This window comes from Carcharodon carcharias, chromosome 14 (genome assembly GCF_017639515.1).
Source record: "Carcharodon carcharias isolate sCarCar2 chromosome 14, sCarCar2.pri, whole genome shotgun sequence".
NCBI classification, from domain to species: domain Eukaryota; kingdom Metazoa; phylum Chordata; class Chondrichthyes; order Lamniformes; family Lamnidae; genus Carcharodon; species Carcharodon carcharias.
The window spans coordinates 139,507,435-139,579,523 of NC_054480.1; positions in this window are offsets into that span (position 1 = coordinate 139,507,435).

The window sequence follows — 72,089 nt, forward strand, 5'->3', positions numbered from 1 at the left end:
AGCAAGAGTGTTATACCAACTAAGGCATGGCTGCACACCATAAACTGCACTGGAAGCACTCTAATCCCTCCTGTCCGATTTGAAATGATAAACTCCTGACCCAAAGGTAAGAACACTCCTACCAGTATGGTATGTGGACATGCTTCTCCATCCTAGGATCTCGGATGTGTAGCATTCTCCTTCCAGCTGATTAAGTCCCCAGTACGGGCAGGAATGGCACGCACAATTCCCATTGGAAGTGCACCATCCACCATATTGTAGAAGTGTTGCACTGGTGGCAGAAGCACCTGCTGTCAATATTCTAAGCTCTGAATAATGTAGTTAAATTAGGCCTGGTGTATTGATCATGCTTGGTTCAGAGAAAAAGTCCCCTGAATTCATTTTGTTGGCAGATTGACCTAGTGCCCCTTGTCCTGGTTAATGGTATATTGCTTACATCAGTGGCCAGTATTGTCACTTAACTGGTGTGAAACACTTTCATAAGAAATCCAGTGCATGACCTCCGTTGGGGCAAGGGGTTTGTATAAAATGGGCAACCAAATTGAATTTGGTTCAAATCAATAGATTTAAATTTGATTTATCAGACAAACAAGCTATTTGATTTGAAACACCACAGATGTCCTAATGCTGCTTTTTATTTAATCCCTTAGCAAAATTTCCAATACAAAGATTTTAAACAGAAAATAAATAAATCCCTTGGGACATGCAGGAGGAGATACAGACTGAACTCTATTGTTTTAAACCCCTGTTTAATTTACAGTTCAAATCCTTATTTCTCGTTCCCCGACACTATATTCTAATACCTCAAGTGAGGGTGGAACAATACAGTAAACACAGTAAATGCTGAACTACCAATTAATTGTTCACACTAGTCAAGAGTGTGATGTAGATTGAAAGCTGCTAATGTATGGTAATCTGAGGACTGACTCTCTGCAGAAAGAGAGAAAAAGCACCTCACTGTTTTGTTGCAGATGCAAAGATTCCAGCCATCCACCTTACATTGGTGTGGTAAGCGTATTTCATTATACAGTGACCTTTAGTCACTTAATGATGCATGCGGATGAGCGCTGTCATTCCAACCACATTATTAAAATAGAAAAATAGCCTTTGGATCAACAGCAATATCAGGATTGAACACTTTAATGTGCATTATGTGGCTGTGCCTTACAGAGCCAGCATGAATTTCAGGACCAGATCCAGATTGATATTCTCGGCTATGTGCCAAAACTAAAGTGGAACTTGTTTTCTATTTGTAAATCTAGTTCCTATGGAAGAGGTCCCATGATGTGATGGGATTGCGAGAATAAATCTCATTTATAATGTGGGACAGTGTCGAATGCTAATGACAAAGAAAGAAAGACTTGCATTCACTTAATGCCTTTCACAACATTAGGACGTCCAGTGAGTAACCACTTTCGAAGTTCAAACACTTCCGTAACGTGAGAAATATAGCTGTCGATTTGCACACAGCCAGATCTTGCAAACAACATGGTAATAACCAGATAATCGTTTTTTCAAGGAGTTGTTTGGGGTATGTGTATTCACGATGATACCGGGCAAAGCTCCTCTGCTCTTCTTCCACATGAGAGGGCAGAGAACGGCTCAGTTTAATACCCAGTTAGGAAGACAGCAGATAAAAACAAAAAAACTGCGGATGCTGGAAATCCAAAACAAAAACAAAAACAGAATTACCTGGAAAAACTCAGCAGGTCTGGCAGCATCGGTGGAGAAGAAAAGAGTTGACGTTTCGAGTCCTCATGACCCTTCGACAGATTAGGAAGACAGCAGCTCCGGCATTGCAGCACTCCCTTAGTGCTGCACTGGAGCATCAGCCTGGATTATGTGTTCAAGTATCTGCAATGGCCCCATCGAACCCACAAACCTTTTATTGAAAGGTGAGAGTGTCACCACTGAGCTTAGGCTGAAACTGAAACAGGTAAGCAGCACATGCTCGAGGTGTTAAAGTGATTTTACATATTGGCGATTGCTCGGGGATCCCAAAATGGAAGTATACTCCTAATCTTGAGGAAAACCAACACAGATGAAGGATTTTAAAACCACATTGTTGACTTGCATGGATGGGTTAGTGTCCAAACCAGAGCAAAATGGCGTTTGACAATTAATCAGTTATATTTGGCAGTGTTAAATTGATCCAACCCAGATGGTGAAGTACAAAACAAGACACAGTTCTTTTCCTTGTTAGTAGGTTTAATCATGGGATGCAGCATTATGGATCTCTGTCTACTAACTCAGTGTCCGAGTAGACTCTCTTTATATCAGCTCTCGGCCCTTAATCAAACAATAGCCACCATCTATGTATCTTCAACGACATAATCAACCAGCCAGTAACAGGCAGCAGTTCCACTGATGATAGGTGACAAATGATCTCACAAGGTGATTCCAGAATATTTGCTCCACCTTGTTTGCATCAAAGTGTTCCATCCATTACCTTCATGAGCACAAAGGCTCTTAGCTTATTCACGTTGTTTTCTCAGAGAGAGCCAGAAAAAAAACACCTCACAAACCAAACAGTTGAAGATACTGATATCTAAAGTTATTTTAATGGATTGAAAGACAGAAGTTATGAAAATAAATTATGATGCTAAAATTCATGAAAACATAAAACCTTTGGAGGAATAAACAATACTCATAACTTTTATGATACAATATATTTTTGTAATCGATCATCACTTCAGATGCACAGGAATGTTTCCAAAGAAAACAATACCTTTCCCTGCCTTTGAATATTAAAAGCTCACAAGATGCCCTGGAATTTCGGAATTGTTCAACAATCATCCCAGTCTGCTTTTTTGGTAAACTGGAGAATCAGGGTGGGGAGTGCGTCATGTGATCCAGTCTCAGTTTCACTCTGGCCTATGAGCAGAACACAGCACACACAGCTCTGCTGTTGATGCCTTTAAGCTTTCTATTCATGTATATATGTTGTTATGTGCCTACTCTAAACAAATGAACCCACAATGTGTTTACACAATCCCTTACGTGTGATCGGTGCCTTTATATCATTACAGAAACACAAAATGGTGCACTTTGGTGGTAAAACAGCAGGGCAGCAACATTAAGTACATGTACGACAGAGTGAACAAACTTGGATCTACTACTTAGCATGAGACGATGCACAATGTTTGGACATCGCTGGCTAGGCCAGCATTTATTGCCCATCCCTAATTGCCATTGTTCAGAGGACATTTAATATTCAACCACATTGCTGTGGATCTGGAGTCACACATAGGCCAGACCAGGTAAGGGTGGTAATTTTCCTTCACTAAAGAGCATTAGGGAACCAGATGGGTTTTATGACAATCAGCAATGGTTGCTATTAGACTTTTAATTGCAGATTTTTATTGAATTTGACTTTCACCATATGCTTTGGTGGGATTCAAACCTGGGTCCCCAGAGCATTACCTTGGGTCTCCAGAATATTAGTCAGTGACAATGCCAATATGCCACTGCCTCCCCTGCAACATAGTGCCAGCACAGAGAAGCTTAGAAGACACAGTGCTGGGATCGTGCTCAAATAAAGAGTTGATAACCAGACGGATCCCTCGTGGTGAAATTGCAGTGCATAGCCTGTCAATTCAGTGGGCTGGACAGTGCATCAAGAGGACCAGCACCCGATTCGCTCCATAAGGGAAGGTGAGTTACCAGGGCATGGGCCCGATCCTAAATGAGTTAGGGGGGAGTCAAACAAAACCAAGCCCAAAACTGTCAAAAAATTGGGCCAGAGAAGGTTCTAATTATAAAGGGTGGAGCTTCAGAAAAGAGTGTTAAGGTAGCTATAGCGACACTCATCCCAGGCACAATAGGAGAAGGAAGGTCAAAGGGATATTGTCAGAATGTCCACAAAATTCCCCATTTTGAATTGGGATGCAGCTGACCTACTATCCAAAGGTAAAATGTTTAAAGAGTGTACAGAGCTATAATTTCTTGATTCAGGTGTCTCTGAACCAGACAGGCAAGTCACAAAAATCACCTAGCAATTGGGAATGAAGGTCTACACAAGCCGAACGTGTCAGGATAACAACAGAAGAATTAAAGGATCTCCAAAAGATGTAGGGCCCTCAAATTTACTGACACATCTCTGGGGCGCCTGCTGGATGCCGCAGAAGGCCACCACAAAGTCCTCTGCCACTGCTCTGAATGCAGGAGGGTCCACCAGAGTCACGAATCCAGCCTTGGCAGTGGCAGTCAGCACCACCGAGCACAGAGGGAGGTCAGCCATCCAGTGTAGGAAGAGGATGAAAGCTCTCATCCGTTTCACCAGGGTACGTCAACCACCTCATCACTCTCAACTCACACACTCACAAACCCATCACACACCCACAGGGATCTCACACCTCAAGGGACAACACCACTAACTCTCACACACACCCTCACATCTCCATCAGGCTCATATCCTCTGGAGCTCGAGTCCTCATCCCACCCATGGCTTCGCTCACCACACACCTCATTCCACACAGTGGCATGTGTGCTGCTCACACTCTATCTGTTTCCACGCAGGAGAAGCTAGCTCACAACAGCAAAGGGAGGTCACAGACCGGGAGTGGAATGCCCCACATTAAGCCCCACACTCACTTTGAGGACAGGCCATTGCGCTGATTGGTGATGATGTGGACCCTGCCTGCGGTGACAGTAAGGTCAGCGGTGAACACCCATGTGAGGATCCTGCACCACATCATCCCTCTCTCAACGCAACTGTGAGTGTTTTCTCTCCTGCTTTTTACTCTGCTGCCATGCACTAGTTATCGCTACTTTGGTTCACAGGGATCTCTGCCAAGTGACCAACACCCTCAGCCAGCCAATCCCTCAGCTCCATCCACGTCCAGACAAGAGGACACCTCTCCACTGAAGAGCTGGAAATAAGCAGCCTGGAAGACCCATCACAGCTCTTACCCACACCCTCCACCAGCGCAGAGACACACACCCCGGTGGGACCTAGATCTAGAGCAGGATCGGGTTCACAGTCTGGCGGTCACTGCACAGATGTGTCTGCAGCAGGAGGAGGCAGGTTCACTCGAGCACCTCGGCACTCGCAGGACTGCTGGGGAAGAGGCATCTGTGAGGTCCGAGTCAGATGACGAGCCTTTGGATTTGGCCTTCCAATCCACCATGGAGAGCCAGCAGAAGGAGGGGGGAAAGTCACGCAGAGCTGTTGGAAGCCTTAAACTGAGTAGCACACGAGTCAGAAGAGTGCGTCCACCTGCTCTCTGCTGAAATGGTGCCACACATGTGCGTATGGAGGTCTCCATTGGAAGAATGGTGGATGCTATGGAGACCCTGGTCCACCAGACCATGGAGATGAGTGCAGACCTGCAGTCCATCACGGGAACCATGGGTCAGTTTCTGCTGTGGCAACACAGGAGGGAAACGGGGCCCCTTGACGTCCCTCCAGGTGCTCCTTCCCCTCAATGAGTCAGGCCGGTGTCCTCGGGCACCTGAAGGGAGGAGAAGCGGTAGCTGGACACCCCTGGGTCATCCACTCAGGAATCTCACAGGCTGTCCGCTCCCTCCGAGTCCCCTTTGCCTGTGAGCCCCTCAACTTCGTCCTCTGTCACAGCAGTGGGGGCAGCTGGCCCACAGGAGGACAGCCAAAGCAAGCCGGGGCCCTCAAGGGCTCAACTCTCCAGAGGATGTACGTTGAAGTCTTCGGAGGTAACAGGGCCAACCATTGTCTCCACCCCTGCTGCGGATGTCAGGGCAGCACCTAGAAGAAGTGGTAGGCCTAGAAAAGTTAAGAAATTCTGATCATACGTTGTTGCACAGTAGAACACAATTTTGTCACTTTATAATCTGAAAATATACTCACATTCACTGAGTTATGTGTAATGTGGTCCTTCAGCTTCATTGACAGGCTTCATGAGTCCCCCTGCTGCTTCCCCCCACACCAACACCCCATCGAATAGCAGTTCAGCTACAGGCAGCCAGCCCACGAGTGATTCTGGAGGGAGAAGTGTGTGTGTGGCAGGGCCTATCAGAGCCTCGTGCAAGGATTCTCCCAGACATGTGAAGCCTCCATCCATCACCTTCATCTCAGTGTCCAGAGCATTTTCAATGCTGCCTGCTGGGGGTCTCTTTCAGTGTCTGTCTGAGCTGACCTGCATCTCCGCCCACCCACTGGTCACATTCCCAAGCAGCACCTGTGCCCGTCCAACATGAGGCTCCGCTCGCTTTTGATTTTGACAACCATGGTCATGGTCAAGTATCTGGTCAGTTCCCCTGTCCTTTCCCCTCCCCAGTCACCTGTGTCCTTTCCTCCATCACTGTGGAGCCCCCTGGTATCACATTCCACCCCCCAACTGTCACCTACCAACCCGTCCACTTGTTATTCCAGGATGTCCAGGTGTATGTGCATGCTTCTTACCTTCCTGAGAATCCCACCCCTATCCACACTGACTTCCCAGACCTTCTCCTTACCACTCCTAGGATCAGTGTCTGCCTCTAAGTCCCCACCAGCCACCCTGACTGTCCCGTCTATCGTTACCAACATACCTTCACTCTCCCACCCTACCAGCTCCCTCTGTCCCTTCTCACGCTCACCATTCCTTCCTATTACTCCCACCGTCAGCTCGTTCCCCAGGAGGCAGTCATTGGCTTCACAGCCCTCCCTTGCACATTCACCTGGACAGTCCCCCAACATTCCTCCCTCCTCCACCCTTACACCCTCCTACTCCTGAACACCTTCTCCTCTCTGAACTCCCTCCTCCCCATGGACACCTCCCCCCTCTGAACACCCTCCTCCCCACAGACACCTTCTCCCTCTGAACTCCCTCCTATCCCTGGACACCTTCCCCCCTCCGAACACCCTCCTCCCCACAGACACCTTCCCCCTCTGAACTCCCTCCTCCCCACGGACACCTTGCCCCCTCCGAACACCCTCCTCCCCACAGACACCTTCTCCCTCTGAACTTCCTCCTCCCCACGGACACCTTCCCCCTCTGAACTCCCTCCTCCTCACGGACACCTTCCTCTCTCCGAACTCCCTCCCAACTTTGCTGCCCTCCACCACCACCCCCCCCCCCCGCCCCCCCCCAAACGCACTCCCCCGGTACTCTTTCCTCTCCCAACCTCACCCCCCAACCTGGTGCATCTCCCGACCCCACTCACACCTGGACCTTCCTCTCCCCCGACTTTACTGATCATTCATCGCAGCCCATGGCCAAGTCCATGATGTTCTGAAGCAGACCCGAAGCATCAACGGAGACCTCCCACCTTCCAGGAGCTGCTTTGTGGTGGAGCCACGCGCATGAGGATCCACCCAGCAGGCGATGCACATGTTCCTCCAGGGTCCAGTAGCTGTCGGGCTCCAGCATCTTCTTCTCCTTGGAGGTCTGTGCTCTGAGCGAGGCCTTAAAGTCGAGTCCCAACTTCTGCCCGCCTCCCTTTTCCAGGTGTGTTCTGGGGCCAACGTGCTTTCCCGCCGGCGTAACCATAAACCGGGTGTGGGGGAGACATTTCCGACCGTGCCTTTACTTTGCATCTCATTACCGGGATGCAAATCGGGTTCATGCCCGGCCTCGAGTGGGATCCACGTTCCACCATGGCGCACACAGTTGGATGATCCCGCTGTGATTTCACGCCGGCGTGAAATGGATCCCTGCCCCTCACGCAGAATTGTGCCACCCCACCACCCCCACCCATCATGATGCCCACCAACAATGGGCTGATTTCCACCCATATACTACATTGGAAGGCCTGTTCAGGATCAGGTTAAACTTCTGTATTCGCCCAATGCAGAGAAAGCATATGTACCCTGATTTTTCAAATGCAGAGCCAGCAGACAGAATTAAAAACTGGAAGTGCTGGAAAAAAAACTCAGCAGGTCTGACAGCATCTGTGGAGAGAGAAACAGCGTTAATGTTTTAGGTCTTCACAGCTAAATACTAGTGGGAATGTGATGAAATTTATACTGTTTAAAGGGGCCGGAGCAGGTGAAGCTGGGGAGAAGCTCAGTGATAGGTGGTGGCTAAGGAGAGATTGACAAAGATGTTATGGACAAAGAGACAAAGAGAGTGTTTAATGGTAGTGTTAGGGACTAAAGAAGGTGCTGATAGTGGCATAAAGGTAAGAAAGCAGAATGAGTTAAAGCAGGACAAGGGTCAGCGCTCTGTGAAAGAACAACATGGAACAAGTAACAGATGGCCCTTTTGGGGGTGGGGGTGGAGGGGAGGGTGTGATGGCTGGGTGAAGAAAAATAGAAAAAGGGATAAAAAAGGCGGATATAAAAAGGGGATAAAACAATGAATAAACGTATAAAAATAAAAATAAGTAATAATAAAAATAAACAAAAATAAAAATAGGTAGATAAAAAATAAAAATAAATTTTAAAAATGGGATTAAAAAAGGGGTGCAGATAGAGAAGAGAGTTCATGGTCTGAAGTTGTTGAACTCAATGTTAAGTGGGGAAGGCTGTAAAGTGCCTAATCGGAAGATGAAGTGCTGCTCCTCCAGTTTGCGTTGGGCTTCACTGGAACATTGCAGCAGGCCAAGGATGGACATTTGGACATTTGAGCAGGGTGGAGTGTTGAAATGGCAAGCAACTGGGTCACGCTTGCGGATAGACTGAAGGTGTTCCACAAAGCACTCATCCAGTTTGCGTTTAGTCTCTCAAATGTAGAGGAGACCACATTGGGAGCAGCAAATGCAGTAGACCAGATTGAAAGAGATGCAAGTGAAGCACTGCTTCACCTGAAAGGAGTTTGGACCCTTGGAAGGTGAAAAAGAAGGAAATAAAGGGGCTGGTGGTGCATCTTCTGCAATTGCATGGGAAGGTGCCTTGGGAAGAGGATGAGGTGTTAGGGTTGATGGAGGAGTGGACCAGGGAGTCCCGGAGGGAATGGTCCCTACAGAAAATTGACGGGGGTGGTGAGGGGAAGATGTGTTTGGTGGTGGCATCATGCTGGAGTTGGCGGAAATGGCGGAGGATGATCCTTTGAATGTGGAAGGTGGTGGGGTGAAAAGTGAGGACAAGGGGGACACTTATCATGGTTCTGGGAGGGAGAGGAAGGTGTGAGGGCAGAGGTGCGGGAGAGAATTGTTGAGTTTATTCAAAAGTTCCAGAAAGATTTGCTAGGCAAACCCAAAACATATAGTATTGAAGACCTTCTGAAGGATGGAAGAATGAAGTAATCCTCGCAGACCAATGAAGCTTACAGGTCCTTCGCACAACCTCAATTGCTGGCACAGTCACTAGGACACCCACACCTAGTGAAACATGTGGAAGATGTGGCCTTCTGCATGCGCCAAGGGGATGCCCAGTTTTACAGAAATTCTGCAAGGCGTGTGACAGAAAGGGCCATCGGCAGCGACGATGCACTAGAGCAAAGGCTGATGCAGCTACAAAGAGCCATGCACTGGTCCAAACAGACCGCACACAACGGGTACCTTCAGGCAATAAGAATGACCACCCAGTATCCCATCAGAAATGTACACATGAGGCGACTGACAGACCAGAAGATGACGATGATGGGCAGGATTTTCGGGTCGTCGGGCAGGTGGGCGGGACCGGGAGCGTCTGGGAAACAACCCGCTGCCCCTGATTGGCCCCCCCCGACCGTGATTTTATGGGGTGGGGGGCGGGAGGAAGGTAAGCGCAAAAATCTGCTCACGCGCAAGGGAGCAGACTCTGAAAACTCCCCGAAGCCAGGGAGCTGCCTCAGGGAGCTAAAGAATTTCATGACCAAATCTAAAGATTTTGCAAATCGGATAAAAATGTTCCCCACATAGGACTCACTCACATGAACAGAAACATAATAAAAATTAGGTCAAAACATTTTTATTTTTTAATTAATGTTGGAGACCCTAATTGCCCCTGGATGAGGTTTCCTCAAAAACCCAAAACAATGCAGTTAATTAATACTTTCATGGCTTTAATAGGCCTCTTAATTGTCGGCGGGCATGCTGATGACTCTTGTGGATGCCTGCTGATTGGAATATCGCGTGAGTACACGATGACATTGGGATGCTTGCCTGATGTCACCACGCAACGTTACATCTGACAGCGACACCTTTAAGGACAACTGTTCCATCACCAGCAGAGTTCATGGTCGGCAGATTAACTTACCTACTCTTACACATTGTACTCTCTCAGACACTAGAGAGCAACTTTTGAAACTGAATGAGAAGATGATCAACGTGCACGATAAGAATGCAGGTACACAGTTGCCAAGTTGACGGTTGGGACAAGTTCCCATCCAGGATCCCACAGAAGGTACGTGGCAACAGCGATGGTGACAAGGGTTTGTTCAGAACGAAGATCCTATGAAGTCATTACACACAAAGGCGCAATGGTGAGATGTAACCGAGGACAAATCAGATCCATTCCAGCTCCTCAACCACTGTACAGTTTGATTGCATCTAGGGCAAGATCCCAAACGCAACCAGGAACAACATCCAAGAATGACAATCCCACAGATCACTGTGAGCAATTAAAGACACCTCTAGTTAAGGTTACCATTACATGATCTGGACGTACTAGCAGATTACCTCTACACCTTAGAGATTCAGAGATTCACCAGTCCTATACACTTACGTAATGGTAACTAAACATGAACATGTATTGTAAATAATTACACTTCTTTGAAAGGGCGTAAAGTATCTTTAAAAAGAGAGGGGGATGTTGTAATATGCCTTTAAGAATTAGCAGCATGACATCACTAGAAGAGAAGTATGTCACGTGACCCAGTCTTAGTTTCACTTTGGCCTGTGAGCAGAACACAGCACATGCACAGCTCTACTTCTGATGTCTCCAAGCTTTGTATCCATGTATATGTTTATAAGTGCCTAGTCTAAGTAAATGAACCCACAACATCTTTACACAATGCCTTATGAGTGGTTGGTGCCTTTACATCATTATAAAAAAATGACACATACAAGCAAAATGGTACCATTCCCAGTTCCAAAAATACTTCTAGGCAGTTTGAATTACTGAAGTGATTGAGAAAATCCCCAAACTCCTGAATATATTGAACCAATTCATTTCTGCGCTGGTTCATAGGTTTCTCTGTGCTGCTACTGTTGTAATACCCTGTTGCTGGGCTCTATGTATCTGTCAAACCAGTCTCACCTTGGGGTTTAATTTCCTCTGGTAGTGCATGGCTTAACATATTTGTGGAAAATTTCTTCGGGTGTTATTTGAAGTCTGTGTTTAATTTAAGTGGGGTTGCAGCTACTGTAAATTAGCACAAAAAGACCTTAGCTCAAAGACATCAAGCAGAGGAAATTAAACCCTGTTGAGAACTGATACTACACACATGGCTGATTGATAAGGCTATTTACTAGTCGATGACTGTAATGAAAATTTTTTTTTCACATTATTCAAGTGTTGAACCTATAAAATAGTCCAATCAAAATCTCACTTTGGCTGAAGGAGCCTGCGAAAGAAAGGATATGTTTCGGATTGTGAGGCTGAGAATACTGAAAAAACTTGGGGTCCAAACAAAACGATCCATCGATTTTGAAAGGGATCATAAAAACAATGTGGACTGTCAGGTTGCTGAATGGCTGTTACTCTTATCAACACTATAGGCCAAATATGCTCTTGTGTGATAGCGCAATATGGCCCTTGCAATCTTGGCCCTAAGCTCTGGAATTTGCTCTCTGAACCTCCCAGCCTCTTTAACTCCCTTCCCTTCTTTAAGACATTGCTGACATGTTTCCTAAATGATAACTGTGATTACATTTTAAATAGCACTTCATTTGGATTGGTAGGCACTTTGGAATATCTTGAGGTTGTGAAAGGCACTATTTAAATGCAGGCCTTTTATTTTTCTCTTTCATCTTTTGGCCACCAGCACCTGATATCTCCTTTATGTGGTTTGGTATCATATTTTGTTTGATACGCTCGTGCAAATCACCTGGGGATTCTTATTATGTTAACAGTGCTAAATAAATGTATGTTGTTGCTACTTAGTGAGCTAGCAGCCTGTTTTAGGTTTCGAAGTCAATAACTGAAAAAAATCGATAGAGATGTAAAACAGCCATCCTATTTGCTGCTACTCATTTTATTTTATTACACAAAGTCAAAATCTACCCCAGGGTGCCTTCACACTTCAACAACAACACCAACAACTTATGTTTATATACCTTCTTTAACATAACAAAATGTCCCAAGGCGCTTCACAGGAGTATTATAAATCAAAATACGACAACAAGCCACATAAAGAGTTATGAGATCAGATGTCCAAAAGCGTGGTCAGAGAGGTAGGTTTTAAGGAGCGTCTTAAAAGACGGGTGAATGAGGAAAAGTGGAAAGGTGTAGGGAGAGTATTCTAGAGCTTAGAGGAGGCTTGGCCAATCTTTTTGCTCGGTGGGTGGTGGGGGGACCACATTTGCATTTTTTCTCACTCAAGGTGCTGATGAGCAAATTCCGGAAGAATAAGGTTTGGCACAAAAGTGATTTTTTTTTAATCAGGCGTTAAGGGAAGAAACAATTGCTGAGCAAAAGTAAAGAAATGTCATAGCAATAAATCGTTAAGTTAAAAAAGGGGAGAAAAATAAAAATGACCAGCGTGTGAGAGGGTCAGAGTGTGTGTGTGTGTCTGGCTCACTCCCAGTCTCAGGGTGCTCACTCACTCGCCCTCACCCACTGTGAGTGAGTGTACCTCTGTGTTGGAGTGTGGTGGTGAGAGTGATGAGAAACCTGAGGACAGGGAGTAAGGCAGAAACACAATCACACACTCACTCCCACACATACTCACATCTCTTCCCCCCACCCCGCACCCCGCCCCCCCTGCCACACACAACTCACTCTCACACACATACTCACATCTCTTCCTCCCACTCCCCCACACACACACATACACATACACATACACACACTCACTCCCACACATACTCACATCTCTTCCCCCCACCCCGCACCCCGCCCCCCCCGCCACACACACACACACTCACTCCCACCCACACACACACTCACTCTCACACACATACTCACATCTCTTCCTCCCACTCCCCCACACACACACATACACATACACACACTCACTCCCACACACACACACACACACACACACACAAAACTCACATCTCTTCCCCCCACCCTCCCTACACGCACACATCATTCACTCACTCACACACACACACGCACACACACATCATTCACTCACTCATACACACAGACACACACACACACACACATCATTCACTCACTCATGCACAGACACACACACGCACACACACATCATTCACTCACTCATACACAGACACACACGCACACACACATCATTCACTCACTCATACACACAGACACACACACACACACACACATTCACTCACTCATGCACAGACACACACACGCACACACACATCATTCACTCACTCATACACAGACACACACGCACACACACATCATTCACTCACTCATACACACAGACACACACACGCACACACACATCATTCACTCACTCATACACACAGACACACGCACACACACATCATTCACTCACTCATACACAGACACACACACACGCACACACACATCATTCACTCACTCATACACAGACACACACACACGCACACATCATTCACTCACTCATGCACAGACACACACACGCACACACACATCATTCACTCACTCATGCACAGACACACACACACGCACACACACATCATTCACTCACTCATACACAGACACACACACACGCACACACACATCATTCACTCACTCATACATAGACACACACACACGCACACACATCATTCACTCACTCATACACCCAGACACACACACACGCACACACATCATTCACTCACTCATACACCCAGACACACACACGCACACACACATCATTCACTCACTCATGCACAGACACACACACACGCACACACACATCATTCACTCACTCATACACACAGACACACGCACACACACATCATTCACTCACTCATACACACAGACACACACACACACACACGCACATCATTCACTCACTCATACACAGACATACACACACACACATACACACACATATACACAGACACATCATTCACTCACTCATACACAGACACGCACACACACACACGCACATCATTCACTCACTCATACACAGACACACACACACACACATACACACACATATACACAGACACATCATTCACTCACTCATACACAGACACGCACACACACACACACATACACACACATATACACACACACATCATTCACTCACTCGTACACAGACACGCACACACACACATACACACACATATACACACACACATCATTCACTCACTCATACGCAGACACGCACACACACACACATACACACACATATACACACACATCATTCACTCACTCAGACACACACATGCACACAGACACACACAGACATCATTCACTCACTCATACACAGACACACACACACACATCATTCACTCACTCATACACACAGACACACACAAACACACACACACACATCATTCACTCACTCATACACACAGACACACACACACACACACATCATTCACTCACTCATACACACACACACACACATACACACACACTCTTTCACTCCCACACACATGCTCATGCTCTCACTCACTCACACACACAAACACTCACTCTCTTCCTCCTACCCACACACATTCACTTTAACTCTCTCTCACACACACACACACACACATACTCACCCATTCTCTCACTCACTACCACACATGCATACAGTCACTCTCAATCACTCTCACACACTAACATTTATTCTCTTACTCCCACCCACACACACTCACTCACTCCCACACACATACAATCACTCATTCTCTCACTCAATACCCCCATCCCCAACCCCCACCCACACAACACACACATATACTCACTCACTCACTCCCACCCACACATGTACACTAATTCTCTCATACCCAGATGCACATATTCATCGTGGCACCTTCTCCCGGGCAGGCGCACCACAACTTCACCCTTCACGGGCCCACTGCAACTTTGCTCTCCTTAGGCCTGGCAGCCCTTAGCACACTCACTGCTGCCAGTGTTTGCTGCTCCTCCAATTGGAGACTGCTTCTCTCCCTCATTTGTTGCTGATCGGTTCACTAATGAGCCTTTCAGCAGCGAATGTGGGAAAGCGACAGCCTGTGATTGGAGGAGCAGCTCCTGACAAAATCTTGAAATTCACTTACCTGCAGTTTGAACTTACTGGCCTGTCTTAGCACCTTTTAAACAGTGGCTCCAGGGGACACCTAGAGGGGCTTTGCAGGCTACAATGTGGCCTGCGGGCCACCAGCTGGACAAGCCTGGGTTAGAGCCAGGGAACTGGAGGCTCATCCATCATTGGAATGTTTAAAATGAAGGATGCACAGGAGACAGGATTAGAGGGGCACAAATATCTTGGAGGATTGTGGTGCTGGGGGAGATTACAGAGATGGGGAGGGGTGAGGTCTTGGAGGAATTTGAAAACAAGGATGAGAATTTCAAAATCAAGACATTGCTTGACTGGGAGTCAATGTAAGTCAGCGAGCACCTGGGGTGATAGGTGAATGGGACTTGATGTGAGTTAAGACATGGACAGCAGAGTTTTGGGTGATATCAAATTTTCAGGATTGTAAATGTGAGAGACCAGTCAGGACTGCATTGGAATAGTCAAGTCTGGTAACAAAAGGATGAACGTGTGTTACAGCAGCAGATGAGGTGGAAATAGGTGGCCTCAGTGATGGTGCAAATATGTGGTCAGAGCTCATTTTTCAAATGTTACCATTGTCACCACAGGCAACACCTGGATGCCAGCTCACAAGTAAATATGTCTTGGCTAGAGTAGGAAATTGCTAAATTATCTTCCCAGTAAACTACAGTCCTGAGCAACAGTGAACTAGGCAGAAATGTGTTTATTTCTTTATAAAACATTGCAAATTGGCCTTGGAGCCCATCAACTATTACTCAACTCACATATTTGCCTCAGGCCTAATACATGTGTTAAACACCGACACTTTAATTCTGTGAATCTATTGCTATTTGAAAAAATGACAGAGCTAATATGACTGCTGACCTCACTGCATCTGTTGTGACTCTTATAGTTTCCCTTACTTGTCTCTTGCTGAGGCATTTAAGAATGACAAAGCCATTTGTGCTTGGCTGGTAGGTAAGCATCTTTGGAAGAAGGTTGGCATGTGGCTAAGTATCTCTAATTAAAAATACATGTGTGTGCTTGAATATGTGGCTCTAAAATCTGAGGACTTATTATTTATTCCTGTTGACTGTGTTTTCCCTCCAGGTGACAGTGGTTAAGGTTTGAAGGTTCATAAGTGTTTTATCTTGTGACTGCGAGTGAACTGCAATTTCAGTGAAGCATTGACAGCCATTCAGTTAGCGATCAAGCATACTGCTGGCATCCTGAAAATGAGCTTTTCATGCCTCACTTATTCAGGTGGCTTATTGAAGTGTAGTTTTACTGTCTGCCTTCTCATTGCATTCAGTGATGCTTTACTGCTCTTGAGGTTATCCCATGGATCATGTTTGAAGACACTGGTGATGGCAAGTTTGAAAATGAATTGTTGAAGGCACATAGTCCAAGCATCATGATCTATTGGAAGCCTTTCTCTTCCAAGCTATTCTTTAAAAAAAAAGTCATATTCACATTTTTAAATGGTGATCATCAACAAGGATTGGACATGAATGTCATGGCAAAGTGTTTACTAAGCTTGTTTATTGCTTTACTGATTTCCAATGTGTCACCCTACTTAATGTAATGAATATCTAGTTCATGGTTCATGTTAATATTTTAGATGTAATATTTAGTTCTGTGAAGATTGAAGTTTAATTGTAGAAGATGGGATAAATGCAACTAAAGCAGCTTGGAGTCTATTACACTTAAAAGGTTGGGACCATGTTGACTTAAGGGGTTAACAGCTAGTGAGGTAAGAGTCATAAAACAGAAGGGAGTTTACCTAGCTGGACAAATTGTAAAGGAAGGATAATTGGCTTGGAAGTCAGTTTGAGGATAAACCGGAGTAGGCTACATTGTCATGGAGATGGGTGGAGCTTAAGAAGGTTCTCTGGTTTCAATGTATCTGTGTGTTCGCTGGGAGGGTGACTGTTCTGCAGCAGAGGAAGAGGCTGAATATTGAAAGGGTGATGCTCTTAGCAGGCTCCAAGCAGTTAGGGCTCAGAGAAACCTTGGAGAGCTGAGAAGGTGGTGGAAGGTCTCAGGTTCCATGTTGGAGGCGGGTTGGGCTCAGGAGAAACCCTGGGAGACATTGACAGCTTGGTGCAGCTGGGGCACTGAAGTTCAGAGAAACCCAGGGACAGTGCCAAGTTAGTGAAGCTAGTGATCTGCACAGGAGTTGGAAGTGCACTGGTAATTAGAGGCGGGAATGCAGCTTTGTGAATCCTGTGGAATGCAGTCTCAGGAGAAGAGATTGAACCGCCGGGAGGTAAGCAGCCATTGAGGCAGTCCGAGTTGGAGTAGTTTTTGAGGGAATTCAAAGGCCAGATCTTTAAAGGACAAGAGTTTGAAATCCTTCATGAGGGAGTCAGAATTTTAATGAGATATCGTGACTCACAATGGTCAATGACATCTGGGTGGGCTGCTGTGAAATTCGTGAGATCTGACTTGGTTGCATCTGCCACTTAATGTGCAGGGTGATATGTTTGACCGCTGTTGGCCTGTTAATTCATATTTACCTCATGTTAATTCCAAATGTTAGAGTACAAGATAGACATTATAAATTGTTTGACTTTTCTGACTTGGTACAGTGAAGCTTATTTTGTTTGGTTAAAACTGTGGAATCATGTAGCTTTATTTTCTCAGTGGCTACCTGGGATTTAAAACTTTTTCTACTTTAAACAAAAAGTTACTGGTCCTTCACTGGATCGTAATAATAATGTATATCAATGAATCTTCTTGGTGTGAAGAAAGTGCTGTCAGTTTTGCCACATTCTCAGATATATCTCTATGTCTTATGCTGGATGCTTTTCTTCCTGCTCACAAACTTCCATTACCTCACTTCATTCTATCTGGATGATCTTCTTCCTACCTGCACCCTCCACCCCTGTTTCTGAATTAATACCTGTTTCATGCTCCCTTAGCTCTAACATCAGATGTTTCTTCAATTACTATCATTTGGAATTCTCTTCCCCAAAGACTTGACCATGATCCCTCCATGCCTAGCTTACAAACCCATGTAACTACCCTCTACCCATTATTTTTTCTGCTAGGAATTTTCCCTTACCAGTTCATTAATTCTTCCATTTTATTTTTCTTGTGTGAAGAACTCCAAATAGAATGTGATATTTCATTGTAAACATTATTAATCTGCTTCTTCCCACATAACATGCAAGATTAATATGTACAAGATACACTGCAGCAACTCAGTAAGGTTTTGTTGACAGCATCTTCCAAATCTACAATGTCTACTCCCTAGAAGGACAAGGGCAGTAGATGCATGGGAATGCCATCACCGGCAAGTTCCCCTCCAATTCACACGACATCCTAGCTTGGAAACCGTTCCTTTTCTCTTGCTGGGTCAAAATCCTGCAACCTCCTACCTACAGTGCTGTGGGTGCAACAAATATAATGTAGGCAGCAGCAGTTAAAACAGGCGGTTCACCACATCACCTTCTCAAGGACACTTAGGGATGGGCAATAAGTGCCTGCTTTGCCAGCAACACCCACATCCCATGAACGAATTAAAAAAGAAAATAAGAGGCACTGACATTTGGGCTACATAACACTAATCCAGTCTTGGGACAACAAATGTAAACACGGCTCTTACAGTTTATGACAGCATGTGAACTGAATTAGACTGTTGTTCCTCATTTCCCCCTGCAGCATTTTCATCCTTTTGGAAGTATTCACTTCAGAAGCTTTTTTCCAAGAGTACATGTAATTTTTTTGTTATTTTTTTCACTTTCATGTCTCTGGTTTTAGAGATAGTGCTTTGCAACTGATCAAAGAGAATGCAATAAAACACCCAACGCTGTAATATTTTCCCCCATCGCCCCAGAAAATTCATTTTATAGAATCATAGCACTTTTAAAGAACCATACAGTTAGTCCCATTCTCCTGTCCTTTCTCTGGAGCCCTGCAAATCCTTCCCCTTTAAATATTTTCCCCTTTGAAATTTATTGTTGAATCTACTTCCACATCATAATAACTCACAACTTAATAGAATTTCTCTTCATCTTGATTGATTCCTTTGCCAATTGCCTTTAACCAGTGTCCCCTGGTTACCAACCCTTCTGCCAGTAGAAGCTATTTCTCTTTATTTACTCCCTTCAAAGCCCTTGAGGATTTTCAACACTTCTGTTAAATCTCTCCTTAACCTTTTCTTTACTCAAAGGAGAACAACCCTAGTTTCTCTTCACGCATATTGGCTCTGCAATGGAAATGGATTCAACAAGAAGTGTAATTTATGACACAGATAATGAACAAACTTGGCTCAGATTGTACACTTTCACCTCTGTGTCAGAAGCATGTGACTTCAAGCACCTTTACTACTGAGGATGTGTTACATCATAGGAAATTAGAACTTTTGATTGGTTCTATGGTTCTATGGAACATAGGACTTAGGTGCAGGAATAGGCCATTCAGCCCTTCGAACCTGCTCCGCCTTTCAATAAGATCATGGCTGATCTGGTCGTGGTCTCAACTGCATTTAGCCATCTGCTCTCCAAAACCCTTAACTCCCCTGTCTATCAACAACCTGTCTATCAACAACCTGTCTATCAACAACCTGTCTATCAACAAAATCAACCTGTCTATCAACAACCTGTCTATCAACAACCTGTCTATCAACAAAATCAACCTGTCTATCAACAAAACCCTTAACTCCCCTGTCTATCAACAACCTGTCTATCAACAAAATCAACCTGTCTATCAACAACCTGTCTATTAACAACCTGTCTATCAACAACCTGTCTATCAACAACCTGTCTATCAACAACCTGTCTATCAACAAAACCCTTAACTCCCCTGTCTATCAACAACCTGTCTATCAACAACCTGTCTATCAACAACCTGTCTATCAACAACCTGTCTATCAACAACCTGTCTATCAACAACCTGTCTATCAACAAAACCCTTAACTCCCCTGTCTATCAACAACCTGTCTATCAACAACCTGTCTATCAACAACCTGTCTATCAACAAAACCCTTAACTCCCCTGTCTATCAACAACCTGTCTATCAACAACCTGTCTATCAACAAAATCAACCTGTCTATCAACAAAATCAACCTGTCTATCAACAACTTGTCTATCAACAACCTGTCTATCAACAAAACCCTTAACTCCCCTGTCTATCAACAACCTGTCTATCAACAAAATCAACCTGTCTATCAACAACCTGTCTATCAACAAAATCAACCTGTCTATCAACAACCTGTCTATCAACAAAATCAACCTGTCTATCAACAACCTGTCTATCAACAAAATCAACCTGTCTATCAACAACCTGTCTATCAACAACCTGTCTATCAACAACCTGTCTATCAACAAAACCCTTAACTCCCCTGTCTATCAACAACCTGTCCAACTCTGTCTTGGATAAATTCAATGACCCAGCCCCAAATGCTTTCTGGGGAAGACAATTCTAATGACCCTTTGGGAGAAAAAAAATTCTTCTCACCTCCATCTTAAATGATAGTCCTCTTATTCCTTAAACTGTGTCCTTGGCTCTAGCCTCTTCCACAAGCAGAAACATCCTTCTGGTGCCTACCCTATCAAATCCTCTCAGGATCTTGAATGCTTCAGCAAGATCACCTCTCATTCTTCTAAGCTCCATTGGGTATAAGCATCATACCAGTCTTCAGATGCAATATTAAAACTAAGGATCTATTTGCCTGTTCTGGCAGATTAAGTGGATGTTAAAGATGCTTCAAAAGTGAAGCAGGTTCTCTTTAGGCATTTAATTTGTCCTTTGGTCTGCAAGGTGGAATATGTAATCTTATTTTCCCCCATAATAGTATAAAATTCAGTACCACAGATCGCCAACACATTTTTCTTTTTCCAGTCCAGTTATCTTCCCTGCTGTCTGAAGGTGCTGGGCATCCTCTTTATGTCATCTAGGTGACCATTCTTCATAAGTAAACAGAAACTGTGAGGTCTCCACCCAGTGAAACTGGGCCAGAGTACCACAACAATCACAGGGAAAGACGTACTGCCCCATTCCAATCCTCCCCACCAGCAGCTCCCCCCTCCCCCACTCCTTGGCCTCATATACCCCCCTTCCAGATTGGATGCAACTACTAGCTGGCATTCTTACAGTCAAGAAAACAGCAGGTGCCCTGATGATGCCCACTTGGTTCATGCATGTCCCTCGGTCAGACTGAGATGAGGCTCAAGGCATTGTACCTGCTGCATCTTTTTCACCACAGGCCAGGATTTTCCCCTCAGTGATTTGGGGGTGGGGCCCTCCCGCTGAGGGGAAAATGACACAATTAAGGCCATAGACAGGCTAATTAACCTTGTAAAGATCCTTCCTGTCCAAGTTTAAGGCTGGCGGGCAGGCCAGGAGCCTCAGCGGGCTTCACATTATTCATGGAACTTCATCCACTGGTGGGATGAAGTTTCATGTCTGTTTTTTTTAAAAATTAATAAACTTTATGTGTTTCTTATTAACATGTCCCATCTCGTGTGACATTGTCACATGAGGGGGGCATGTTAATAATTTTAATATTTCTCTAATTTTTGACTTTTCATACCTGTCAGTAAACCCCCTGAGACAGCATTATGCCTCAGGGAGCACTTTGACAGATGGGGAATCTCTACCACCACCCCCCCCCTCCACCCCCTGGAACAGGAAACTGGCCTGCCCACTCAAAATGGCAGCCGGCCCCATTTTGGCAGCGGAGCTTGGCTGCCGGCCCATCGCCCATCAAGGGCTAAATTCTGCCCACAATGTTGGTCCCATTCCCAAAAATCAAAATCTACCCCAGTAAGTGTTAATAAGGGGCTGTTGGATCTGATCCTGTCCTTCACCCAACGACCACACAAGTGGGTGGGTGGTGGAAGGCATGGGAGCAGCAGGTAGTGGCTTGGAGTTGGAACCCAGATTGACTTACTCCTTTCCAGCTCAGATCCATTGTAACACTGCTGCTGTGACCTTGGCAAAGGAACGTAGGAACAGAGGAAATAGGAGCAGGAGTAGACCATTCAGCCCTTTGAGCCTGATTCACCATTCAAAAAGGTCATGGCTGATCATCTACCTCTATGTCATTTTTCCCCACTAACCCCACATCCCTTGATGTCATTAGTATCCAGAAATCGATCAATTTCTGTCTTGAATGTGCTCAATGATTGAGCTTCTACTGCCCTCTGGGTAGCGAATTCTAAAGATTCACCCACCTCTGAGTGAAGAAATTCCTCCTCATCTCAGCCTTAAATGGTCTGCCTCTTATTCTGAGACTGTGTCCCCTCGTTCTAGACTCACCAGCCGGGGGAAAAATCCCATCCACACCTACCTTGTCACGCCCTGTAAGAAGTTTGTAAGTTTCAATCAGATCATCTCTCATTCTTCCAAAATCTAGAGAATGAAGGCCCATTTTCGTCAATCTCTCCTCATAAGACAACCCCACTATCCCAGAAATTAGTCTGGTGAGCCTCCATTGCACCCCCTCTGTGACATGTACATCCTTCCTTAGGTAAGGAGGCCAAAACTGTACACAATACTCCAGGTATGGTCTCACCAGGGCTCTATACAATTGCAGCAAGACATCCTTGTTCCTAAACTCAAATCCCCTTGTGATGAAGGCCAACAGACCGTTTGCTTTCCTAATTGCTTGCTGCACCTGCATGCTAGTTTTTAGTGACTCATGCACAAGAACATCCAGGTCCCTTTGGACACCAACACATCCTAAACTCTCACCATATAAGGAACATGCTACATTACTGTTTTATTTTCTACCAAAGTAAATAACATCACACTTATTCACATTATATTCCACCTGCCATGTTCTTGCCCATTCACTTGGCCTGTCCAAGTTTGCTTGAAGCCTCCTTGTATCCTCTTCACAACTCACATTCCCACATAGTTTAGTGTCATCAGCAAATTTGGAAACGTTACATTTAGTCCCTATAACCAAATTAGCTGTGACCCAAGCACTGATCCTTGTGGTACCCCACTAATAACAGCCTGCCATTCTGAGAATGACCCGTTTATTCCTACTTTCTGTTTTCTATCTGTTAACCAATTTTCAAACCATAGCAATATATTATCCCCAATCCCATGTGTTCTCATTTTCTTTACTAAGCTGCGTGGGACCTTATCAAAAGCCTTCTGAAAGTCCAAAAACACCACCTTCACTGATTCTCCTTTACCAATGCTACAAGTAATGTCCTCAAAAAATTCCAACAGGTTTGTCAAACCTGATTTCCTGTTCATAAATCCAATTTGACTCTGCCCAATCATGCCATTATTTTCTAAGTGTCCAGTTATCATATCCTTTATAATAGATTCTAATATTTTCCCTACTACTGATGTCAAAGTAATAGGTTTGTAGCTGTCCATTTTCTTTCACCTTGTCTTCTTAAATAGTAGGGTTACATTGGCTACTTTCCAGTCTGCAGAAACCTTTCTAGAATACATAGAATTTTGAAAGATAACCATCCATTATCCATTATTTCTATAACCACCTCCTTCAATACTCTGGGATGTAGCTCGTCTGGTGGAGGGGAATTATCAACCATCATTCCAATTAATTTTTCAAGTACTACCTCTTTATTAATACTAATTTCTTTCAGTTCTTCATTTTCACAAGTCCTTTGCTTCCTGAGTGTTTCTGGGAGATTTTCCTTTTCCTTCTCCGTGAAGACAGACACAAAGCAATTGTTCAGTTTCTCCACCATTTCCCTATTCTCCATTATAATTTCACCTGCCTCCGATTGTTATGGACCCACATTTGTCCTTGCTAATCTTTACCTTTTTACATTCCTAAAGAAACTTTTACAGTCTGCTTTTATGTTACTTGCTAGCTTGCTTTTATATTCTCTTTTCCCTTCCTTTATCAGTTTCTTGGTCATCCTTTGTTGGATTCTAAATTGATCTCAATCCTCCGGCTTGCAATTTTGTCTGGCAACATTATCAGCCGCTTCCTTTGATATAATGCAATCTTTAACTTCTTTTGTTAGCCATAGTTGATTCACCTTTGCTGTTGGGTTTTTTGTGTCTCAGAGGAATTAATATTTATTGTAGACCATGCAATTCTTCTTTAAATACTAGCTATTGTCTGCCTACTGTCAAATCCTTTAAAGTATTTTTTTCAATCTGCCATTGCCAACTTGCCCTTCATAATTTCTTTTGTTCAGATCCAGGATCCTAATTTCAGAATTAAATATATAATTTTCAAACTTAATGTAGAACTCTATCATATTAATGCCACTATTTCTTAATGGCTCTTATACAGCAAGGTTATTAATGAGCCCTTCCTCATTACATAATACTAAATCTAAAATAGCCTAATCCCTAGTTGGTTCCTCAATGTACCGCTCCAGAAACCCATCTCATACACACTCAAGAAATTCACCCTCCATTGGTACTGGGAAAACAAATAGCAAGAGCTTCTATGGGTATATATAAAAAAGAGAGAAAAGCTGAAGTGAGCATGAGATACTAAAAGGATGCAACTGGAGAATTGATAAGGGACAACAGGGAAATGACACATAATTTAAACCAATATTTTGCATTGGTCTTCACGGTGGAGGACAGTATAAACATTCCAAAGATATCAGATAAGCAAGAAGCTAACGGAAGGAAGGATCTTGTAATGGTCTGTATCACGAGGGACAAAGTATTTGACAAACTAATGGGGCTAAAGGCAGACAAGTCACCAGGACCTGATGGCCTGCACCCAAGGGTTTTAAAGGAAGTGGCTGCAGAGGTAGTGGAGGCATTGGTCGAGATATTCCAGAACTCACTGGATCCTAGGGGGTCTTAGAGGATTGGCAAACCACTAACATGACACCCCCGTTCAAGAAGGGAGGGAGACAAAAATCAGGAAACTATAGGCCAGTCAGCCTAACATCTGTAGTTGGGAAAATGCTAGAGTCCATTATTAAGGAAGAAATAACAGGACATTTAGAAAAGCTTAACACATTCAAACAGAGTCAATGTGGTTTTGTGAAAGGGAAATCATGTTTGACAAATTTGCCGGAGTTCTTTGAGGATGTAACAAGCAGAGTTGACAAAGGGAAACCGGTAGATGTAGTGTATTTGGACTTCCAGAAGGCATTCAACCACATAAAAGGTTATTGCACAAGATAAGAGCTCAAGGCATTGGGGGTGATATATTAGCATGGATTGAGGATTGGTGCACACACAAAAGACAGAGAGTTGTGATTAATGGGTCTTTTTCAGGTTGGAAAGATGTAACTAGTGGAGTACCATAAGGATCAGTCTTAGGGCCTCAATTATTTACTATCTATTTTAATGACTTGGAGGAAGGGGCAGAGTGTAATGTATCCAAATTTGCTGACAGTATAAAATTGGTGGGAAGGAAGTTGTGATGAGGACACAAGGAATCTACAAGGGGATATAAACAGGTTGAGTAAGTGGGCAAAAGCTTGGCAGATGAAGTTTTATGTAGGAAAGCTTGAGGCCATGTACTTTCGTAGGAAATATCAAAAGGCAGACTATTATTTAAATGGAGAAAGACTTCAAAAAAGTGCAGATCTGGGTGTTCTTGTGCATGAAACACAAAAAGTTAGCATGCAGGTGCAGCGAGTAATTAAGAAAACAATTGGAATTTTGGCCTGTATTGCTAGGGGGTTGGAGTTTAAAAATAGGGAAGTCTTGTTACAACTGTACAGGGTGTTGGTGAGGCTGCACCTGGAGTACTGTGTACAGTTTTGGTCCCCGTATTTAAGAAAGGATATGCTGGCATTGGAGGCAGTTCAAAAGAGATTCACTAGGCTGATTCTTGGAATGAAGTGGTTGACTTTTTAAGAATAGCTATACAGGTTAGGCCTTTATTCATTAGAGTTTAGAAGAATGAGGGGCAATCTTATTGAAACATACGAGACTTTGAGGGGTAAAAATATATAAAGATATAAAAACAAAAACCTGCGGATGCTGGAAATCCAAAATAAAAACAGAATTACCTGGAAAAACGCAGCAGGTCTGGCAACACGGCGGAGAAGAAAAGGGTTGATGTTTTGAGTCCTCATGACCCTTCAGCGGAACTGGGTGAATCCAAGGAGAGGCGTGAAATATAGGCTGGTTTAAGGTGGGAGGATGGGGGGGTGGGCGTTGGGTGGGTGGAGAGAAATGGAAGGGGTTGGTGTGGTTGTAGGGACAAGCAAGCAGTGATAGGAGCAGATAATCAAAAGATGTCACAGACAAAAGAACAAAAGAACACAGAGGTTTTGAAGTTGGTGATATTATCTAAACGAATGTGCGAATTAAGAATGGATGGTAGGACACTCAAGGTACAGCTCTAGTGGAGGTGGGGGGGGGCCATAAAAGATTTAAAAATAATGGAAATAGGATAGAAAAGAAAAATCTATATAAATTATTGGAAAAAAACAAAAGGAAGGGGGAAGAAACAGAAAGGGGGTGGGGATGGAGGAGGGAGTTCACGATCTAAAGTTGTTGAATTCAATATTCAGTCCGGAAGGCTGTAAAGTGCCTAGTCGGAAGATGAGGTGTTGTTCCTCCAGTTTGCGTTGGTCTTCACTGGAACAATACGGCAAGCCAAGGACAGACATGTGGGCAAGAGAGCAGGGTGGAGTGTTAAAATGGCAAGCGACAGGGAGGTTTGGGTCATTCTTGCGGACAGACCGCAGGTGTTCTGCAAAGCGGTCGCCCAGTTTACGTTTGGTCTCTCCAATGTAGAGGAGACCGCATTGGGAGCAACGAATGCAATAGACTAAGTTGGGGGAAATGCAAGTGAAATGCTGCTTCACTTGAAAGGAGTGTTTGGGCCCTTGGACGGTGAGGAGAGAGGAAGTGAAGGGGCAGGTGTTGCATCTTTTGCGTGGGGATGGGGAGGTGCCATAGGTGGGGGTTGAGGAGTAGGGGGTGATGGAGTAGTGGACCAGGGTGTCCCGGAGGGAACAATCCCTATGGAATGCCGCCGGGGGGGTGAAGGGAAGATGTGTTTGGTGGTGGCATCATGCTGGAGTTAGCGGAAATGGTGGAGGATGATCCTTTGAATGTGGAGGCTGGTGGGGTGATAAGTGAGGACAAGGGGGACCCTATCATGTTTCTGGGAGGGAGGAGAAGGTGTGAGGGCAGATGCGTGGGAGATGGGCCGGACACAGTTGAGGGCTCTGTCAACGACCATGGGTGGAAAACCCCGGTTAAGGGAGAAGGAGGACATGTCAGAGGTACTGTTTTTGAAGGTAACATCATCAGAACAGATGCGACGGAGGCGAAGGAACTGAGAGAATGGGATGGAGTCCTTACAGGAAGCGGGCTGTGAGGAGCTGTAGTCGAGGTAGCTGTGGGAGTTGGTAGGCTTGTAATGGATTTCACTTGCATTTCCCCCAACTTAGTCTACTGCATTCTTTGCTCCCAATGTGGTCTCCTCTACATTGGAGACACCAAACGTAAACTGGGCGACCGCTTTGCAGAACACCTGCGGTCTGTCCACAAGAATGACCCAAACCTCCCTGTCGCTTGCCATTTTAACACTCCACACTGCTCTCTTGCCCACGTCTGTCCTTGGCCTGCTGCATTGTTCCAGTGAAGCCCAACACAAACTGGAGGAACAGCATCTCATCTTCCGACTAGGCACTTTACAGCCTTCCGGACTGAATATTGAATTCAACAACTATAGATCATGAACTCACTCCTCCATCCCCACCCCCTTTCTGTTTCTTCCCCCTTCCTTTTGTTTATTCCAATAATTTATATAGATTTTTCTTTTCCCACCTATTTCCATTATTTTTAAATTTTTATGCCCCCCCACCCCCACTAGAGCTATACCTTGAGTGCCCTACCATCCATTCTTAATTAGCACATTCGTTTAGATAATATCACCAACTTCAACACCTCTGTGTTCTTTTGTTCTTTTGTCTGTGACATCTTTTGATTATCTGCTCCTTATCACTGCCTGCTTGTCCCTACAACCACACCCCCCTCCACCTCTCTCCCCCCACCCAAACCCCACCACCGCCCCACCTTAAACCGGCTTATAGTTCACCCCTCTCCTTGGATTCACCCAGTTCTGCTGAAGGCTGATGAGGACTTGAAACGTCACCTCTTTTCTTCTCCGCCATTGCTGCTAGGCTTTGAGGGGTTTGATAGGGTAGATATTGAGAAGATGTTTCCGTTAGTTGGGGAATCTCGAACTAGGGGGAATAGTTACAGAATAAGGAGGAACTCATTGAAAACTGACATGCAAAGGGATTTCTTCTCTCAGAGGGTAGTGAATGTCTGGTATTCTCTACCCTAGAGAGTTGTGGAGCATAGATCACTGCAAGTATTTAAAAAGGAGGGAGGTAGATTTTTGAAATATTGGGGAGTTGAGGGCTATGAGGAGTTGGCACGAAAGAGGAGTTGAGGCCTGGGGCAGATCAGCCATGATCTTTTTGAATGGCAGGGCAGGTTTGAGGGGCCGAAGGGCTTACTCCTGCTCCTATTTCTTATGTTCTTACATTTCACAGCATTAGTACTAATTTGGTTTACCCAGTCTATTTGTAAATTAAAATTGCCCATTATTACTATATTACCCATATTACATACAGCTGTAATTTTCTGATTTATACCATTCCCAACATTATCACTATAGTTTGATGGTCTATAAACAACTCCAGCCAATATTTTCTGCACCACGCTGTTTCTTAGATCCACCCCCAAAATGATTCTACAACTTGATCCTTCAATCTAAGGTCCTCTCTCCCTAATGCACTGATCTCAACCCTTATTAACAGTGCTACCCCACCTCCTCTTACCCTCCACTTATCCTTCCTAGCTGGCAAGTATCCCTGAATATTCAGTTCCCAGTCCTGGTAACCCTGTGACCATGTCTACATAATGACAATTAAGTCATATTCATTTACATCTATTTGCACCTTCAAATCATCTACCTTGTTGCAAATGCTGTGTGCATTCAGATAGAGAACACTTAACTTTGTCTTTTTAACATTATTCCGCATTCTGCATTCTGAGCCTACTTGATGCTTGCCTTCATTTTGTCTGTCTTCTAATTTCACTTACCAATTTTCTACTTCCTGTTACCAGTCTTGCTTCCTTCCAAGCTGAGCTCTCTCTCAGGCTCCCACCCCACTGCCAATGTAGTTTAAACCCTCTCCAAAAGCACAAGCAAATTTCCCTGTGAGGATGTTAGTCCCAGTCCCGCTAAGGTGCAACCCATCCATCTCGGACAGACTCCACCTGCCCCAGAACCAGTTAAGGTCAGCTAACTCAGTGGAGGGAGGTGAACCTGAGACTTTCTGGTCTGTGTGGCTCAGAGGTGAGGGTAAAAATTTGCCACTTGTCCTCACAAGCCTCCAATTTTCTGTTCATAAAGCTGAATAGGTGGAAAAGTTTGGTCTGCTGATCACAAAGAGCAGAATTCCTTCAACTCTACTTTTAACAACTGGGCTATTAGATTCTAGAAGTTGCTGCGGCTGAAGTTAGCAGATGGTTGTTTAATGTGTTTATTCCCTTAGTAGACATTCCATTGTCATCAGCTAATGTCTTCTTTCCAGACAAAGGAATATCATATAAAGATTTTAAGCATCTTCTTTGTAAGAGACATTTTCAGGCCTCGTTACCTTTGAGGAAAGCTGAGGTACTAAAAGTTTTTTTTTGGAGAAAAAAAAATAGGATCTGTGACAAATTTAAGTGGAAAACAAACATCCAAAACACCATTAAATAAGGTCATATTGAGGAAGGCCAGGACAGGCTTGAACTACTGGGCATGGAGCAGCTGTGTCCAGTTGTTTCCTGTGGTTTTCAAATTCTAATGCGGATTCAATTTTGTATTACTGCTGAGAGCACTCAAAATTATTTATTCTATCAAATTAGGTACCTTAACCCATTCTGGTCACTATTTGCAATGCTGGTATTTGCAACATGTTGAGGCACTTGAAAACAAAAGGATGCCTGATGGATTGAGCATCCCCAGAAGGTTCCTCAGGGAAGATAAATAAACTAAGGAGAATGTGCTTCATGTCAGATTGGCCAAAAAGAATGATCAGCAGAGGTCCACTCTATCCTGGCTTTGCCTGGCACTGGACGTCAGTGTATTACTTGGTGATTTTCGGGCTTCTGTCAACTGCCAGATGATTAGCCACCCTGTTATGAAGCTGTCAAGCTTCGCTGCACTGGTCTGGAGTGCTGGCTTTCCAGCATTCTGTAGCAGTTCTGGTATTTTGTAATGAGATGGCTTCTTCCCCACTCCAGAGTGTATTCCAGCCATCAAAATTGAAATGTAAGCGACGCTGATTATTAGGAACTCTTATTCTGAGGCAACCTTTAAGTTCCTTCCGTTAAGGCCGTTTCATTGAGGATCATTGATACAAGGCCATTAATATTATAAGATTAAAAATTTAGTGAAAGAGAACTGTGGGAAAATTTACCGAGTGTATTAAAAGAATCTGCAGTTGTTCCAAGAAAGCTGGATGATGGTTTTCCACTTACCTTTCTTCAGCAGTTTCCACCTCTCACTGAAAAAATAATGGTATTGTTCCACTTAGTGCTGGAACACATATTTATGGTCGAGTCTCCTGAGTGGAAACTTGGCATTCCTCCATAGGAATTTGTGATCTTATAGTGCAGCATAGTTCTAGGACAGTCCAAGGCTCAGGCCTTTAAGCAAGCCAACAGCCTGCTCCACCAACCAGTGCAGAAAATTAAATGAGATGCCCTTTTAAAATAAGTGGCATATAATTAAGTATACAGAAGGTCACATGAGTGTTTTAATTCAGTATCCAGTCTTGAGGGCTCAGGTTTTGTAATCATATAATCAGTTCATCTATTTTAACTAATCTAAAAGCACAGGGGTGACCAAATAAGTTCTGGTGTGGGTCGGTAGGTAAGTGAAGCCCAATGTGAGAGACGTGCAGCATGAATGTTACTTTAAATATTCGAACAAAGCCCACTCTGACTTATCACCATGACCAGTTATTTAGATCTCTCAAATGTTCTGTATCAATCCTGACCCCAACCCCACTGCCACTTAAACTCAAGTGTCACTCCCAAGTACAACTGCTCAAACATTCTCCATATCACCCTCTGAAACCATACCTTACACAAATTTCAACTTGTACTAAAACCTGGTACCAACATCCCATCTGGCAGAGATAAAAGCAAAGAACTGCGGATGCTGGAAATCCAAAACAAAAGCTAAAACAAAAATACCTGGAAAAACTCAGCAGGTCTGGCAGCATCACGGAGAGGAGCACAGTTGATGTTTCGAGTCCTCATGACCCTTCAACAGAACTTCAACAGTAGTTGAAGTTCTGTTGAAGGGTCATGAGGACTCGAAACGTCAACTGTGTTCTTCTCCGCCGATGCTGCCAGACCTGCTGAGTTTTTCCAGGTATTTTTGTTTTTGTTTTTGTTTTGTATCCCATCTTGCATGCTATTTTGTTTGACTGTCATGCCTCTCCTTGCCAACTTCATTGGCTTGCAATCCTCCAGCATATTGACTGTGTGATCCTTGTCCTCATTTACAAAACCCCCTATGGCCTCCCTCCACTTTGTGATATCTCTGTAATCACCCCTAGCCCAGTTCTCACCCTCTACTGCGAACTCAAGCATTCTCTCTGTGCCCTCTCCTTCTGCTCTGCCGTCAGTGACACAGCCTTTAGCTATCATTCTGAGATTCTTTTGATAGCCCACATAGCGCCTTGCCAGCTATCTTGCTGTATCAGATCCTACCTTTAAAATCTAACATTTTCACTAAGCCCTCAGCTACCACTCCTAAAATGGATTTACAGTGGCTGTGTCACTGACGGCAGAGCAGAAGGAGAGGGCACAGAGTGAATGCTTGAGTTCGCAGTAGAGGGTGAGAACTGGGCTAGGGGTGATTACAGAGATATCACAAAGTGGTGGGAGGCCATAGGGGGTTTTGTAAATGAGGACAAGGATCACAAAGTCAATATGCTGGAGGATTACAAGCCAATGAAGTTGGCAAGGAGAGGCATGACAGTCAAACAAAATAGCACGCAAGATGGGACACAAAACAAAAACAAAAATAAGACAGGGAGAGATGGGAAGTAATGTTTTTACTTGGGGAGTTGCTATGATCATGAATGTTTTGCATGAAAAGGTGGTGAAAGTAGATTCTATAGTCACTTTCAAAAGGAAACTGGATCTTTACTTATAAAGTAAAAATTTGTAGGGCTCTGGAGGAAGGGTAAGGAAGTGGAATTAATTCTTTCAGAGAACTGCCATAGGTCTGGTGGGATGAATGGCCTCTTTTGGTATTGTATGTTACTATTACACTTGCTTGCCATTTGTTTCCTGTTCTGTGAAGTGATTTGTGACTTTTTAAGACTTTAAAGCTGCTATGTGTGTAAATTAACTGCTGTATACACACGCATATTTCTTGAAGGCCTGCATTATCTACTTTGGGCGGAATTGTCCCAGATTTGCAATAAGTGCAGTCATGCAGTTTTGCTCGCCTGCCACAATGATGGGGTTTCTGGCCGTATCATTCCATTCCCACCTCGCTAATTATGCAGTCACAGGAAACACGCTGTCTCGTTGGCCAGCGGCCTCCAATTTGCCCGCCACACTGTTACCTCGCCCCCTTCCTCATGCAGACCACCATATTTAAACTGTAGCTGCAGGCACACTTCTCAATGCTTGCAGTCCAGGATTGTTCTGCTGAAGATTTGGCCCTGAAGGCCAAGGAGATTGCAGTCCCCTGACTCAGTGACACATCCCTGGGATGTCTTCTGGATGTCCTGGCGCACCACCAGGGTGTCCTCCATCCTGCTCTGGCTGTAGGAAGCCCATCGGTCTCACCACTCCAGCCTGGGAGGCAGTGACAGAGATGGCCAATGCCAATGCTGCACACAAGAGGTCGGCCATCCATTGCAGAAAACAGATGAATGATCTCATTTGTGTCACCAGGGTCAGGCAACCATCTTATCACTCCAAACTCACACGCTCACAAGGCATCTCGCTCACTGCCAGCTCAAGGGACATCACCACTCACTTTCTCACACACATCCTCACATCTCCATCTGGCCTCATCTCCTCTGGAGACTAACTCCTCAGCCCTCACCATCTTGAGGTCACTTGCACAGATCAACATGTGCCCCCATACACACCCTGGGATATCCCCCTTCCGCGGTAAAGCCCTTGCTTTGCAGCATCTTCCCTTACCTGAGGCCACTTCTTCCCCTTCCCCAGGCAAGCCTTGCCCTGTAGCCACTGAAAAGCCTTAGGGCTGGTCTGGTAGGTAGAGACATGTCCATGGACTTCTCGCCATACTGTTCTCCCCTGCCTGCCATGACGACCGACGCCAATGGGGCCGGAAAATTCCATCCATTATCTTAATCAGAAGCAATAATATTCATTAATTTCAGAGGTCCCCAGTGGGTATTAACAACACTGTAGGCAAATCAGTATCAAAGCAAACCTGGATTGATATGTTGATAGGGGAGTGAAGATGAAGAGGAGAGACAGTTTCACTGGGCTAGTGAAGGGGAACAAAATTCCGACTGAGTTTCTACTCCTGATCATAATATATTGCTAGAAAATGCATGAGTGTGGACAACAGTTCAGCCAGATGTTGACCCGATCACTAAAATAGCCTGCAAACTCTTGTTATCTTGGCTCAGACATGAGAAGAGGATGAACACAGAGGAAAGCCACTGATGTTTTGAAACTCATGGTCCACCATGAGTCAATGACTTCAGCCTTGAAGACTGGGGAGAAAATGTGAACAAGTCTGAAAGCGAATGCGATTGATTAGCAGATTAGTGATGCCAAATAGATCATACATCAGGGAACCAATCAATAGAATATATATTCAGTTGCTTGAATAGTTTCTGGTCTCAATGGCTCCCCAGGACATTTCCTCTCTTCCTTTTATAACCCTAGAATTCCTGATCACTGCAATAATTTCAAGTGACGAGTGCGGTAAGTGACTTGACAGGTCATAATTTCCTGCAACAAATCCTGCAAATATCTACGCTGGCCCAGATTTGGATGCCTGAGAACGGCCTTTGTTTGCTAACAAGCCTCAGAGGCAGTGAAAATATCAAGTTTTTAAGGGAAGATGAGTAATGAAAAAATCAATATTGATGAGTAACATTAAGATTTATATTCTATGTAGGTAGCACAATCAGACAAAGCTACACTTAAATATGAACCTGTCCAAAAATGACAGACAGTAGTGTTTGTAACAAGCTTTTAAACAGCTTCAATTCAAGTTATATAATCAAAAGTGATTGAATTAATATTATTGAAAAAAAATAATTAACTACATTGATGCTGATTTCAGAGCTCCCTCTTTCCCCCTACCAACTTTTACAGCTATAGTCTCCTTTTGTATTCACAAGTCTATTTCTTCCCCCCAGTCTTGAATAAAATGTATCTTTTAAACTGGTGCTGGTTCAGTGTCAAGAAACAAGTAGTTCTCATATTCAGCACAGGGCCCATTTTGTACCTAAAAATAAATACACCTCAGTGCAAACCTGTAAGTCTGAGGTTACAGTTCCAAGTATTAATATCTGAAACATAATAATGTCCTGCGTGTCCAGGTCACTTAATCAGAAATGTGAGAGCCATCGCTGAACACTGACAGTTCACAGTGCGAAATTATATAACACTCAATGATTGGTAACAACACAAGGCACTGGGAGACACACACCCTGAGGATAGAAAGAATACCTCACGGATGACAGTAACTTTCAAGCATTTTCACACCTGAGTAGAACCATCATCACTCATTCAAAAGTCCTAGGGGTCTCTGTGGTATGATCAATAAAATGTGTTACAAAAAGCAACTGAACCTGGATGGACTCCTTTTGTCCCATAGCTTAGTCAGAACTTCACTTAACTTTTCACTGAGATCAAAACGGGCTGAAATAACTGTCACGTTTCTATCATGAATTTGTTTGGGAAATGGGTGGAAGGATGTATTACTTTTCAGACAATTGTTTTCAACTTAAGGAGGGAATCATATCAAATAAAACCAAAGCATTGCTCAATTTAAATGATGTGAGCTGTTTTGTATTCATTCTTTTGTGTAAAAAGTAAATGTTACAAAGCAGAAGTTTCGACAAGTGAGATTATTGCACCAATACTTAATACGCTTATATCAAGTTCCTTTCTTTGCTATTTAGAGGAGGTAGTAGTTTGTTTCAAACAGGTTAACACCTCAGTTAAAATAACAAAGAACTGAGGTGTTACATCACAACCACTGGCAGAAGTGTAATTACTCGTGACAAGTTGACATTGGCAGATTCCATTATAAATGCAGAAATAGGAACTTATAATGGAAAAATGTGACAATGTAACAACAGGGAATATGGTTTTTTAGACAAAATCACACAAGTGTAAGATTATTACTATATTATGGATACACTGATCATCAACTAAAGTCCACCCTTCTGTATCGCCCTGAAAACTTGTTTGTAATGTAATTGAGGAATCTCTCACCTTGCTAGTGGATTGGGGAATAATCTGGACAAAATTTTGTCCTACAGAACATATGCCGACTTAGTGAGAGAGTCACAGGAGACGAACAAAAGGTCGTTTGAAAAGATAGATTTTAAAAAAGGTTTAAAAAGATAGAAGAGCAGAGGCTGGGAATTCAATAGAATACAGCTGATGGAGCTGGGGAACTGTTTGCAAACTGATGTAAGATTGGAAAGACTAAGGGGTAAATGGGAATGGATATAGGCTGGAGGAAGTTACAGAAGTAAAACCGTGGATGGACTTGAAGATGAAGGTAAGTATTTATATTTATTGTCTTACAGGAGTAAAGGCAAATATCCTAAAAATTAAATTCCTGACTGAACCCCCCATTGCAACCCACTCACTTGTAGCTTTATCTGAGGCGGGTAGATGACTGAGTAGCCAATCTACTCCAAGGGGCCAGCTAGCAATTTTAATATAATAACAAGGCTCTTAGTCATTCAGAATTTTTGAAATTAACTATGGTCAGTGTTGTATATTCTATACCCCAGCACAATGCAGAGATAACACTAGTTTCTATGTGTGTAACAGGTTTAGTCAGTGTTTTAAAATGTCTACTCCATGCTTCAGCTCTAGCTTCCAGCTCTTTCTACAGCTTAGTTTACTTTTCTCTGAGTCCACTCCCAGACTTATTCAATCAATGTGAGAATCAATAGTAAATCGACTCACATAATCAAACACAGAACAATTGAACACCACAGTCTGCCAGGTTTCCCAAGCTCACATTGGGCAGTTTCATATACGTAAGGACTTGGTGGACCTAGGAGGTGAGTGTTAAAACGCTTACCTCCTGGACCCAGTGTGCCCGTCTGAGCAACCCTTACAGTGAGGATTCTGGACAGCATACCATACTTTCGGTGCTTAAAGGAGAAAAAGGTACTAGAAGAGTCATTGAAGGCTTGATGACAGCAGTTACTCCACTGGCAAGGGAATTTGGACAGGATAAGGGATAGACGTAAAACCAGCTGGGAATCTTTGGAGTAGGGGGATAGAATTTGCCATCAATAACCCAGGTTTCCTTTATGAACCGAATGTCAATAAATACATCCATGATAAGGTCACAGATAGTGAGCACCTTGTTTTACAAGGGGATGAATATTTTCAAGGGAAATACTAAGGAGGCATGGATGATCCGCTGGTGGTCTGAGATGTGGAAGATGCATTTGGGATGGGGAGGAGGTTATACAGGCTAACCCCTGAAGATTGAGCAAGATGAGGTGGAGGGCAGGGTGGAGGAGAGGTGGGCGGGGGGGAAGTGTTAAGTGAGAAGACAGCGTGGAGCAGGTGGGGAGGGCTAGAGAGGGTATATTGATTAATTGGGTGAGTAGTGCATAGGGAGAGAGATGGGGCAGTAATGGGAGTGAGAGGTTGGTAGTAAACTTCATATATGGCTCAGTGTCAAATTGCTTGATGACTTGACTGTGAAACAACTTGGGATGTTTTACTATGCTAAAGGTGCTATAGAGATGCAAGTTACTATTGCTGATGATGGATGGTTAAGGATAGGGGGCATGATGGGAGTAAGCAATGGGAAAGCATGAATGACTGGGGGAGTTATTTTCTCAACAACTTTATCCCAAATACAACCTGGAGGTGCTGGTGGCTTCTTTCCATGCAATATTACCCATCACCTCCTAATGGAAAGGGGGAGGGGGGGGGGGGAAACAGAGATTGAAGCAAGATGAAGAATAATGGGGAAGGGAAGGAACTGAAAGAATCAGAAGAGGTGTCACAGAGGCCGGGATTTTCCGGTTCCACCAGCTGCGGCATCGTCACAGGTGAGACGGGAAATTTGGAGAGCGGCCAAAAAGTCGATTGACTTTTGGCTGCTCTCCAAATATTCCCATCCCACCTGCGATGAAGCCACAGCTGGTGGAACCGGAAAATCCCACCCAGAGGAGTAAGAATGCAAAGACATCATAAGCAGCCATCAGAGTGATCCTATTCTCTGAATTGCTCTGTACAGTGACGCAGGACTTCAAAGAAGCTCTTTTGTTCTCTATGACAACAGAGGCGTTACCACGTTGAAGCCAATGGGATTTTATAGATAGGTTGTCATGTTCATAGGTTAATATTGTACAAAGTAGTTCCATCCTACAATGTAATCTTAGCAAGGAGGATTTTTGCCCTGCAGGTAATTAAAACAAGGAGATAATTGGACTCTGGATGGTAAAGGGTTATACTGCGCCTTTCATGAGCACAGTACATCCCAAAATGCATTATAGTCAGTTAAGTATCTTTGAATTGTAGACATGGTTCTAATGTAAGAAACTCAAAAGCTAATTTGCACATAGCAAGACCCCACAAACAACAAAGTGATAATGACCAGATAAATTTGTTCTTTGGTTGAGGGATAAAAGATTGGCCAGGACACTGAGGTGAACTTCCTTGCTGTTCTTTGAAAGGATGCCAGCTTTGAGGGCAGATGGGTCTCTGGTTTAACATGTCATCCGAAAGATGCGAAAGGCCTAATCTTTCCATTTTCTTAATCTCCATAGAGCTAAATGTATTTGCTCTTAAAGAATGTGTTGTTTTGCATGGTGTGATTCTATTGATTTCTTTTTTAATAGTGAGTGCTGATGAGAACATCAGAAGAATCTGGCTCCGAGGGATTATTGAGCCTGACAATGAGTGACTCATACAATACCTTGGGCCAAAACAATTTCTGATAATATTAATTCAGCTAGCTTTTAATGTGGCAGCTCAATAACTTCTCTAACTAAACTCCCCCTTGATGATTTTATTAGTGCTTGCTGCTTCAATAATAGAAAAGCAGAAATCACGCAGAAAAGAAAGATCAGAATTATCTGAATCCAAATGATTCACAACAGTTCTGACAGCATCTGCGGAGAGGAATCCAATTAATATTTCAAGTCCTTATGACTCTTCATCAGAACTAAGAAATATAGAAATGAGGTGGAATATAAGCTGGATGAAGCGGGGTGGGATAGGTAGAGCTGCTTAGAGGGCCAGTGATAGGTGGAGGCAAAGAAGAGATTGCCAAAGATGTCATAGACAAAAGGACAAAGGGGTGTTGATGGTGGTGATATTAGCTGAGGAATGTGCTAATGATGGCATTACAGGTAGAAAGCAGGATGAGCAAGTGACAGTTAGCCCTCGTGGGGGTGGGGTGGGGGGAAGGGATCGAAATAGGCTAAAAGGTTTGGCACCACCAAACACATCTTCCCTTCACCCCCTCTGGCGGCATTCCACGGAGATCGTTCCCTCTGAGACAACCTTGTCCACTCCTCCAGCACCCCCTACACCTCAACACCCTCCCACGGCACCACTTCATTCTTCATCTCATCCGACTACTCAACAAGAAACTTTGTCTCTTACTTTCAGGTGCAAAGAAATGCAAGCTCCAACAACTTATTGACATCAACGCCCATCCAGGACCCTTCACCCCTGCCCATCCCTCTGTCCCCATCCTGCCTTCCAATCCCAGCCCCAGCCGTGTATTCACCATATCCCCTGACCTTCGGCTCTCTGATGCTGAACATTCAGTGTTCAGCAAAGGACTTAGTTTCATACCCTTACACCCTCATCTCAACGAATTTTGGGCTCAGCATGATGCTGAACTCTTCTTCCGCCACCTTCGTCTCCGGGCTCACTTCTTTGGGCAGGAATCCTCTTCCCATTCAACGGATCCTTTTACCCACCTCCAATATTCTCCCTCCACCTGGACCCCTCCCTCTGGATTCTTACCTGCTCTTGATCTTTTCATTGAGAACTGTCAGTGTGACATCAGTCGTCTCAATTTCTCTGCTCCTCTCACACATTCTAACCTGTCTCTCTCTGAATTTGCTGCATTCCGTTCTCTCAGGTCCAACCCTGACATTGTCATCAAACCTGCTGACAACCTGCGGTTGTTGTCTGGCGCACTGACCTCTACCTCGCAGAGGTTGAGCGTCAACTCGCAGACACTTCCTCCTACCTCCCCCTGGACCATGAACCAACCACTGAACATCAAGCCATTGTTTCCAGGACTGTCACTGACCTCATCTCCTCTGGGGATCTTCCTTCCACAGCTTCCAACCACAGAGTCTCCCAAACTTGGATGGCCCACTTCTACCTCCTACCCAAAATCCACAAACAGGACTGTCCCGGCAGACCGATCATGTCAGCCTGTTCCTGCCCCACGGAATTCATATCTTGCTATCTTGACTCCATTCTCTATCCCCTTGTCCAGTCTCTTGCCACCTACATCCGCGATTCCTCTGACATCCTACATCATTCCCTGGCCCCAACCGCCTCCTCTTCACCATGAATGTCCAATCCCTCTACACCTCCATCCCCCACCGTGATGACCTGAGAGCTCTCCGCTTCTTCCTCGAACAGAGGCCTGAACAATCCCCATCCACCACTACTCTCCTCCATCTGGCTGAACTTGTTCTCACATTGAACAATTTTTCCTTAAACTCCTCTCACTTCCTCCAAATAAAAGGTGTGTCTATGGGTACCCGCATGGGCCCCAGCTATGCCTGTCTCTTTATGGGGTATGTGGAACATTCCTTGTTCCAGTCCTACTCAGGCCCCCTTCCACAACTCTTTCTCCAGTACATCATTGACTGCTTCGGTGCTGCTTCATGCTCTCATCTGGACCTGGAAAAATTTATTAATTTTGCTTCCAATTTCCACCTCTCCATCACTTTCACATGGTCCATCACTGACACTTCCCTTCCCTTCCTTGACCTCTCTGTCTTAATTTCTGGTGATAGACTGTCCACCAATATCCATTACAAGCCTACTGACTCCCACAGCTACCTCGACTACAGCTCCTCACACCCCGCTTCCTGTAAGGACTCCATCCCATTCTCTCAGTTCCTTCGCCTCCGTCGCATCTGTTCCGATGAAGCCACTTTCAAGAACAGTTCCTCTAACATGTCTTCCTTCTTCCTTAATCGAGGTTTTCCACCCATGGTGGCTGACAGGGCCCTCAACTGGTTCCAGCCCATCTCCCTCGCATCCACCCTCACACCTTCCTCTCCCTCCCAGAACCATGATAGGGTCCCCCTTGTCCTCACTTATCACCCCAACAGCCTCCGCATTCAAAGGATCATCCTCCACCATTTCTGCCAACTCCAGCATGATGCCACCACCAAACACATCTTCCCTTCACCCCCCCGGTGGCATTCCACAGGGATCATTCTCTCCGGGACACCCTGGTCCACTCCTCCATCACCCCCTTCCCCTCAACCCCCTCCCACGGTACCTTCCCATGCAACCGCAGAAGGTGCAGCAACACCTGCCCCTTTACTTCCTCTCTCCTCACCGTCCAAGGGCCCAAACACTTCTTTCAAGTGAAGCAACACTTCACTTGCATTTCCCTCAATTTAGCCTATTGCATTTGTTGCTCCCAATGCAGTCTCCTCTACATTGGAGAGACCAAACACAGACTGGGTGACCGCTTTGCGGAACACCTTCGGTCTGTTCGCAAGCATGACCCAGACCTTCCTGTCGCTTGCCATTTCAACACTCCACCCTCCTTTCTTGCCCAAATGTCCATCCCTGGTCTGCTGCAATGCTCCGGTGAAGCTCAACACAAACTGGAGGAACAGCACCTCATCTTCCGACTAGGTACTTTACAGCCTTCCGGACTCAATATTGAGTTCAGCAACCTTAGATCATGAACTCTCTCCTCCATCCCCACCCCTTTTCCCCCTTTATCCAATATTTATAATTTTTAATGTATATATTATATATATATTTTTATGTATATTTTTCTTTTTCCACCTATTTCCATTATTTTTAAATGTATTTCCATCCATTGTTTTATCTCCACCTTTTAGCCCATTTTTATCCCTTCCCCACACCCCACCCCCACTAGGGCTATCTGTCACTTGCTCGTCCTGCTTTCTACCCTTTTAATGTCACCATTAGCACATTCCTCAGCTAATATCATCACTGTCAAAACCACTTTGTCCTTTTGTCTATGACATCTTTGGCAATCTCTTCTTTGCCTCCACCTATCACTGGCCCTCTATCCAGCTCTACCTATCCCACCCCCCCTTCAACCAGCTTATACTCCACCTCATTTCTATATTTTTTAGTTCTGATGAAGAGTCATACGGACCTGAAACGTTAACTGTATTTCTTACTGCAGATGCTGTCAGGCCTGCTGAGTTTTTCCAGGTATTTTTGTTTTTTGTGTCAGACTTCCAGCATCTGCAGTATTTTGCTTTCATCTTTTTGATTCACAACAGTTTGATTTCTATATAGGAGTATGATGATGAACATCACTCACCAAAGGGTTATTTTCAGATGTAAGGAATATGCTACCTGGAAGTTTAGCTCTATTTTCTGGGCCGGACTTTAGTTGCATCAGGCTGTGGCTGGTGCTGAATGTGCTGGAGAAGCCAGGCAGTTCAGAGTTACCACAATATATGGCAGCCTCTGGGCAGAAGACATTCGTTTGCTGGGTGGGTGGGAGTGGATGGCTCAGGGAGATGGAGTGACACTGGAGTGGCTCTTCTTCTGGCCTCCACAAAAATGAAGAGGAACACAGTCTTTGGCCGGATTACCACTGAATGCTGGTCAGTACAGGCCCAGAGCATGGTTCGCCCAGGACAGTCCAAAAATGACAGTCAGGGCTTTTTGTCCATCATTTTAAGTTGACCTACAGCCTGACTCAGAGGGCTGCTCCCAGCTGCCTAGTGACAGGCCCAAGAATACAATGTCCCAACGATGGCCACATACCATTGCTCACAATTATTCGCATACTATTGCCCCAATTCCGCTAGGCCTGAAGATTCATTCTAATGTCTTCGCTTAAGTATGAAGAAGCCTACTTGGCCAAGATACAGGAGGGTCATCAGCAATCTAGAACTGGTGGGATGAACCAGTGTATTCAGAAGCAGAGACATGTTGGGGTAAGAGGATTACAAAATGTAGATAAATTTGACATCTACTGAACATTTGCTGATGTTAAATTTACTTGGCAAAGTGAATTTGATATAAAGTTCCAAGATCCACAATACACCCAATACTAAATTTATTTAATAGAAACTAGCCTAAATGCTTAATGTGCTCATATAAAATTCTTCTAGCTGCTATTTATTGAGGTGTTCTCCTATTTAAAATAAATGGGTCAATGTCTCTATTAAAATGTCAGTGGAAGAAATATTATGCAAATGTGTTTCTATCAATAACCATAATCTCCAACCTCCTTCCCCTCAAACAGTGACATGCCAAATCAACTTCGCAAGAGTCAACCTGTAAAAATGCCCTGTGCAACATTTCATTCAGACTTTCAATAGCATGCAGGAGCGTTACTCTTGCTTTCAACTGCTTCAAACGCATTGCGTAATATTGTACACCCTGTGTGGCCGGTTCTTTTCATGCACAAATATAAAAATGTACACCAGCCTTTTATTTTGTTGGAGTTCTGTGGAGCTCCGCAAATATTGCACAACATGGCTGCAAGCCTGTCCGTTATTTGCGGGTGAAAATCCAACAAGCTTTTGGGAAAACAGGTCCAGCACCTATCTTTTTCAGTCACACTTCTGCACGACGCACGATCATATTCAGTCTTACCACAGCTGCGGGCCAGGGAAAAGGTCAGCTAGACTTCGTTCATCAGCAGGTTTGTGATCTGTGCAGACTGAACACAAAAGGTTCATACCGTAACAACGGGTAGAACCTTTCTCGGAAATTATTTACTACCCGCACTGCTCAGGCTGTGGACATTGTAAATCTATTTTATTGTTATTATTGTGCGGTGAGTCACGCGTGATTAAACATTCCTACCGTAATTATATTTAATCAAACTCTTTGTTGTCAGCAATCTTTCAGAAAAATAATTCTCATTCACATTTCGTATGAGTCACACTGCTGCTGTTGTGCTCACTTCTCTCCTGTCTGATCCAGGAAAATGAAAAAAATAGTGAAGCTTCTATCACTCATGCATCGCACTCATGCTGCTAATAATGATTTTAATGACGCTCTGAGATGATTGAGGTGGTGAGTAGGCCCCCAGAGCCGGATCCTCTCCTGGGTGATCACAGTAGGTGAAGACAGGCCCTTGTTTTCTGTCATGGATGCTGCTTGGTGACAGCGAGTCACACGCAGCTCCATCTGACATTCAGAGCGCCCTCAAAGAGCATGTTGTCACAGCTGTAAACCTGTCATGGGGAAGGGGGTGGGTGTTGTGCCCTTTTGAAATAATAGATCTTGAGACCTGCTCGAGCTGTCCTCTGCATCAACCAGCATCATCGCTGTTATGGCCCAGGGGAACTAATTCCATTTGTACTTTGTAAGGTTTTGAAGCTGCCACTTTTGTGCAAAGAAGATGCATTGCCAAGAAAATGAAGAGGCTTATCTGGGCAATTCATTTCCAAGAAAATGCAGCAAAATAACCCCGAATGCTCCCGCCGACTAGAATTGGATACATTAGAGTGTGGGTGGCTCCAATTTAGATCCCTTTTTAATAGAAAAACACACATGCAGAAATTGAACTTGCAAGGCAGGCTCACTTTTAATTCTGTTGCTTCTGCATTTCATCTGCAGCTTGTAATGAAAGCAGAAAGGTGGAGTTCAGATTGTTGTTTTGAAACACTTTCCACTATAATTACTACCATTAAGATACAAATTGACTAAGATTGAAGCGTGAGGCAAAGACAACGTCCACCAAGGATATTGTGTGAATAAAGGGCAGCTGTTAACTGTGTCCAGGGAAATAATAGCAGAGGGGAATACGGAGGGAAAAAAAATACAAAATCTGCTGTGTGGAAAGAGAAAAATATATTCGGCTGGACTCTGAGGCAAATATTAACCTGACTAGTAAGTATGGAGGCAGAGATGGATTCAGAATCAGACAACTGAAATACAGGAAATGCAAACCCAAATGACACAGGCCAAAATTTTCCACCCCCCAGTGGTGTCACGCGTCACGATGAAAAGGACAAAAATAGGTTTTACGTTGTCATGACACCATTTGCGATCGTCCGCTCTGCCCATCACTAGTGGGCCGCATTTCCCACCATCCAACATCAGCAGCCTAACTTCAATGAATCTGCATCTCATCATCTTGCCTCATCGCTGGAATCATTACCCCCACTTCAAACTTACCACCCACGTCGGTGGGAAAACACACGCCGGCCCAGAACATGTCTGGCCGCATGTGACTTGCAGAAGTCGGGACTTACCCGTTAGGCCTTGCTCACATTGTGGACATACAAGGCGTAGAAGATGCTGGAGGCCTACAGCTACAGGTCCCTAGAGGAACACGTGCATGACTTGCTGGGCGGATTCTCATAGACATGGCTCTGCCGCAAAGCAGCTCATGGTAGGTGGGAGATCTCCGATGATGTCTCAGGTCTGCTTCGGAACATCACGGTCTTGGTGCTGCTATGGATGATCGGTGAGGAGGGGGTAGAAGAAGGTTTAGATTTGACTGGGAGAAGAAGGTGTACTGGGGGTTGGGGGGAGCTCGGGTGGAGGTGTTGGGGGATGAAGGTCTAGGTGTGAATGGGAGAGGCAGGTGTGCCATGGGTGGATGAGGCTGAGAGGAGGAACGCAGGTATCGGGGGGGTTAGGTTGCAGGAGCAGGAGTACAGGGGAAGGAGAGTGTAACAGGGAGAATGTGACAACTGAGGAAGTAGGTGTAAGGGGGTAGGAAGTGTAAAGGAAGTTCGGAGGTGAGAAGGAGTTTGGAGGAGGGATGGACTTTGGAGAGAGGGACCACGGAGGGGAGAAGGGGTCCAGGGGAGGAAAGAGTTCAGAGGGGGGGAAAAGTCCAGGGGGAGAAAGCAGTCCGGAGGCAGGGAGGAGCTTGGAGGGGGAAAAGGAGTTCGGAGGGGAAAAAGTGTTCAGAGAGGGGAAGAAGTCTAGGGGGGAGGAGGGATTAAGGTGGAGGAGGGTGTAAGGGTGAAGGAGGGAGAGAGGGGATTCCAGGTGAATGTGCAAGGGAGGGGTCTGTGGAGTCAATGACTGCCTCCTGGGGAGTGAACTGAGGGTGGGCATGTTAGGAGGGAATGGTGAGTATGAGAGGGGCAGGGCGAGCTGGAAGGGTGGGAGGCTGAGGGTACAACAGTAGCAGTAGAAGAGACAGCGAGGGTGGTTGGTGAGGACTTGGAGACTGGCATGGACCCTGGGCACGAGAAGGAGGAGGTCCAGGAGGTCATTGTGGATTGGGGCCGGGATTCTCAGGAAGGGAAGGAACATGCACGTTCACCTGGGTATCCTGAAAGGAAAAGGGTTTGGGTCGGGAGGTGACGGTGGGGAGGTGGAAGCTGATGCCATAGTGATGGGGGAAAGGACATGGGTGATTGAGGAGGGGAAAGGATGGGGGAGTTGAGAAGAAACTTAATGGCTACCATAACTGTTGAAATCGAAAGTGAGGGGAGCCTCATGTTGAACAGGAACAGACGTTACATGGGAATGCAATCAGTGGGTGGGCGGAGATGTAGGTCAGCTCAGATGGACAACTGGAAGAGAACCCCAGCAGGCAGCATTGAAAATGCTCAGGACATTGAGATGAGTCTGGTGGAGGAAGGCTCCATGTGTGTGTGTGGAGAGAGCTTGCAAGAGGCTCAAAAAGGCCCTGCCAAACACACACTTCTTCCTCCAGATTCACTTATGGTCCGGCTGCCTGTAGCTGAACTGCTGGTGGGGGGAATGCAGGGGGAGGACTCGCAAAGCCTGGAAATGAAGCTGAAAGACACCATTACACATGATTCAGTGAAAATGAATATATTTTCAGATTACAAAGTGACAAAATGTGTTCACCCATGCAACCACTTGTGATCAGAAATTCCTAACTTTTCAAGGTCTAAGTGCTGCCCTGACATCCACAGAAGGGGTGGACACAGCCTGTACAATGGTTGGCCCTATTGCCTCTGATGACTTTGGCATGCATCCTCGGGAGAGCCTTAAGGGTCCCGACTTGCTTTGGCTGTCCTCCCTTGGGCCAGCAGCTCCCTCTGTGGTGACAGAGGATGAGGTTGAGGGTTTCACAGGCAATGGGGACTTGGAGGGAGAGGACAACCTCTGAGATTCCAGAGTGGATGACCGAGGGCTGCCCTACTGCCGTTTCCCCTCCCTTAAGGTGCCCTGGCGCCCTGGCCTAACTTCTTGAGGGGAAGGAGCACCTGGAGGGATGCCAAGGGGTGCAGGGCCAGCAGGTAGCCCTTGGCATTAGGGCACAGAAGATGCCACTATCCTGCTGCCAGGGTTTACAGGCAGTGATGCAGCTACCTCAATATGTCCGAGGTGCAATGCCGAAGGAGGATCCGCCTCTCAAGGGAGAGTGTGACCTCCATTTGTCAGATGATTGGGCTTGAGATCAGCTCCGACTGTGTGGGTGGACACACCATGCCAATGGCTCTGAAGGTCACAGTGACCCTCAACTTCTATACCTCTGGATCTTTCCAGGGGTCAGTGGGGGATCTGTGTGGAGTGTCCCAATTAGCTGACCTCAGTTACATCAAGCTGGTCACAGAAGCTCTGTTGAGGCGGATAATGACATTTATTCATTTCCTTAAGGATGAGGGCAGCCAGGCTGAGTGAGCCAGAGGCTTTGCAACGATTGCTGAGTTCCCTGTGTCCAGGGTGCTATAGACTGTACACATGTGGCCAGCAAGGCACCAGCAGGTCAGCCGGGTGCCTTCATCAACAGGAAGGGCTTCCACTCGATTAACGTCCAGAAAGTGTGTGACCACAAGACACAGATTCTGCAAGTCTGTGCAAGGTACCCAGGCAGCTCCCATGATGCTTATATCCTGAGACCCTCCCAGGTGCCGAGGCTCTTCAGTGCTCCAGCCCAGCTGGATGGATGGCTGCTGGGTGACAAGGGCTATCCATTGAAATGGTGGCTCATGACACTGCTCCGCACTCAAGAGCAGAGGCAGAGAAGCAAAACAATATGAATTATGCCTCCACAAGTGTGGTACTGGAAAGGACTATAGGTCTTCTGAAGATGTGCTTCTGATGCCTGGACTGTTCAGGAGGAGCAGTACAATTCGCCCCCCAGAGTGGGTGTCACTGATTGTGGTTGCATGCTGTGCTCTCCACAATCTAGCATTGGCAAGGGGGGACCCACTGGAGGAAAAGGATCTTGAGGAAGCTCCACAGGCCGAAGAGGATGAATCCAGTCATGAGTCAGAAGAGGAGCATGATGAGGGGAATGCTGAGAGTATGGAGGCAGCCTCTGTATCCTTCAGGGAGGCAGGGACACTGGGGAAGCCTTGATCCAATGCTCCTTCAGCTAGGCTGCCAAAGATACCCTTCTACCTCATGCCAGAACAGCTGCCTAGGGTGCCCTGAGAGGAGCCCGTAGAGACTACAAGCAGGTTGTGCACCAACATGAGGTCGCTCTGGACCTCCCTGCTCACCACTGATGGATGGGCACTGAGCTGGGTTACTGGGTGCCTCACCCATCTCCCACACAGACGCTGACCATCAGAGGTCATTGCCTGTGTGAGGGCTTGCAGGACCGAGTGCAACCCCAGGAACCTCTGAGTCATCACTCTCTCAATGGAGGAGGCAGTGCGCTTGGCCATGAGGGTCAACGCAGTTCTTACGCTCTGCATGGACTCTTCCCAACATGGACCAAGACACGCAGGCCATCATGCATCTCCGCCAGATCCTCCCGCATATCTAGCTGGACATCCAGCATCTGCTGCCTAATGGACATCCCCAGAAGCTCATCATCTGCCTTCGACTCAGCATCGTCCTGGTCTCCAGCAGTCCTCTAGACACAAGAATGTTTGCACCATCCGACATTCTCATCTCTGCGCACTGCACTCTTACCTTAGTCAGAGACCCCTGCCTCTCCACGACTAGCCAAACGAGGTGGCAGCTCTCCAGCTCCAAAACGTCCAGTTCAAACCTCATCATGATTAAGAGGTTTGGGGGGCCTCCATCTCTCCTTGACCTCTCTATGTTGTCATGGCTCCTCTTTTCCTGAAAGGACCGAGGAACATTGATTAGCTCACTCTCTACCTGCAGCACCTTTGCAGCCTGGCCAACCCCAGCTGAGGACCACCTCACAGGGCACATCCCAGTCATGGCCCTCGAGCCGCAAGGCACTCAGTCTAAGCAGCCAAGGCTCACCCCCTTGGCCAGCTCTGGCATCATTGGCAGTTGGCACTCAGACTCTAACACTCCTGAGGTCCACGGCGGGCTGGCCAGCCCTTAACACTTCTCCACACTGATCTAAGCCAACACGGTACTCACCCTTGCCAAGGCCTTTGAACCTCTTGTGGCATTGCACCCATGTGTGCCTCACGACACTGTGGCTGCTGACCTCGGCTGCTACCTCCTCCCAAGTTTTCTTAATCTGATGCGGTGGCCTCCTCTTGCCATCCCTGGGAACGAGAGTGTCCCACCTGACACCCACCTCCTCCGCGAGGACCACGAGGCACTCGTCCGAAAAAAAGGGGTGGGGGAGGGGGAGGGGGCCAAGTGCCCACCATCCTGATGACTCCAGCCGCTGTTGAGGCCATTCCTCCAGTCTCCAGACTGCAGAGTATGATCCTCCCCGGGCAGCCTTCAGGGAGCTGTCTCTGCCATTTTTAAGCCGCCTGGTGGTTCACCATTGGACCCGGTGCCTGACAGGCCCCCTCCCAGCCCTTCTCAACCAATAGAAAGACGAGTTTCATGCTGGGCGGGCCTTAATTGGCAAGCCGGCGTGAAATCACGGTTGTGGGCTGATTGCGGTTGGGGGCATGTTTCTCGACCACTCCCAGGCCCACCCACCGCATACACCCACCAAGGGAAAGATTCAGGCCAAAAACTTGCATATGGGGCCTTTAACATAGTGAAGCTGCCCAAGGTGCTTCTCAGGAGCGACATCAGGAAAGTTTGATACTGAATCGCCTAAGGAGATATTAGGACAGTTGACGTTGGTTTTATAGAGTGCCTTAAAGGAGGAGAGAAACATAGAGAGGTGGAAAGGTTTAGGTAGAGAAATCCAAAGGTGTATGGCCTCAGCAGCTGAAAGCACAGCTGCCAGTGGTGGAGCGATCAAATCGCAGATTGTCAAGAGGCCAGAATTATAGGGCTGGAGGAGGTTACAGGGATAGGGAGGGGCAAGACCCAACGAAAGTTGAAAACATGAATGAAAGTATCAAAACTGAAGCGTTTCCAGACCAGGAGCCTAGAGCTAATGGTCGCGGTTTGAAAATAAGCGATTGCCCGTTTAAGATGGAGATGAGGAAAGATAGTTTCTGTCAGAGGAACGTGAATTTTTGGGGTACACTTCCTCAAAAGGCAGCGGAAGCAGGGTCTTTGAATATCTTTAAGGCAGAGGCAGATAGATTCTTGATAAGCAAGAGGGAAAAAGGCTATCGGGGGTAGGCTGGAGTATGGAGCTAAGGCTACAATCAGATCAGCCATGGTCTTATTGAATGGTGAAGCAGGCTTGGGGGGGGGTGCTGAGTGGCCTACTCCTGCTCCTAACTCATATGTTCATATGTGTGTTCAATGTAGGTCAGCGAACACAAGGGAGTTGGGTGGAAGGCACATGGTGCAAATTAGGATATTGGCAGCAGAGATTTGAATGGGCTCAAGTTTGTGGAGGGTGGAAGATGACTGGTTGGCCAGGTCTGTGTTGGAATAGTCAAATTTAGAGATACGGATGAGTGTTGCAGCAGCTTGTGAATAAGACCTACAGTTCGCCAACATTAGATGTGTAATTTTATGAAGGAACACAGTATCTATTATTCCTTCCATCCTGTTACAGAAATGCCAGAGTGGCTTCATGTAATTGGATAACAGTTTCCTTTCCACATCAGCACTAGCTTCTGTTTTCTTCTGTCATTCACCAAGAGCCAACTTCAATGAAATCTTTACAGGGTGAAGTCATGCCAAGTAAAGGCTTGTCCGATTCATAACTTTTAAAATATGAACTTTACCCAGTGTGGAACCTTTTGGAACTGACTTTTTTTTTTAAATGGGCAAAAAGGGCTGCAAAAGCTGGCCACTGAAGGTCATCTGACCTGATCTGTAAATTCTGAAATTGCTACAGTCTCACAAGCACAAAAAGATACATTTCCAGGCTAAGAGGAGTCAACCACCCATATCCTGAGACCATTCAAAAGTCATTCTGAATTGAATGGGTCTTTCTGAAACAATGAGAGTGATTGCCTTAAACGCCCCTCCACACCCCCTCCCCCACCACCACCACCACCATCACCACCCCACCTCCCACCCCCCTCAGGATTAATGTCCTCAAACAATAAACCAGGTTGTGGCTAACCCACTCAGGACCAACGCCATGTTTGGAAAAGGGAACCGTAGGATGGAACTTGGTAGGGCAGCCATGTTGCTCTCCATTTAAACCTTTAAGGATTGTCAGCAGCAGGAGAAAGGGCAGTAACATGTATGCCTTAAGAACCATAGTCTGTAATGTTGTAAGGTCTCCAAGCTTGTTTCTTTTCAGGTCCACCAATACAGCAAACTGTCTTCCTGGAATGAGGCTACAGGCAACTAATTTTGTGACCTGCAGAAAGTCCATCTCTTTGAGAGAATTCTGAAAACACTTTGGAACAGAACTTTGGCTGCTGAACTGACCTAAACTACACTTCAGGAGTGATAACGTCTTTTCTTCATCAGACCTGAAATGCATGTTTCCCAGAACAGGGTAATCATCTGAATTATGAACTATTCCTTTTGTTTATAACTTGTAGAAGTGCGCTATTCTCTTCAACTGTACTTTCCTTGAGTGTGTATGTGTGTGTGACTGTGTGAGTGAGTGCCATAGCATTAGATTCTTGGTTGAGCGCATTAGTACACAATCCGCTTGATTTAAACTCATGAAAAGCTTGCTGCTGATTACTGAAACTACCCAGACACGCAGGTTAAGAAACACTCACATCTTCCTTTCAAAAGCTTGCTGGTTATGGACTGTGGGGAAGAGAACAGGGATTTGAATAGTTCTCTCTCACCCTGTCTGCAACAGACAATTCATTGTTCGATAATTCAGAGATATTTAGTTGTCACCTGTTCTTTTCTCCCCATTCAGTTTTGAAAATATCCAAAATTTAGCAATCGTTCAGAAAACTCAACACACCCAGAGTTTCCAGACAAGCAGAAGCAAACTACACCTTGTAAGGATATTGTCACTCCCTCACGCATGTGTCACATATGGAAGAAGAATTCATTGTGAGAATGCATAGAGTGGATAAGTTAAAGTCCAATCAATTGTATTGATGCCTTGATGGCTGAAAGTGTGCTTAATTATTTAATAGAGCAATCTCCATAAGTAGACTCCAAGACACTCCCAGACCCTGTAAATTGTTGTCACAGCAACTCGGAAGCAGAATTCAGCAGCTTCATTTGGATTCGTGACATCAGTGGCACTTTTTGAAAGAAGCTGATACACACAGACGCAAAAAATAAAACCCAGAGCTTATTTTACATCAGCAGTCTAACTCTGTATAAATGCAGTATTTACTCAGGATCTAATTCTGATAAATGTGTGCCCTCTGGTTTCTATAATGGGATGGAAAATGACTCAGAAAGGCTGATTCATAAATTATAATGCTTTATATTAGACCAAAAATTGCATTCTTATTTGAAGGTACAGGTAAATAACAAGCATTGTAATTTAAGACTATCACAAATATTTTGGCCATAAGTATTTGTCTATTTTAAGCAGACTATGAGAGAGAAAATGATCTTAGTGTTGCTTTTTTGGCTTCTGATGACTCAGTGGTGGTAATTTTGACTTTGTGAGATAGTACAGAAGGCTGGTAGTGTTTTGCATTGTTACACAAAGTCAGGATTATATCCAGTCAGTGCTGCGGATCGGGAGTGTCGAAGGTTCAATTTCTGGTCTGTTCTTATTTAGCTGACCTCAGTCTCGGTGGGGAGACAGATGCTCCAGTTGGCCTCAGGCTTCTACAGTTTGTGAGAAGGAATCTAGTCAGTGGCCCTGTTTCTGTCTATTATCCAGTGATCCTGCTGGATCAACAAGACATCCGATGAGGACCAGATGTGCTCAGCTGTGACAGCCTCTGTGACTGATGAACCTGCCGCTATTCAATAATATCCATTTTTGCAAGGTACCAGAGGATAACCTGTATCCATAGAAACATAGCCATTCAAAGAGTCAATGTCGGCAAACACAGAGAAGTGGCAAGAACATTGGGGAAACACATGATTATACATCATTCTTCTGCTCGCTCCCACTCCAAGGCTATATGATTGAGCTGTGTTGTTTATGATACCATGCTGGGATGATGAAGGTGTTGTCCTATGAGGAAAGGTTGGACAGGTTGGGCTTGTATCCACTGCAATTTAGAAGAATGAGAGGTGATTTTATTGAAACATATAAGATACTGAGGGGATTTGACAGAGCCAATGCTGAGAGACTGTTTTCCTTTAGGGGAGAGACTAGAACTGGGTTTAAAAATAAGGGGTCTCCCATTTAAGCCAGTGATGAGTTTTTTTTCTCTCAGAGGGTTGTTAGCCTGCAGAATTCTCTTCCCCAGAGAGCAGTGGAGGCAGGTTCATTGACTATTTCAAAGACTTAGATAGATTCTTGATTGACAAGGGAGTCAAAGGGAATAGGGGAGTAGACAGGAAAATAGAGTAGAGGTCACAATCAGATCAGCCATTATCTTATAAAATGGTGGAGCAAAAGGCCTACTCCTGCTCCTAATTCATAGGTTCGTATATGCGTATGTTTGTATGCATCATTGCACACTACCAAATGCACAGTGTAGGAGGGGATGCTGTCCATTTACTCATTCTTTGCTTAAAGCCCCCATAACCAGAAGGACATAGCAATAACACAGACGCTCAAAATCTGCCAGTATCCATGCATTAACTATGATGGATGGAAAATCATGGGATGTGCCCAGGCAGTTTTCCTGATATGAACTCCCAGCGACTGAGGCCAAGTGCCAAGCAGAAAACTGTAGCCAAACATCGCCAACCTCTATGTCACACAAAATAGGCAACACAATGTCTTTGTGGAATAAATTTGTGGTAATTTGATACTTTAATTTTTTTTTGTATGCCAGGCAATATAACAAAAAGCTGCAACCAGAGGCAGTGCAAGCAGCTGAATTTGACCACGGTCCTTGTTGGGAGCTCAGAAGGACTTCTACTGGGCTGCCCAAAGGCAAGCTGGAAATCCCACACTCTAATAATTCTGGTTCCGAAAATGATAGTAAACTCAGCATTTGAACTGCGGCATACAAATGTCCGGCAATGATAGAAAGTCTATGAAAGAAGGCCACAGGCAAGAGAAACGCTGTGTGAAATCTTTCTACTCCTACCCTGTGTGGATGTTGTGGATTGACAGAACCTGGCGAGCTGCAACTCATATGCTCTTGACATATATATGTGGATGAATGTTAACGCTTCTGATGCCATCTGAAGCTTTACTCCTAATTAACATGGAAAATTTAAGTCAATAAAGTGAAGAAAAGGTTAAGAAAGAACTTGGATTAATATTGCACCTTTTCACATCCTCAGACTGGCACATTGCAGGCAATAGCTTACCTTTGAAATTTAGCCACTGTTACTATTAATTAAACATCGCCATCAGTTTGCACACAGTAAGATTCAATAAATAGCAAATTAAAGATTGACCAGAAAATCTGTTTTTGGTAGTGTAGGTTGAGGGAATAAGATTAGCCAAGCTACCAGAAGAACCCCCCCACTCTTTTCTGATTGATACCATGAGGTATTTTGTATTCACTTGGGATGGTAGATGTGCCCTCAGTTTAATGTCTTCACTGAAAGAAGAGAGTCTCTGACAATGCAGCATTCCCTCATTACTGCACTTGCGTATCAGCCTAGATTATGCGCTAAGAATTCTTGTGTGTTATGATGCAGCTGATGGTAAATGCTGAGTTATTCGAATCCCAAAAGGAAACTTGAAACAACTGCCACAGCTTGTTTTGGAATTTGTATAAATTTCGAGATGCGCGCCTTAAATTCAATAGTAATAAGACCACCAAGTCTTATAGGTTTTACAAAATTAGATTTACATTTATTATTAAAAGAAATGATTTTTAAATACATCCATAGATCTACAAATTGCTACTATGATAACTTCTAAATCCCCTAATCAATCTAACTCCCAGTTACACTTTCGTTAAGGCAACAGAAAGACGCATAGATTTTAAAAGATTCAGACAAAGAAACATGATACCCTGAGCAAGTCAAATTCCAAATGAGTTTTTTTTAACTTTAGTCCTTTGAAGACAGCAGCTTGAGGCTTAGATGCTGTAGGCTTTTCATTTGTAAGATCTTAAAATGCCTTCCCTTATATATAGCCTTTGCTCCTTTATACATATTTTCCCCTTTGAATGCAAATACCTATTGTTTCACTATGTCTCAGGACTTTATCTTCCTGATAATAAAACCCTCTCATAGCACTAAGTTTTACCAGTAATCTTTGGGAAAAATAAACACACTGTTTCTAAACTTCACCTAGTTAGGTGACACATTTCACTCTCCTTTGAAAACAATCTAGTCTGGTTTATTTCAAAAGGCAAATGTTCCCTTGACACCTTATGTTTCTAAACTTCCCCATGTTTATCTAATTAACATTTCAAACCTAACTTCTCTTCTTAGATCAAAGCACCCAGACTAATTAAATTAAGTCACACAGACACACACACACACACACACACACACACACAAACACACACACATGCATAGACACATCCCGCTGTTACTCTGTTTGAAAATAAATTTCAATAATATTATGAGAATTATTATATCTTCCTGACATTGTCCAATGGTCTGATCCAACCCTGGGCTGAGCTTCCGATCTCACATCCAGTCCACCATAAGTCAGTGAAGTTCCACCTATCACATTGCAGCCACTGAGGTGGCATTCCGTAGAAGTGCTAATAACAATCAAAAGCACCTGCAAGGCAGTCACTATAAGGAACATGCAAGGGTAAATTGTTCATTTCTGTTTATGGGTGGAATTTTCCCAGAATTGCGCTAAGTGCAGTAGCAGGCGGGTAGTAGGTGTGTCCTACCGGCCGACGAAAATGGCAGGTTTTCACGTCGCATCAACCCGAGCCCATCTCACTATATATTCGTTCAGTTTCCATGACGGGCGGACTCTCATTCACTCGCCTGCCATCACCCCCTCTGCTACATCACGCTGGCCGCCATCTTTAAAAGGCAGCCACCAGCAAAGCGCTCATCACTGCCAGCTCACCACCGCTGCCCGGAAGACATGGCCAGCAAAGGAAAAAAGACTGAATCCCACCCTGCCCCACTGCCCCCCCCCCCCCCCCCCCCCCCCCCCCCCCCCCCACTTCAACGACGGGCCCCTCGAGCGACTGCTGGATGCTGGGGAGGCCCGCCAGGATATGCTCTACCCCTGCTTTGGCCCCAGGGTGGGCAGCGAAGTCACCAACCCAACATGGTGGCAGTGGTGGTCAGTGCAAACACCCTGCAGAGGAGGGCAGCCGCCCAGTGCCGCAAAAGGATGAATAATCTCCTCTGTTCCTCCAGGATAAGTCACTCTTTTCATCACTCCCAACTCACACACTCACAAACTCAGCACACACCCACAAGGCCCTCACTCACTGCCAGTGCAAGAGACATCACCATTCATTCTCTCACACACACTGTCGTTGTTCTCATCCCATCCATGGCACCACCCACCACCCACACAGGAGCCTGGCTTATTTATCATCTGGCCTGGCAGATGTCCTGATACACTCTCCCCATCTCTATCCATGCAGGGAAAACTGGCATGTAACAGGAGGAGAAGGTCACAGACAGGTGGAGGGATGCTGGAGATCAAAGTTTTGACAGAATTCGAAAACAGAACCATCCAGCTGGCCAATGATGACCAGGACTGGTCTTGCGCTGGCGGTGAACTCGGTGCTGCTCTACCAAGTGAAGATCCATCAGACAACCATGCTGTGAGTGATGTGTCCTCTTTCACAGGTCACTGCCATACACTAATTATCTCCCCTTGCTTTTGCAGGCACATCTGCCAAATAGAGTCCATGACCCAGGGCCTCCAATCAAGCTGTGAGGAAAGCTCTGAAGAGGAATCTGGAGGCATCTTCCCTGAAGTCCTATCACAGCGCTCGCCCACACCCTCCACCAGCACAGATTCACACACCTCGGTGGGACCCAGCTTTAGAGTAGTCTCAGGATCCCATTCTGGTAAACACATCGCACTTTCTGATCCACAGCAAGCGGAGGCAGAGACTTCCCAGGTCCCCAGCACTTGGAGGACTGCTGGAGGCCAGAACCTTGCTGAGTCTGAGTCAGATGATGAGCCCCTGGACTTGACCATGTCACAGTTGCTGGAGCTGCAAAGGCAAAGCTCTGGAACATCAGGAAGGGATGTTCGTTACACTCCTCAGATTGCAAGGCACGATGGAGGAGTCCATCCATCTTCAGGCTGAGGTGATAGCGCTGGCACTGCAACACACCGAGGTCAACACTGGCAGGGTGGCGGCCGCCATTGAGACCTTAGTCTAGAACATCACTCTTGCACTGCTGCGCGGGCTTAACTCCGTGGCTGATGCCATAGTTGGCCTCCAACAGCGTGTATGCAAGAGGGGTGCAGGGCAGCTCGATGTCACTCAGGCTATCCCTTTTGCCTACATTCAGCCAGAGGCCCTTGGGCACTCATTGGAAGGAGGATCAGCAGGTGCACATCTGGGGTCATCCACCCAGGTGACTCTGGGAGTGACTGAACCATCCGAATCCCCTCTTCCTGTGACCTCAGCAGCTCCAGCCACACTGCAGTTCCCTGAAAGCAGGCCAAGGCCCACCAAGTCTCGGCCCTCCAGAGGATGCCCGCCAAAGTCATCACAGTCAGCAGACTGCCTGCACTTCTGCTGTGGATGTCCGGGGAGTACCAACACATGGTGGCAAGGTTTGGAAAGTTAGGTAAAAGTGGTTACACAGCCTTGGCATGGGTATTGATCACTTTTACATGCTGTTCACTATTGTCAATAAACTCCTAAGAATGTCTCCCTGCCTATGGCTCCTTGTTCTGATGAGCAGTGTTCGTGTCACACAGATGTGGAACCTTTCTACACAAGATAAAGGCAGGTGTCTCAGTCCAGAGCCTCTTCCCTGTGCTCTGTGCTGCCTTCAGACCACAGTGATGGTCCAGCCTCACACTCCCTGGAAACATTACTGATGCCTGTACCTCGGCGGTGCTAATCGTTGCTGCCAGAATGTAGTGGGCAGGCGTCACGCAGAGTTCTCTCATACTCTCTGTGTGCTCTCAGCACCTTTTAGGTGGGGCTGGCCCCCATCACACCAGCAACTGCGACTAGCGATGCTGTGCACCAGCTCCTGAAGGGCTCAGGTGCTGAAGATGGACACAACATCAGGTGCGTCTAAAGTTTCTTGGCTGCATCTCTATGATATGACCCTAATCATGGAATGCAAGGGAACTGCCCTCGGCCAGACAGGAGTCAAGCATTCTCAGAGGCTATGTGAAGATCTATTGAGTGTCCTCACTGCATGTTGTCATTATCCTCCTGTGACCAAGTGATTATTAGGGCCTCCAATGCATCTCCACAACAGGAGCATTCTCACAGATGGTATTGGTGCTGCCATAAGCCAGACTGGAGTCAAGCTTCCACAACTGTGATGTGAGGATCTATGGTGTCTCCTCACTGCAAGTCATCATTATCCACTACAAATCTGGCAGCTATGAGGGCCTCCCGAGTGCACCTGTCTCATTAAGCCAGTGCAAAAGCCTCATCCTCGTCATCATCACCACCGATGACCCCCTCACCCTCATTCCCAAGTGTCTCCTCATTGGAGGAGATGTGCAGCTCCTCCATCTCCTCCTCAGCCAGCTCACCTCCCTGTTGCAGGGCCAGTTTGTAAAGGGCGCAGCAGATGACAATGATGTGTGACACCCTCTGTGGACTGTATTGCAAGGCTCCACCAGACTAGTCCAGGCTCTGGAACCTCATCTTCAGCATCCCGATGGTCTGCTCCACCTAGTTGCGAACTGCAGCATGAGCCTCATTATAGCGTCGCTCTGCTGCAGTCTGAGGCCACTGCACGGGTGTCATCAGCCACGGCCTCTGTGGGTAGCCCTTGTCCCCAAAGAGCCAACCCTGCAGCTTCTGTGGACCCAGGAAGTCTCCAGGAATCTGCGAGTGACTCAGGATATAGGCATCGTGCACACTCCCTGGAAACCGTGCGCACACCTGCAGGATGTGTTTCTGGTGGTCGCACACCAGCTGCACATTCAGTGAGTGAAAGCTCTTGCGGTTGATGAAGTCCACTGTGTGCAGCGACAGAGATCTGAGCACCACATGAGTGCTGTCAATCACACCCTGCACCTGTGGGAATCCCAAGATCAGGGCAAATTCAATGGCCCTGGCATCCTGGCTGTTCCGGTCCCGGACAAAATGCACAAAGTTGTGTGCCATGGAGAAGATGGCATCCATGACCTCATGGATGTATGTGTGGGTGGCAGATTGTGAAACCCCACAGAGGTCACCTGTGGAGCCTTGAAAGGAGCCACTGGCACAGAAATTGAGCACCGCAGTCACTTTCACAGCCACTGGCACTGGATGCCCTTCATGTCCCCTTGGCGCCAAGTCCTGCACTAAGTGGCAGATGTGAGACACCAGGTCCCTAGACATGCCCAGTCACCGGTGACACTGGTTTTCAGTCATCTGCAGGAATGGCAGGCGGTGTCTATAGGCCCTGGGTGTCATTAGGCACTGACCAGCCATGGCTCACTGTCGCTCCTGGGCAGTGTGTGCAGGAGCCCCTGATGCCCCTTCTTCATGAGATTGCTGCTCCTGCCTTTGCGCAGCCAGGAGCCTCAGTCTCTCTCTCCTCAGTATTCTACAGTCTCTGTAGGCTATCAGGCAGACAGCTAGGTCACCAGGATCCATGATTCTGACGTAGTCCTCCTGCAGCATGAAAGAGATGACCCTCGGATGGCCAGAGATGAGTGCGCTGCATGGCTGCCCTGTCAACCTGCGACATGGGGGATACGGGTTCATACCAGGATGGTGAGATTGCAAGGGGCTGTGAGCACCTTCAGAAGTGACTGCTACATAGCCAGCATTGACAAGGAGATTGTACAATGTGTGCAGTCCAAACTGCTCCACGGTCCAGTAAGACTCGAAGTCTGTGCTGGGGCCGGGGTGGGGGGAGGGGGTAAGCTATGGAGCACTTGGTGGCCCTTTGATGCCTCTGCATTGATTGCCTGGGCCCGAGCACAACCCCAATCATATCACTGAGGCCGCGCCTGATTTGTCTCAGTTGCAGAGGCATGGTCAGTCTATACAGGTGTCCCTAATGCGTGGCTGCTTCAGTCACATCGTTTGCCTGTGCATGGGATGCAAAACCAGGCCAGCACTTGACCTCCCCGCTATCACTGCCAATGCTCACCTCCAAGGTTGGCCAGCACTTACCCGAAGGTGACAGTGTAGTGGTATTGTCACTGGACTAGTAATCCAGAGACCCAGGGTAATGCTCTGGGGACCAGGGTTCAAATCTTACCACAGCAGATGGTGGAATTTGAATTCAATAAAAATCTTGAATTAAAAGTCTAATGGTGACCATGAAACTATTGTCGATTGGTGTAAAAACCCATCTGGTTCACCAATGCCCTTTAGGGAAGGAAATTTGTCGTCCTTACCTGACCTGATCTGGCCTACAAGTGACTCCAGACCAACAGCAATGTGGTTGACTCTGAAATGGCTGAACAAGCCACTCAGTTGTAACAAACCGCTACAAAGACACAAAAAAGGAATGAAACTGGACGGACCACCTGGCATTGGCCTAGGCACCGGAAACGACAATGGCAATCACAGCCCTGTCAACCCTGAGAAGTCTTTCTTAATAACATCTAGGGGCCAGTGCAAAAATTGGGAGACTAGACTAGTCAAGCAATAGCCTGATATAGTCATCCTCACAGAATCATACCTTACAAATAATGTCCCAGATTCCACCACCGGCAGGACAGACCCAGCAGAGGCGGCAGCACCGTGGTATACAGTCGGGAGGGAGTTGCCCTGGGAGTCCTCAACATTGACTCCAGACTCCATGAAGTCTCATGGCATCAGATCAAACATGGACAAGGAAACCTCCTGCTGATTACCACGTACTGCCCTCCCTCAGCTGATGAATCAGTGCTCCTCCATGTTGAGCATCACACTTGGAGGAAGCACTGAGGTGGCAAGGGCACAGACTGTTCTCTGGATGGGGGACTTCAATATCAATCACCAAGAGTGGCTCGGTAGCACCACTACCTACCAAGCTAGCCGAGTCCTGAATGACATAGCTGTTAGGCTGGGTCAGTGGCAGGTAGTGAGGGAACCAACAAAAGGGAAAAACATCCTTGACCTCATCCTCACCAACCTGCCAGCCTCAGATACATCTGTCCATGACAGTATCAGTAGGAGTGATCACTGCACAGTCATTGTGTAGATGAAGTCCCACTGTCACATTGAGGATACTCTCCATTGTGTTGTGTGGCACTACCGCCGTGCTAAATGGGATAGATTTTGAACAGATCTAGCAACTCAAGACTGGGCATCTATGAGGCACTGTGGGCCATCAGCAGCAGCAGAATTGTACTTGAACACAATCTGTAACCTCATGGCCCGGCATATCCCCCACTCTACCATTACCATCAGCAAGGGGATCAACCCTGGTTCAATGAAGAGTACAGGAGGGCTTACCAGGAGCAGCACCAGGCATACCTAAATATGAGGAGTCAACCTGGTGAAGCTATAAAACACGACTACTTTCGTGCCAAACAGCATAAGCAGCAAGTGATGGACAGATCTAAGGTCTGCAGTCCTGCCATATCCACTCATGAATGGTGGTGGGCAATTAAACAACTCACTGGAGGAGGAGGCTCCACAAATATCCCCATCCTCAATGATGGAGGAGCCCAGAACAGCAGTGCAAAAGATAAGGCTGAAGGATTTGCAAAAATCTTCAGCCAGAAGTGCCGAGTGGATGATCCATCTCGGCCTACTCCGGAGGTCCCTAGCATCACAGATGCCAGTATTCAGCCAATTTAATTCACTCCACATGATATCAAGAAACAACTGAAGGCACTGGATACCGCAAAGGCTATGGGCCCTGACAACATTCCGGCAATAGTATTGAAGAGTTATGCTCCAGAACTTGCCGCGCCCCTAGCCAAGCTGTTCCAGTACAACTACAACACTGGCATCTACCTGGCTATGTGAAAAATTACCCAGGTACGTCCTGTACACAAAAAGCAGGACAAATCCAACCCAGCCAATTACTGCCCCATCAGCCTACTATCGATCATCAGTAAAGTGATGGAAGAGATCATTCAACATTGCTATCAAGTGGCACTTGCTTAGCAATAACCTTCTAACTGATTCCCAGTTTGGGTTCCGCCAGGGCCACTCAGCCCCTGACCTCGTTACAGCTTTGTTCAAACATGGACAAAAAAGCTGAACTCCAGAGGTGAGGTGAGAGTGACTGCCCTTGACATCAAGGCAGCATTTGAACAAGTGTAGCATCAAGAAGCCCTAACAAAACTGGAATCAATGGGAATCAGGGGGAAAACTCTCCACTGGTTGGAGTCATACCTAGCACAAAGGAAGATGGTTGTGGTTGTTGGAGGTCAGTCATCTCAGCTCCAGGACATCACTGCAGGCGTTCCTCAGGGTAGTGTCCTCAGCCCAGCCATCTTCAGCTGCTTCATCAATGACCTTCCTTCCATCATCAGGTCAGAAGTGGGTAAGTTCGCTGATGATTGCACAATGTTCAGTACCATTCACAACTCCTCAGATACTGAAGCAGCCCATGTCCAAATGCAGCAAGACCTGGACAATATCCAGGCTTGGGCTGACAAGTGGCAAGTAACATTCGTGCCACACGAGTGTCAGGCAATGGCCATCTCCAACAAGAGAGAATCTAACCATTACCCCTTGACATTCAATGGCATTACTGTCACTGAATCCCTCACTATCAACAACCTGGGGGTTGCCATTGATCAGAAACTAAGCTCGGCTAGCCATATAAATACTGTGGGTACAAGACCGGGTCAGAATCCAGAGATGAGTAACTCACCTATTGACTCCCCAAAACCTGTCTACTATCTGCAAGGCACAAGTCAGGAGTGTGATGGAATACTGCCCACTTGCCTGGATGAGTGCAGCTCCCACAACACTCAAGAAGCTGGAAAAAGCAGCCCACTTGATTGGCACCACATCCACAAACATTCACTTCCTCCTCCACCATTGCACAGTAGCAGCAGTGTGTACCATCTACAAGATGCACTGCAGGAATTCACCAAGGCTGCTTTGACAGCACCTTCCAAACCCACGACTACTACCACGTAGAAGGACAAGGGCAGCAGATATGTGGGAACACCACCACCTGGAAGATCCCCTCTAAGTCACTCAACACCCTGATTTGGAAACATATCGGCCGTTCCTTCACTGTCGCTGGGTCAAAATCCTGGAACTCCCTTCCTAACAGCACTGTGGGTGTACCTACACCACATGGACTGCAGCAGTTCAAGGCAGCAGTTCACCACCACCTTCTCAAGGGCAACTAGGGATGGGTAATAAATGCTCGTCCAGCCAACAAAGCCCACATCCTGTAGATGAATAAAAAAAAAAGTGCTTCCCACCTCCAGCAGTCGCCTCCGAGGCTGGCCAACACTTGCCACCGGACACACCCCCAGCAGTTCCCTATGCGGCCAGACATCAGTTGCCCCCCAATTTGTCAATAGCACTTAAGTTAAATTGGAATGAGCTTTTCACTTAGAAATGAATTCACAATGCAAGGCAACATGATCGCCAAGTCCCCTCAGGTATTTAGTGAAAACGACAAATCCGTTCAATGATGTAATGCCGAGGGTTCAGAGACCAGTTTTACTACCGGCCTCGTTCAGTGCCCTGCGCTCTAAGGAAGAAAGTAGAGCAAGAGAATTGAGACTGAGAACATTGGGTGGAATCGTCCCAGATTTGCACTTAGTGTGGTAGCGGGTGGGAAAAACGCCATTTCACCGTCAGGCTGCAATGACGATTCTTACGTCGTAGCGTCTCAATCCCGCCTCATTAATTATGCATTCCCGGGGAACATGCTGTTTCCATGGCGGGCGGGCTCTCATTCACCGCCACGCCATCGCCTCGCCGCTTCATCACGTCGGGTACCATATTTAAAGTACAGCCGCGCGCACACCGCTCAGTGCTTCCAGCCCACAACTGCTGCAGAGAAGACATGGCCTGGAAAGACAAGAAGACTGCAGCCTCCCTTGGTTTAACGACATGTCCCTTTTGGATGCAGTGGAGGCTCATCGTGATGTCCTCTACTCCCGGTCTGGCCTCAGGATTGGCAGCAACATCACAAATCCAGCATGGGAGGCAGTGGTGGTGAGCGCCAACGGCTCACAAAAGAGGACAGCCACCCAGTGTTGAAAAAGGATAAATGATCTCCTCTGTTCCGCTAGGGTAAGTCACTCTTCTCGTCACTGTCAACTCACACACTCACAAACCCATCGCACATTCACAGGGATCTCACTCACTGCCAGTTCTTGGACATCATCGTTCACTCTCTCACACTCACCTTCATTGTCCACATCCTGTCTAAGGGACCACTCACACCCACACTTATCATCTGGCCTGGCAGGCTTCCTGTTTAAACCCTTTGAATCTCTATCCATGCAGGACAAGCTGGCACCCTGCAAGAGGGAGAGGTCACAGAACAGTGGGAGGAGTACCTGAAATCAAGGTCCCCGTGGACTTTGTAAACAGAGCCATCCAACTGGGTGGTGAGGATCTGGACCAGTCCTGTGCTGACAGTGATGTCGGCGCTGGTCTACCAAGTGAGGATCCAGCAGTGCAACATCTATTGGACAACCATGCCATGAGTGATGTGTCCTGTTCTGCAGTTCCCTGCCATGCACTAATTATCTCCCCTTGCTTTCACAGGCACATCTGCCAAACAGCCAACAGAGTCCACAATCCAGGGCCTCCAATCAAGTCCCGAAGAAACCTCTGAAGAGGAATCTGAAAGCACCTTCATTGAAAACCCGTCACAGCATTCACCCAAACCCTCCACCAGTGCAGAGACACACACCTCTGTGGGGCCTGGTTTTAGAGTCCTCTTGGGATCACAATCTGGCGAGTACGTCGCACTGCCTGATCCACAGCAGGTGGCAGCAGGGATTTCCCAGGTCTATGATACTCAGAGGATTGCTGGAGGCCAGAAATCTGCTGAATCTGAGTCAGATGACGAGCCTCTGGAACTGGTCACAAACTGCTGGAGCTGCAAAGGCAAGCTCAGGAACACAAGGAAGGGATGCTCACTGTACTCCTCAGATTGCAAGGCACAGTGGAGGACTCCATCTGCTTTCTGGCTGAGGCGATAGTACCGGCATGCCAACCCACCGAGGGCAACACTGGCAGGATGGTGGCCAACATGGAGACCTTGGTCCAGGTCATCGCTCCTCCACTGCTGCACGGGCTGAAGTCCATCACTGATGCCATAGTTGGCCTCCAACAGTGTGTATGTGAGAGGGGTGTGGAGCAGCTCAATCTCACTCCAGCTACCCCTTCGCCTCAAGGAGTCAGCCAGGGGCCCTTGGGCACCCATAGGGAGGAGGATCAGCAGGCGTATCCTCGGGTCCATCCATCCATGTGACTCCGAGAGTGTCTGTCCATCCGAATTCTTTCTTCCTGTGACCTCAGCGACCACAGGCTGAGGAGAATGCCACAGCCACATAGCAGCATCCCAAACGCAGGCCGGGACACTACAGGTCTTGACCCTCTATATGACGCCCAGCAAGGTCATCACAAACAGGGTGTCACAGTCAGCAGGCTGTCTCTGCTGTGGATGTCCAGGGAACACCAAGACATCTTAGCAGGGTTAGGAATGTTAAGAAAATATAGTTGCTGTTAGTCACTTGTACACAATGTTCACTATTGTCAATAAACTCCCAAGAATGTCTCCCTGCCTGTGACTCCTTGTTCTGATGAGCAGTGTTCATCTCACTCAGATGTTAAAACATTTTGTATAAGATAAAGGCCAGTGCTTCAGACCAGGGCCTCTTCCCTGTGCTTAGTGTAACCTTCAGGCCAAATTGATGGCCTTCACACTCCCAGGGCACATTACTGATTCCTGCACCTTGGCGGTGTTTGCTATTGCTATTGCTGCATAATGTCATGGACGAGCGTCACAGAGTTCCGTCATTCTCTCTGTGTGCTTTAAGTGGGGCTGGCCCCCCCAATCTCTTCAGCATCTGTGACCAGCGACACTGTGCTCCTGAAGGGTACAGGTGCTGAAGGATCAGGTGCATTTAAAGTTTCACCGCTGCGTCTCCATGATGTGAACCTGATCACAGAGCGCAAGAAAGCTGCCCTCCACCAGACAGGAGTCAGATATTCACAGAGGCTGTGTGAAAAACTGTGGCCTGTCCCCGCTGCATCTCGTCACGATCCTCCTGGGATTGAGAAAATATTAGGGCCTCTGCTGTGTCTCCATGACTGCAGCCTTATCACAGAGGGTATGTGTGCTACCATTAGCCAGACTGGAGTCAAACGTTCACAGATGCAATGTGAGGATCTATGGGGTCACCTCACTGCATGTCGTCATCATCCTCCACAAATCTGGCAGTTATGAGGGTCTCCGGCATGTGCCTGCTTCGTCTGGCCAGTGCGATGGCTTCATCACTGTTATCGTCTCCTTCAAGAAACTCCTCACCCTCATCCCCATCGACATCCTCCTCATCAGTGGAGACCTCCAGCTCCTCCATCTCCTCCTTAGTCAGCTCCTCTCCCCATTGCAGTGTCAGGTTGTAAAGGGCACAGCAGGTGATGACAATGCGTGACACCCTCTGTGGACTGTATTGCAGGGCTCCACCAGACCGGTCCAGGCACCAGAACCTCATTTTCAGCATCCCGATGGCTTGCTCCAGCAAGGTGCGAGTTGCAGCATGAACTTCATTATACCGTCGTTCTGCTGCAGTCTGAGGCTGCCACATGGGTGTCATCAGACACATCCTCTGTGGGTAGCCCTTGTCCCCGAGGAACATTCCCTGCAGGTTCTGTGGACCCTGGAAGATGTCAGGGATCTGTGACCGACTGAGAATGTAGGAGTCATGGACACTCCCTGGAAACCGTGCGCACACCTGCAGGATGTGTTTCTGGTGGTCGCACACCAGCTGCACATTCAGCGAATGGAACTCTTTGCGTTTAATGCAGTTGACTGCTTCTTGGGATAGAGATCAGAGCACCATGTGAGTGCAGTCCATCACATCCTGCACCTGTGGGAAACCTGAGACCTGGGTGAATCCAATCACTCTTGCGCCCAGCCTGCCCTGGTCCTGGGCAAAACTCAAAATACAAAAAGGTTTGTACCCTCACGAAGATGGTTTTCCTAACCTCATGGATGCATTTGCGTGTGGAGGCTTGTGATATTGTACAGAGGTCACCTATGGGGCCCTGAAAGGAGCCATTGCCGTAAAAATTGAGCACCATGGTTACTTTCACGGCCACTGGCAGTGGATGCCCTTCATGTGTCTGTAATGCCAAATCCTACAGCAGCTGGCAGGTGTGATTGACCAGTTTCCTAGACATGCGCAGTCTTCAGTGGCACTTGTTCTTGGTCACCTGCAGGAATGAAAGGGGGTGTCTATAGATCTGGGTCAAGCTAGGCACCGACCGACAGCGGCATGTGTGGGTGCCCCGGCAGCCCCTACTTCCTGAGGGTGCTGCCCCTCCCTCTGTACAGCCAGGAGCCTCCATTGCTCTCTTTTCCTTCTTCTCTATAGGCCCCCAGGCATACAGCTATTTCACCAGGCTCCATGCTTCTGACATACTCCTCCTGCAGGATGAAAGAGACAGATGTGTGGGTTAGCTTGGATGTTCCAAGAACCTCTCCTGGGTAAGTCAGAAGGTCATCTCGGAGACTTCTGGTCACTTGGATGGTCAGAGTTTAGAGTGCTGCATGGCTGCAAGGAACCCCACCCACCTCCACTCCACTCCACCTGACCGATTGGCGGCAGCTTTGCCCACTGGACTAAATGCTGTGCTCTCAGCTCAGGCACAGACATTCTCCTAACCCGCGCTGCAAGGCTGTACTGTTAACTTGAACCATGGGGGAGACTGGTCCAAACCAGGATGATGACATTGCAAGGACCTGTGAGGAACTCCACCAGTGAGTGTTCCATGGCCAGCGTCTGCAGGTACAACGTGTCCAGTTGTCCAACTGTTCTGCAGTCCACTAACATGTTCATTAGTTTGCAGTCTGCGCCTGAATGGTGAAAAGCTCTGGAGAACTTGGTGGCACTTTCATGCCTCAACGTTGCTTGAGTGGGCAGATAAGCTAGAGTCCCGACTCCACACACGTCAATGTGGCTGCGTCTGAACTGTCTCCGCTGCAGAGGAATGGTCACTTTATATAAGGTTTCCCTAATGTGTGGCCACTTCCCTCCCCCACCCCTCACCAGGCACCACCATCATAGTAAGGCAGCCTTTGTGCCCCTCCACCCCCCACCTCCCAATTCACTTTAACCTCAGGGCAGCCCTTGCCCCCCCCTCCTCAACTTGCCTCAGCAGCAGTGCAGCCTTTACCAACACCTCCCCAACTCACCTCAATTGCAGGGAAGCGCTTGCCCCCCCACCACCTCCACCAACACGCCACAGCCTTGAAGTCCAACAAGCGACCTTCATGAGTGCTGCGCAACATTACTGTGCACTCACCTCCGAGTTCCCTCGAAGTGCAGCCCGCCAAGTGCATACCTTAAACCTGCTGTTGTGAAACACGTTGGCATGCAATCACATCGACAAGGGTGGATGATCCAGTGGCGGGGGTGGGGGGGAGGGGGTTTGGTGGTGTGGGGGAGGTGTGGGAGGAATGATTCCAGTGGGCCAGCCTTATGCAGATGTGTTACAATTAGGTTCCCGATGTCCACTGGCAGGAAATGTATCTGATTATTAATACACACATGAGTCTATTTCAGTTTCATAGGCTGACATTTAATGTTTCTTGAGCCTCCAGAATTTTTCAAGGGGTAATGTGCCAAATTTTGCAAGGAATTCAGAGAGTGGTGCGTTAGTTGGATGACATACTTATTTCAGCTACAAACAGGCAGGCCCATGATGACAAGGTGAATAAAGTGCTCCAACCTCTGGAAAAGCATGGAGTTCTGGCGAAGGTCCACAGGTGTGAAATGTTTCAAAACTCTGCAGACTATTTGGGTCACAGGATAGAGGAAGGTTGATCACATCTTACTTGAGGTAATGTTCAAGCAGTAAGAGATGTGCCACACCCTCAGAATATCTCTCAGCTCAGATCTTTTTTGAGCTTAGTGAATTAATACGGTGAAATCATACCAAATTTGGCAACTTTACTGCATCCCTTGAATGAACTCTTGAGGAAAGGTGTTCCATGGAATTGGACAAGGGAGTGTGACCAGGCATTCCAGTTGTATAAAGGTAAATTGGTAGGTGGTGCAATGCTTGTACATTACGATGTGTTGAAAAAGATTGTGTGCATGTGTTGCCTGTCCATACAGAGTAGGTGGTATGATCTCTCATGTGTTGGGTAGTAGTGAGGAGAGACCAATTGCCTTTGTCTCAGGCGTCCTGAGTGCTAGTGAGTGAAATTATGCTCAGGTGGAACATGTAACCTTGACTTTGATTTAAGATTCCATAAGTACCTGTATGGTCATAGTTTCACAATCTAAACTGATCATAAGCCATTGATAGCTATTTTGAACCCAAAGTCTCCAATGCCCACTTTAGCTGCAGCCTAAATACGGGGCAGAATTTTCTGTTTGACCTGTGGTGGGGGGAAGGGCTCCGCACATCCGTGGGTAAAATGATGCGTGGTGACATCGGGCGAGCGTCCAGAAGGCACCACGCGCCATCGCGATATTTCGCTGGGCGGGCATGCGATGAAGTCCGACACATGCCCACCATTAATTAACCAGCCACTAATGGCCCTTTACTGTTCAATCGACACTGATTTTTCAGTGCCCGGTCAAACTTCGGGTCGGCACCCACCTGCGCCCACTCCCAGTCTGCACCCCCCCGCCAGACAGAAAATTCTGCCCACAGAGTCGGGCGTTGACTTTGTCCGCTTATCAATATGATGTTAACTACAGACAACCGGAAGATCATTGAAATGCCGATATAATGTCTACATTACCATCCCATCTAAGGTAGAACCAAACAAGGAAGAAGTATTTTTTTTGCACATGGATGTCTTGCCAGTTACTGTTGATGACATTGGTGGAAAAACTCACAGAAGTCTGCGTATTGGCAAGGGTGAATGACTATATCGCAAATGGTGGCCAACACAGATACTGGATTTAAAAATCAAGCTATTTTTTATGCACCAGAGTGAGTTGTCAGCTGGTACTGGTTGTGCTATGTTGGGGAGTCAGGGTTGTCACTTCTGAAAGGTACAGATCATAGTTGCTATGTGATCTTCGTGAACAAAATTTAAAGATGAGCTGGACGGAGAGTCTAGTGAGAAGCTATTTTTGGTGGCTGGGGCTAGCTGGTGAAATCTGGTCTGTGATCCTGCCATTTTCCTCTAAGGGCTCGGAAGCCACATTTGCTCCCGATGGCACAACCCACGGCATGCTGGTAAAATTCCAACGAGAGAGTAGGCTGAAATATGAGAAAGCATTCCTATTGAAGGTGTCAGCTTGCTAACACAAGTGACAACCAGGCTGAATATGAAAAGTTCAGAGGGGGAGTGAAAAAAGGAATAAGAGAGGCAAAGAGAGAGTATGAGAAGAGAATGGCAGCTAATATAAAAGGAAATCCCAAAGTATTCTAAGGGAATATAAAAAGAGTAAAGTGTAGTAAAAGGATAGGTGAGGCTGATTAGGGATGAAAAAGGGGATGTATTCATGGAGGCAGGAGGCAAATTTGAGGTATTAAATGAATATTTGGTTTCTGCCTTTACCAAGGAAGAAGATGATGCCAAAGTTATAGTGAAAGAGGAGGTAGTTGAGACACCAGTTTGGCTAAAATTTGAATGAGAAGAATTATTAGAAAAACTGGCTGTACTTAACATTGTTAAGTCTTCAGGACAGGAGGGGTTGCATCCAAGGATACTAAAGGAAGTAAGAGGAGTGAAAATTCTGGAAGAACTGCCAATGATCTTTCAAACCTCCTTAGATACAGGGGTGGTGCCAGAGGACTGGGGAATTGTTAATGTCATACCTTATTCCAAAAAGGGTGTATGGAAAAACCCAGCAACTACTATTAATGTTGCAATCCTGGCACAATGAAGTGCATGCTCTAGTTATAAGTGAGAGCAGCTGTTGCTAATTGGGGAAAGGTTAGGGCATCATTACTAAGTATATGGAAGAACTGGTTTCTACCTGCGTAGGGAAGGAATAGGAAGCCTGTGCCTGTGTTCTCTGGGTTATGTGAATAAACCCATGTTAAGGAAAGATTGGCTCAAGATTCCTTTTTTGCTCAGTGAATGAGCAGAGAATTATAACAACTACAGGCCGGTCAGTTTCACCTTGGTAGTGGGAAAGCTTTTAGAAGTGACAATCCAAGACAAAATTAACAGTCACCTGAGCAAGTAGTGAAAGCCAGCATGGATTTTTAAAGGACAAATTGTGTTTAACTAACTTAATTGTTCTTTGCGGATAGAAGGAGAATGTCCAGACATTGCACCTTTTCCAACTAAACAAAAGCTTGGGGGACAGCCATTCCCTGGTTCATTCCCCAAGGCAATGCCTTGACTGATCAGAATTGACCTACCTGGTTTGAATTTAAACAAAAGCTGGCAGTTCATTGTTCTCTGCTACGTTCTCCATGGCAATGCCTCTACCAATCAGTCTCCACTTCCCAACCAATCAACGCTCTCTTCTCATGCAGTATAAATTGTTGTTCCCTTTACTGTTGGTTTCTCTTGTGAGCTGTCTTGATGAGTGCAAGATAAAAAAACTTCAACAGCGTGTCTTTTTTGAGCAATAACTTGAGATTTTTTGATGAGGTAATAGGAAGGCTCCACGAGATTAATGTGGTTGATATGGCATACAGGAATTCCAAAAGACATTTGATAAAGTGCCACATAATAGACATGCCAGAAAAGTTGAAGCCCATGGAATAAAATGGACTGCAGAAGTATAGATATGAAGTTTGCCGAGTGATAGGAAACAGAAATCACGAGAGAACAGTTGTTTTTTGAACTGGAGGAAGATATACAGTGGGTTTCACCAGTGCTTGGTATTAGGGTCACTGCTTTTCATGATAAACATTGATGACCTAGAATTGGTGTAAAAGGGTACAATTTCAAAATTTGCAGATGACACAGAAATTGGAATTTTTGTAAACTGTCTACGTATACTTTGACAGGCTGGTGGAATGGGCAGACAGGTAGCAGATGAAATTTAAAGTAGAGTAGTGTGAAATGATAAATTTTGGTAGAATGAACAAGGAAAGGCAATATTTTAAAAAAAGGATGCAATTCTAAAGTTGGTGTAGGAACAGAGACACCTGGAGATAAATTACTAAAGGTGGCAGGGCAGGGGAAGAAAGTGGCTAAAAGAGCATATGGGATTTAGGCTTTATAAATAAAGGCATAGAATGCAAAAGTAAGGGAGTTATGATGAACATTTATAAAACACTA